Source organism: Anopheles funestus, chromosome 2RL, assembly GCF_943734845.2.
Source record: "Anopheles funestus chromosome 2RL, idAnoFuneDA-416_04, whole genome shotgun sequence".
Taxonomy (NCBI): domain Eukaryota; kingdom Metazoa; phylum Arthropoda; class Insecta; order Diptera; family Culicidae; genus Anopheles; species Anopheles funestus.
In genome coordinates, this window is record NC_064598.1 from 25,691,360 (window position 1) to 25,760,352 (window position 68,993).

The 68,993-nt window shown below is 40.8% G+C and overlaps 5 protein-coding genes and 1 long non-coding RNA gene across 10 annotated transcripts; 3 read left to right on the top strand and 3 right to left on the bottom strand.

Moving 5' to 3' along the window:
- Positions 1-12,449: 12,449 nt before the first annotated feature.
- LOC125765261 (endoplasmic reticulum mannosyl-oligosaccharide 1,2-alpha-mannosidase) lies at positions 12,450-16,385 on the bottom strand. 2 transcript variants are annotated; one of them, XM_049430196.1, is made up of 6 exons: positions 15,751-16,385; positions 15,516-15,683; positions 15,125-15,349; positions 14,456-14,983; positions 14,204-14,391; positions 12,450-14,130 (listed from the first exon to the last, which is right to left on the bottom strand). In XM_049430196.1, exons 1-6 carry the CDS (start codon positions 15,844-15,846, stop codon positions 13,482-13,484), a joined length of 1,854 nt encoding a protein of 617 aa, XP_049286153.1. In that variant the 5' UTR covers positions 15,847-16,385; the 3' UTR covers positions 12,450-13,481. The 2 variants fall into 2 exon arrangements, with proteins under 2 accessions (XP_049286153.1, XP_049286154.1); XM_049430197.1 differs by lacking the exon at positions 15,125-15,349.
- A 91-nt stretch (positions 16,386-16,476) lies between these two features.
- Positions 16,477-17,368, top strand: LOC125765262 (probable peptidyl-tRNA hydrolase 2). Its single transcript, XM_049430198.1, has 2 exons — positions 16,477-16,714; positions 16,801-17,368. Exons 1-2 carry the CDS (start codon positions 16,568-16,570, stop codon positions 17,170-17,172), a joined length of 519 nt encoding a protein of 172 aa, XP_049286155.1. The 5' UTR covers positions 16,477-16,567; the 3' UTR covers positions 17,173-17,368.
- A 47-nt stretch (positions 17,369-17,415) lies between these two features.
- Positions 17,416-28,001, bottom strand: LOC125765260 (transcription initiation factor TFIID subunit 1). Of its 2 annotated transcripts, XM_049430194.1 has the most exons (4): positions 24,597-28,001; positions 22,190-24,527; positions 18,312-18,773; positions 17,416-18,152 (listed from the first exon to the last, which is right to left on the bottom strand). In XM_049430194.1, the coding sequence occupies exons 1-4, from the start codon at positions 27,645-27,647 to the stop codon at positions 17,530-17,532; spliced, it is 6,474 nt and encodes a 2,157-aa protein (XP_049286151.1). In that variant the 5' UTR covers positions 27,648-28,001; the 3' UTR covers positions 17,416-17,529. The 2 variants fall into 2 exon arrangements, with proteins under 2 accessions (XP_049286151.1, XP_049286152.1); XM_049430195.1 differs by lacking the exon at positions 18,312-18,773 and having other exon boundaries at positions 24,597-28,000.
- On the bottom strand, positions 19,440-20,428 carry LOC125765263 (uncharacterized). Its single transcript, XR_007418530.1, has 3 exons — positions 20,172-20,428; positions 20,021-20,098; positions 19,440-19,944 (listed from the first exon to the last, which is right to left on the bottom strand). It is a non-coding gene; the product is annotated as an uncharacterized LOC125765263 (long non-coding RNA).
- Positions 28,002-28,259: 258 nt separating the features above from the next.
- LOC125764828 (uncharacterized) lies at positions 28,260-29,758 on the top strand. 2 transcript variants are annotated; one of them, XM_049429438.1, is made up of 3 exons: positions 28,260-28,517; positions 28,579-28,822; positions 28,894-29,758. In XM_049429438.1, the coding sequence occupies exons 1-3, from the start codon at positions 28,385-28,387 to the stop codon at positions 29,099-29,101; spliced, it is 585 nt and encodes a 194-aa protein (XP_049285395.1). In that variant the 5' UTR covers positions 28,260-28,384; the 3' UTR covers positions 29,102-29,758. The 2 variants fall into 2 exon arrangements, with proteins under 2 accessions (XP_049285395.1, XP_049285396.1); XM_049429439.1 differs by having other exon boundaries at positions 28,261-28,517; positions 28,579-29,758.
- Positions 29,759-30,750: 992 nt separating this feature from the next.
- LOC125766672 (uncharacterized) lies at positions 30,751-36,294 on the top strand. Of its 2 annotated transcripts, none has more exons than XM_049432903.1 (3): positions 30,751-30,910; positions 35,741-35,870; positions 35,994-36,294. In XM_049432903.1, the coding sequence occupies exons 2-3, from the start codon at positions 35,742-35,744 to the stop codon at positions 36,075-36,077; spliced, it is 213 nt and encodes a 70-aa protein (XP_049288860.1). In that variant the 5' UTR covers positions 30,751-30,910; position 35,741; the 3' UTR covers positions 36,078-36,294. The 2 variants fall into 2 exon arrangements, with proteins under 2 accessions (XP_049288860.1, XP_049288858.1); XM_049432901.1 differs by having other exon boundaries at positions 30,753-30,923.
- Positions 36,295-68,993: the final 32,699 nt, after the last annotated feature.

The following is a 68,993-nucleotide window of genomic DNA, read 5'->3' on the forward strand; positions in this document are numbered from 1 at the left end:
TGACCCGGTTGAACATGATCAGTCGCTTTGAAAGAGGACTGGCTAAGGCTAATCACTGATCCATCCTTCACACTCATCATAACCGATCGGTGGGGTTTGGAACTCATTAAAGATCTTACATTTACGACACACAAGTACACATCATACGCAAGCACCATGAGGATCGAAACGATTGCTAGGCTGCATAGATTGACGGATAGCTTGAGCCGGGTAAAAGGGTTTAACGAAGCTCCCTGGCAAAAGGGATAGCCAGAGCAAGAACATAGACTCAGTAAAGATGGAAACAAAAAAAAACTCAATGCATGATTGAACCATTTTTCTTGCCTCTCAAATAATGCCTCGCCGTGGCATCATAATGATCATAAACCATAAGAGGGTTTAAAAAAAAAGCCAAAACGAAAACATTAGTAGCAAGAAAAATGTGATCTTGCTAGCATTTGGTTTCCTTGCTGCCAACGTGTCTCTCCGAGTCTGGGTGCTACTGTTGTAGGTTATCTAGGTGAAGTGTCACCAGTTGTGACACGAACCGTAAAAAATGATTGAGTTTAGATAGTTTTGGTAGGATAAGCAGGAGAGGAAAAAAGTGGTATGCAAGTAAAACAAAACGAAAAAAAAAACAAACTTTCAAAACGAAGTGGAGTCACTGTGCACAGATACGTACATATAGAGATAGGATGGACACGAAGGGATGCCAAAGGGTTCACCACGATCGGGCCCATGGAAAAGTACGGCCTTACGACATGAAACAGAAGTGAAGAGCAAAAAAGCAAACAAAAAAAAAACTTTTAAATGCAGAGAATCAAAAGAAAGAAAATATGAGAATAAGAATGTAAGAATGAGGTTCAAATGTCCCCCAGGTTCGAAATGCTGCGCGTTTCGTCTATAAATAGTAGTAGGTGCGAGGAGGATTGGACGTTTGATTTTTTTCTTCTTCAGCCTCGCGCAATGAACAATGTGACACCAGATTTGAATAATCCAAAGTCGCGTTTTGTGGAAAGTGTGGGGAAATTGTCTGATGGTATCGTACAAGCGATCTGGAAGCGGTGTGCCAATAGTTAATAATAAATATTTGGATTGTGTGTCCAAGTGGTACTGATGCCTAACAGGAAGATATCAAAATAAACAAAGAGAAGTGAAGACAAAAAACTTAAGAATAAATCTCTCTCATTGTTTCCTCGGAGAAAATGCCTTTTGAAAGTTGTACACACTTTAGCGTTTTGAGGATGAGAATCATTAAATATAAATAAAAGAAATAATTTAATTTGATTGAAAAATACTTCAAGTAGTCAAAAGAAGTGATCATGAGGATTTTATGATTATGATCATAAAATCACGAGATCTTTTGGAAAAATTTTGCACACTTTAGTCAACTATTTAAACCCAGCTTTAACAAGCGAAACTCCTTGCACAATTGTAAGGAAAAATCATTCACCATGCAGATAAAAAAAAAACGCTTTTACCAATCTACTGCGTAACAATTTAGGGTCCAAAGGACGCAGGGACCGAATGTGAGAAGCTAAAGGAAAACCCGTCAGCGGTATAAACAATATCATAAATATTGTTTTTGTAGCCAACCAAACAGGGAGTACGTCGAGGACTTTGCGTTCCCGCTTTTTACCCCGTCCCATCCGTGAGTGTGGCAATGGAATGGAAGTGCTGCTGAGGTGGTGCCTCGCACAAGAAGATACAGTTGCGGCGTCCTCTAGGCCGTGGCAGGCGAGAACGATCGTGCCAGATGTGCATGGTATGAAGTAGCAGCAAATGCGGATTAGGGTGTTGGGTATGGAACGCTTCGGTTGTAGGCTTGGTGTGGTTTAGAGTGCACACAATACATGTGCCCATGCCAACGCAACACACTAGATGACGTTGATGGTGGCATGCGATCGAGTAAAATGTCTCTTTGGTTGGTTTTTGGTTTTCTTTTTTCCACAGGATCGTGGATCGAACGCAACGGGGCACGGTTGCACTTGTTACCGTGATGGCCTCGGACAGGATCGGGTGAAGAGCGACGACGAAAAGGTCATCAACATAATGAGCCCGTTTTTCCCCCTGTGATAGCGGGTGCGATCCGTGGAGTGTGTTCCGCTGCGTATTGCAACGGGGCTGAGTCACGGCAGGTTTTGCGGTCTTTTGCGCTCTTTGCGAAGTCGCAGCCCCTTCGATCACGTGTCGCAATGTTCCTTCGGAAAAGTGACAATCCTCCATATTATTTGCTGGTGGATTTTTTTCTCTTTTTTCGCTTTGTTTCCCCTTTTATCCTGAATAAAAAAAACAAACGCTTATGTTCGGGAGCATCTGAAGGCAATTAAAGTGGCCCCCGGAGGATGATGCCAACCGGCAATATGGGTGTGTGTGTGTGCGTTGCTGCACCGATGCACTTTCAAATGCACATTTGCAACTTTTGCTGCCTTGTTGAGTTTCCGCACCATTCTATCCCTTCGATCACCATCGGCCACCAGATGGTAGATGGTTCTTCTCCATTTGCCAAGCGTGGTACGTTCCTCCATGAAGCGTGTTGATGACAATCAAAATCGAGAGTTTATCACCGAAAGTTACGAGGGGGGATGGTAGCATTGGGAAACCAAATAATCTTTTCGGCATTTTCGGTTCGAAACGATCGTACGGTAAAGGTTTAGCATGGGGGGGAGGAAACAATTTGTTTACATTTAACACCAACCGGCTGGTGTGGTGGGTGCGCCATAAATTTGGACACTAAGGAGAATTAGCGGCGCGTCAGTAAGAGGTGTCAGAAATTTCGGTATCACGTGGTGTTCCAAACAAACCATTTGAAGAAAGTGAAAAAAAAACGAAACAACCAACAACATCAGCGAAATATTAATCCAGCATTATAACACCAACGCGAGCGATGGTACTGGAGCAAGATTTAGTAGTGGTTCAAATTTTTATGCATTTTTTATGTGCTTGGGTATGTTTTTAATAGTTTTTTGGGCATACGAAAGGCGTGTTTATAAGGAAATAAACTGTCTGGCGACAAATGCAGTTGTTGGTGCGGTGGAAAGCAACACGTGAAAATTTTTAATGCACTTTCGAGCGATTCAAATTGCATCAATATGTTTCTGTTTTTGGGGAGCAAATTGATTTCTGCAGGATGCAGTCTTGTACGATGATTTATAGCCTTGAATGTGAGGCCTGCAAACGATAACATGAAATGAAATTTACGGCTCTTTTTTAACTGTGCTATGCTGGGCTGGGCTACACAAATTATTCGATCACTTGATCCTTAAAACATCTACAACTGTAACATATCTTCAACAGGATCTTATCCAGGTGATGATCTCCATGTGTTTGAAGCATTTGGAGTCCGCATATTTGAACTGAGTTTCCGTTTAGTAACTTTATAGAACAAACTAGATATCCTTATCACATGTTCTACACCCGATCACATCCGATCTTAAACACAGTCAGGATGTCTGATTTGTCTAACTATTTAGGAGAATATCGCGTCCTCTTAAGCTGCTTGAACTGCTTGAAATGATGACCTCTATAAGTTGTACGGTAAACTCACTATCTTACAGCGAATTAGATCGCCAGGCTGCAGCCCAGGAGACGACCCAGCATCACACTGGACGACCCAGCATCGTGTATAATTCTTTTAGTATTTAAAAAAAAATTACTAGTGTATCTGGTCACCCGAAACTCCACTAGTGGAAAATTTTCCACTTTTCCATTTTGGAAAATGAACCCCGTGAGATAATTGATTGTTTCCGTAAGTCATGAGAAAACTATTTTTTCTCAACGGCAACAAAAATCATTCAATTCACAATTATAAAAAGCCTCAAAAAGCAAAACAAATTAAACCATCTGGTTAGGATCACTACATGATCCAGCGTCTGATGAGAAAAAAAAGACATGAAATTGAATTAGTCGATCAGTTTTCATCAAGCGTCACAAGTTAAACAAACATGCCAAAAACCTGTCAGCAAGCAAACGTTCATGTCTAATGAGATTTTTGTATTTTGGTGAGAAAGATGTTCCGATTTTGGGACGTGCCTTCACGTGTTCGTTTTTTCCTTTTCTTTACACACAGATATTACATCTGTTGATTTTGCGATTGAATCTACGGAAGCGTGAGCTCATAACGAGCGGGAGGGAAAATGCATATCGTATAGGGCAATTTGTCGCCAACTTTTTCACGACGGTGCATCGTGCCAAGCGGTCCGGGAAAGGTTGGAGCGCATCGATCCTATTCAACTGTAGCTGACTGTAGGATGCCTCTGTACTCGATTGTGCATAACGATTTCAAAGTACCCCACCAGGAGCTATGCGCTGACGACGCAACGACAACGAGTCGTTACCGTTCGAGGCAAGTGCGTAAGTGATCGTCTATAAATCACAATGATCTTCATACTTCGGTGTCTCCGTATGGGCCGAAAGGGATGAGCAGTGGAATGGGAGAAGTATGCCCAGGCATGGCAACATATCATAAAAATAAACACACGACTTTACCCCATACGTCGCGAACATGAATGAAAATTGATTTTTCTTGATGCGATGTTGGAGGTTTTTGGAGGTATTTTTTATCTGTCCGCTACATGCTTTGAGACGCGATCTGATGCTTGAGTAAAGAAAATGTTTTGAAATCCTATTAATATCGACTTCTATTACAGTACAATCAATGTATGAAATATGGGGCAACCTGCTCAATAGAATCCGGATTCGATCAACAATGTTTTAAAATTAATTTGAGTGCTGCAATCCTGGTTTTCTTTCATGGTCCTGGAAATTCCTTGGAATATGTTTAATTTTAATCATATAATTTTGAAACATATGCTGAACTTATACAGGACCCAATTAAGAGACAAGTGATCGTATATTGAAACCCGTGCACAACTTATTCATGTTTTAGAACAATAGTCGGTTTCGACATTTACTTCTAAACAAATTTTAATAACTTTAGCATTCACTTTTTTAAGTTTAATTCGATGTGGCATGGAGTCATCACCCTCCCTTCCATAACACGAACAATCATTGGTACATATATGAAGATATCCTAGATAGAGGCGTTATGATCAGAATATACTCTGAGACACATACAAGACATTTACACGGCAGACGAGATCAGCTGTCGAAAATTCTGGCAAAAACACATCACTGACAGCGTTGAAATTGCTGGACGAAATCGTAAGAGTCAAATGGTATTGTAAGATCGTCAGGTTTATCAGCTAAAACATTTAGATCTTTCATATTCTGTGTTTTCGTTAAAGTCCTGATCATTTCATCGAGAGTCTACGATAGATTAATGCAAAGATGTCAAACTCATTTTGGGTTGCGGGTCGGTTTACAGACAAAAAATATCTTCAAATTCAAATTCAAATCAAATTCAAGAACGAATTACTCAAGTGTAAAAGAGTACACACATAACATATACAAATTATTCCTCAATTTTACAAGCTATACCTCACCCAGGCCAGCTAATAATCGATATTCTCGTTCTTCCTTCGCGGGCCGGATTCAAAGACAAAGGATTGATATGTTTGATATGTCTTAATTAATGGATTATAGTACGAACATCAATGAACTGTGGTTGCCAAACCGATAGACATCACAGGATATATGTACATATGGACCAAGAAAGATTGCAAGAATAGCCGATAAAAATTGAGATCGTCTGATGTACAAGTAAACCAAGGACATCAAGTTAGTAATCGAGAATGGAGTGAAGATTGCTATCCAAAGCTGCTGTCATATTTGTGAATATCCTTTTTAGTTAAAATAGATTTGAAGATCAACGATAGTATATTTGTGGTAACTAAGTACTTCCAAATTCCACCAGAATACGCCCAGAACATTAAAGCGGTTTAACTATGCTTTATGGCGTGTTGTTGTGCTTTTTTTAGAATCAGGCAACTATTAATTTTTGATGAACTATTTATCATAAAAAAGTTCTCAATATGCTCAATTATTTACTCATTTTTTATGCTCAAAAAGACCCCAAACGCAAACAATTCTACTATTAAAATTATACTTATTATAAATGACGGAAGAATAAGTAAGATTATGAGACAATTTGTTAGTCCCTTGGTAAACGCATTACATTCAAAAACAAAGATCAGCAAAAGCATCACAAACAACCACTTAACTCCAAACGCACTTGTTTCTCGCATGAATATCGGTTTGAAAATTATGCTACTTGACAAATTGCGACCGATCCGATGCAGTAAACCAAAGAGCAAACCTTCCGTTGCATCCGGTAGGTTGCACGAAAGCCACTCATCATTCCAAAAACGTCCTTCAACTCATCCACGAAATGAGCCGATTAGACGCTCGAACGCGGGTCATAAATTTAGCATCCGTGCATACGGGGCAACCACTGCCGGGCCGGAACCAAGTGCAACGGGTGTCACCCTCCGGATGGTGTTGGTTTTGTTCCTTCCTTCCCATCCGTTCGGGTTCGGAGATTCATCAAATTAGTTTATAAACACATTGTCGTGATGTTTTGTAAATAACAGTCCATCCATCTCGGCAATCGTTGGCGCTGCCGAATGGGGAGAACGAAGCTGAATGCAACGCGTACACACACCCGTACCATCTCGAAGGGGGAAAACCTAATTTGAGAAGTGTGAACTTAAAAACCACTTACCGACACTGTCACATCTTAATCATCGCGATCGTACCATTTGCTGTAGTACGGAAGGGATCGGTGACGATACTTACGAAACGTGACCTAAACGGTGGGAACCGATGGAGAAAAAATAAAGCCCTAACATCCTTGACAGAATTGGCACTGTGCGAGGGTTGCGAAGGGTGAAGCAACTCTTAACGAGCTTGAATTGGTTGTTGATGTTGTGCTTGATGGTTGATGTAGTGGATTTTGTTGTTCCGCTGTCTATTTGACGATCGTTTCAGTGCTCAAATCGGATCAAATCCTTTCCGATCGTTTAAATGACACTTTGTTGGGAACATTTGTTTTTTTTTCCCGACGGGTGTATGAGAATTTTATTTTCACTGTGTATGTCACGAACGACTTAACTTGCTTTAATCCATGGAAAAAATCCGTGTGAAAATGTTTGCTTAGAATGATTTAGTAGATGAGTTTTTTCGGGTGCTAAAAAAAATCTTTATTTTACTGAAAAGAGTATGAGGTTATCGGGGTCTGAATAAAAATCATATCACTGCAATTTTCCTACGCAAGGTAAGATTTCAATGCCTCTGAAGTAAGCACCTTTAAAAGAAGATAATTGAAACTCTAAAGATTTCACTAACATAATTCTCGTTTATCTCATCCTTTCTGGAAGACTTATTCGTACCATCACTGCATTTCGGTTTTGATTCACCAAACCTCCGTTGAGGATGGTTAAACAAATTGTTAAAGACTTGATCGTCTGGTTTCATTCTAATGAAATGAATCCGATATCTTAGTAGTTAGATCTTTGTAAATGTAACCGAGGCCATCATTGTAGTTGCTGTTTATGAAATATGAATTGTATTATCTTCAGATTGTACTATAAAAAAGTTTTAAAGCTTAAGATAAAGTATTGCAGTGGGGAATCTACATGGAATGCATGATAGAGATCAAAGAAATTGAGGGAGTTTAACAGAAAAGTCAAACAATTCATATGTTTCCTATAACTTACCCATCATTCTACGGAACTTATTGGATATCTTGTTTCAAGTGTCACACAATTTGTACGAACGATTTCATAGTTTCCTACTTTTTTTCCTTCCCATCAGGATATGGGTTCCCGTCCCACTTCGTCCTGCTCATTTCACGCTTCATAAATTGAACTTTGGGTTTTGGTTATGGTGCGACATTTTTCACAACCGAACTCACTGTTCCTTACTGTACATGGCTCGGTTAAATCCGTACTGGATTAAGTGTGATTGAGTTGAAAGCAACTTCACCGAATATACCATTTCTCGTGTCCATTCGAATCTACTTCCCGGTGACACTTGTTCGGTTAAGGAAGGTTTGTACCGCGGAAAAGGGCTGCGTGAGTGGTTTTAGCATGGTGGCAAAGGATCATGTTTTGGAATGCGCATTACCGAACGCCCCTGTAAAGCCATGATTCGACACGCATTTGTGGCGTAAAGGGGGAAAATTATGATGTGTAACGAAACGTTTCCCAGATGCGTGTTGATCCTTAGTCTTGGTTCTTGGTTGGAAAAGCAATCGCGCTGCTCAGCAGCGAAGGAAATGTGTCGCGATCAATTGATTCTATTCACCAAAAAGGTTCCAACCACTGGCGGAGAAAGATTCTGTATACGACTAATATTCACCCTTGCATAGAAAGGAAATTAAATTTCGGTGGGAGTGTATGGGAAAATGTCGTAAAATTCTTAGAGGGTTGTGTCATGATCGGCTTACAGCACTGGCGGGATACAAGTAAACGTGAGCGGTAGCGGTTTTTAAAAATTTTACAACATTTTTATGTTAACGGTGCAACATTGTAATAACAATCGTAAAAATTTCTACGATCCTCTATGAGCCACGTGATTATCGCGTTGCGCACAGGATGCGAGTGATTTTATGGCGATTTAATCGAACTTACGTTACGCATCCTCACACTCCGGATATGTCCGCTGCTGCCGTTCAATTCGTTCCCGTTGTAAATGGGTAAAGATATTTGCTTTCACAATTGATGGTAACGCACAGGACAGTTGCACAAATCTTTAAAGTAGCAATTAAACTGATGAATGATGATTGTAATGGATGGAATAATCGTTCAACTGAGCGTTTGTTGTGAATGGCAATGAGTTGTATGGTACTAAAATGATCATCAAAACATTATTACTGATAGAATGGAGTTTTTGGATCAGTTCGTGTTAATTATTTGGAGAAGATTTATGGTTAATCATTAGCATTTCATTAGTGATAGATTAATGGTTTTGGAAAATCTTGGTCTAGCCTTTAAGAAGATTTGTGTTTAATTCCAAAATGTTTGTTTAACAATATTATGAACTATGAAACGTGTATAATTTCAGACTTTTACTTACCGAACTACTCATCGTTTAAGTCTTCTGTATAAGCAATGGAAATCATTGACAATCAAGCACAGGATGTTGAATCTTGGATGAAAGAGCTATTTAAAACGAAAGTGAATAGTAGTAATGATTAAAAACATGTTAATTAGATCCGATTAAACAAATTAAAGAGATGATAAATGGTAAAGTGAATAAAACATACCTAGTTAAATAACAATTTGGTAAAGATTTGCAATAATATAAAATGTTAAAGTTGTAATATTATGCAAACAATAATAAGGTTTTATAAACTAAATGAGGTCGAGAAATTGTAAAAAATTGGTTTATCTTCTTCTAGGATGCATCTTCAAAGAAAATCATTCATCTGAAAAATGGACATAGTTTCACACAGAACCAGTAGCTCCGGAAGCCACCATGGAATTTCGAAAAAAAGGATTCGATCCGCTTCATGTAACTCCTAGAAAATATTTCTAACAGAAAAAAAATACAGCCTAGTTGTGTGAAGATTATAAAAAAGCGATGAAAATCTATCATACGTAGCGTTACGATCCACTGCCAGCGTTGTAGTTCCATTTTCCCATATCGTGTCTGTGCCGTGTTTGAAATTAGGTGCATTTCCATCCAATCGGGTATGTACGTTCCCTTTGGCCACCCTTTTCCCGTCCGCTATTGCATACATTTTCCATCGATGTATCCAGCATTCCTGCGCTTCTCAAGTGGTGTACGGTTTAATGATGGTAGGTGCTTTTTATGGACCATTTTCCAACATTTCAACTGACGGCCACGGTTGTTATTTTTTTGTTGTGTGTTATCCCTCTCTCGTCCCTGATTATCAGGTTCCTTTTTATGAGGTCCAAACAGACGGCTGTGCCAGGGAGTTTCGGGAGTCAATGCGCGAGTGTTGTTTTTCTTTCCGCCATCGCCACCGCCCCCGGGCGGATCGCGAGCCGGCAAGTTGGCCTCTTCGCCTTTACGATCGTTTTCATCTCCAAACAAGCCGTTAGGAGCCGTTTTAAGGGAACATTAAAATAATATTAATTATCGTTCTAACGGCCGCAAGTCGATGACATCTCGTCGCGATCGGTGCTGCTTGGTGCTGATGATGGTTGGTGGTGGTCCTTCGTGGCCTGAACGATGGGAACCTGGGAACTGAAACTTGATGAACTGAAATTGGGAGAGAAGAAAAAAAATAGACAACAAAACAACCAGCTAAAGAACGATGACATCGTTTCTGTGTCAAATGTGGGTAGTAGTTACAACGTGTCGACGAAAAAGGATATCGATGCTAGGCAAGGATATACCGACACCGACCGACTGTTCCGTAGCGAGCAAGATGTGGAAGGAAAGAAAAACAATCGCGCATAAAGCGAAACAGGATCACGATGTTTGTTTTATTGCTCCTGAAGACGCACAGCGAACGAACGGCGTTTGATCGCATGTAGAGGCAGGCGGATGGAAAAATTGCTTACTGTACATACATACATATATACATATATAACGGAATTGAGTTTTTTTCGTGTATTCGATATTTTTTTTGCTTAGAAAACAATAAATTTGATTTAATGTAGGGTTTTAAAACAATATTATGAAAGCACTGATGCACATAATGGAAGGAATGCTCGTTGATGAATGCTTTTTGAGATGAAGATGTTAACGTTTTTTTCTTGTGGTTAATTATATTCTTCAATGCCTAAGGTTGGAAATAAAAGTAAACTCCATTGACATCGTAAAACCAGAACCCTGCAACTAAAAGGGTTTGGAATATATTAAGATGCAAGTTCAAAGAAAACCCATAACGATTAATGGTAGTTTGATGTTCAGGACATATCCTTCATAAAGTGGTTTATGGTCATGTTATGAGCTAAATAAACATTAGTGCTTCTGTATGAATCAAGTGCAACGCATAGTCGTAAAGAAGGAACGGAAGACCATCTTTAACACAGTTTTGGATAAGGATTTACCAATACACGATAAACTGCTGTGTTGGAGCAGAGGTGACCGTGGAGAATATAACTATACTTTTTTCTAACAGAAACAATTTATCATAGGTGTGAAATTAAGATAACAAACTTCAAAATATCTCTTTAGTTGGTGTTCTAACTATAATTTGCGACAGCACGGAGGGTGTTTAATTGATGAAATGCTAACAGATTCTAAAGGATGATGTTCGCTAAGCAGGTGCTCTTACAGATAGATTGACCAAGCTTATTTATATTATAATAAATTAATATCTAGGGGATTTGTTGAAGACTCTTGGTTGATAGATACAGAATATTCAATTTCCCGGCTTTGTTAATGGAAATTTCACAAACGAGAACGTTCGCGTTGCATCTTCATCATTTCTTAATGCGACGAAAGAAAAGATGCTGGTCGCAATAAATTCGCCATCCTAACAGAACCAGCCAGTTTGGCGCACGAAGCGATAAAACATATTCGTAAATTATCGCCAGTGACAATATCATGCCCGGTTGCGCATCAACGCAACTCTGTTTTAAAGAAGAATTTAAACAGCTTTTTCCCGCAAAGAAGTATCAACCAGTAAAACCCGAAAATAAACCTGAAACATATCATTTGTATGCTATGTTATGTCCGTATCGTTTTTTGTTGTACGACGATCGTTTCTATTACAATTTTTTGCTCCGATTTTTAGCACATTGCAGTCACATAACATTGGGGAATCCTTACGGTAACGTTTATGTTTAACTTGTGGCGACTGATCAACGATATGTTTGCGTTAATCATTTTAGGTGACGGAGATAGAACGCGCAAGGGATGGTTGGATTAAGCCACAAATGTACGTTCCTTATGATAAGAGGCACGAAACACGTGCGAGTCGTAGTTTCGTTTTTTTTCACCCTTGATTTAGCGTGCCGATCAAAGAACGGGCACATGTGCGGTGGTGGCGTGTGGCACACGAATTTAAACAAACAACTGTGCGACATCAGCGTTGCGAAAATTCCCTAGCTGTGTGTGCCATGTGTGCACGATCGTACGACACATCCAGCTTTGACAAAGCGCGAGCCAACGAAAAACCTGAAAACGGAAGAAGAAAATTATTTTATGCTTTTTTTGTGTGCAAAAAACAGATATTTGTTTATGCTTGCAATGATCGGAACATAATTTTAAGGAGGACTATACTGTAGTAGCCAAAAGCTGACTTTTGGCCTAAGAATCGTACAATTTTGGACAAATTGAGCAATATAATTTAACCATTTGTATTTTGTTTCGTTAATCTCCCATCAAACGTTTTCCGTCGTCTGTTCAGTACTCTTGAAGGCATCTGTTTTGTAGCAGAATCGTAAAGCCAATGATATCCATGTCATCAACGTATATCAGGATTGGCATATAGACGATTGTTCCCGAACTTTTCACGGTGAATGAAAAAATAGTGGCCGATTTTATCTATTTGATCTAAAGTATGCCAAAACGAATTAATTATTAACACTCAACAAGTAAATGTATAATGGATATTTCTCACTTTCAATTCCCCAATAAAGCAACCTTCATATTGTTTCGACTTTTCGATAATTTATTCCGATTAATCGCCATTTTCTTTTTCTAAAATTTTAATCAAGAGTGTTAATTAAGACATTGGATAATATTTAACCGTTTTATCGATAATCTTAATTGTTAAACAAAATTCTATGATTGTATCATTTAACCATCTATAAGAGTTTCTGTTTGTGGCTAAGTCTTAATCAAATCTCTTTCGCTTCCGGGTTCATCCTTAAGTTCAACTTTATTTCGCTACGTTACCACTGAGGGACTAGAAAACCAGTGTACACGAAAGAGAGTAAGGAATCGAAATCAAACTCCTATATCACTAGCTCTAGTAATTTGTAGCTTTTAAATCTTTCGATTGTTGACGAGCCATTGCGCTGGTGCAAATGTGTTCGCCATTGTATTATCTTTTCAGGAAACGCTAGGAAAGTTGAAAGTAGAAACGAAATACAGTGGAGACAGATAAGGGTGTCGAGAGGAAATGTTTACAGTACAGTTGAGAAACAGAAAACAAAGGAAAACGTGCTCGGGAATGTGTTGTCGTAGGTGCAAGGCGTACAAAACGGCGTTGCTCTAAACGCCGGCTGCATTTTTTTTTGGTAACATTTAGTTAGAGGGTACGCAGCTGTTCGTACCCATGGGCTCCAATCAGCCGTAGGCAACCAGCTATTGATATCTAAAATCCCCGTACACATATTTACAACAGCACGCTGTCAGAAGCGATCGATCTTTCCGTGTCCGATGGCTGCCGCCCATTCATTGGGCGCACATCAACAAACGAACACAACGAAACACACTCACTAACGTACATTTAAGTCCCACCCATTTGCTATTACGTTTCGAAAGTAATCTTAATAAGGATCGTTCACTAACTAATATCGTCTTTTCAGTAGCTGTTTTGCGCCTTCGTGAGGCATGTACCTTCACGTCACAACCAGCAAAATGGTTGAGAAGAAAAAAAATGGTAGCGTAACACATAATTAAAACCTTTTGTCTTATTTGCATGCCATTTCGGAAGGTATCTGTCTAAACGCCCTCTACACTTCCCGTATCGGTAGCGGATGGGCTTCCGAATTGAACACATACTTGTCAAGATCGATCTCGTTTCGATCGTCACTGAACAACAGATAGAAATACTTAAGCGTTTCCCCAAGCCAAAAGCTTTCCATCATATCGCGGGGCCGCGTGTTGAGCGGATTTTTTACATTACCGATTGAGGTGTAACCGTTCTTCACTTTCGTGTAGCGATTAAACGCTTCAAAGATTGTCCAACCCATGTCCTGGTACGTACGGTTACCCGTGATGGCGTAGAAGTAGTAAAGACTTTCAATGAATTCCGGTCGAAGCAGATTGTGCGCATCGTTCGTCTTCACGTAGATGTCCGTTTCGGACTCTCCGTTCACGTTAAAGTACGATATTTCGGGCGCTAATTGTGTCGATTGCTTCATGTACGTTTGGTAGCACGTTTCTAGCAGATCGGTAGCTAACCGCAAATGCGTCTTCGGCATTCCATTCTTATAGCCGAGCAGCAGCGTACCGGGTAGGTAGCAAGTAAGGTGATCCATCTTAGGCTTGAAATCTTTCCCATTAAGCAACTCGCCGATGTAGACGTGTTTTTCATTGGGAGTTGTTCGAACCAGTTGATTCAGGACGCCACGCATAGACTGCTGATAATCCTCGATTAGGCTATAAGGAAAGAAAGGGTTTAGGACATGGAATTTTAAACTAGAGACATAGAACCGCGGAAGGATAGACTCACTAATCATCAGCCTTTTTGCCAGTCTGTAGCCACTGCTTCAGCAAATACTCGTAATAAGAATCAGCTCGAGCCCCTAGTGAAATTGTAGCAAAGTTGCGAAACTGACCCGTATTCGCGTTGATAAAGATCGGTACCAATCCTTCATTTTTGTCCAGTTCATGTATTTTAAGATTCACCCGTGATGCCACCTGTAAAGAAATGCAACAATTAACGTCCAAATATCCGGCGCGTTTTCTTGCGATCGTTACATACCTTTTCGAAAATGGGATTCTCTGAACTGCGCGATAAGTCACGAAATTCGAGCTGAATGGTCGTTACCTCGCTCGTGGAACTGTCCGGTGACCATTTGGGTGCGTGTGCAGCCAACGAACCGATGTTCACATCCGAAAATGGTATGCCGGATGGTGAATCGAAGCATGGCAGTAAACGGTTTCCGAGATCAACCGCTTTGTCCAAGAACATACGATCACCACTCAGATGGTACGCACTCAGCAGCCCACCAACAACGCGAATGGTCACTTCGAAAAGATTTACCTCGCGGTTAACATCAAACTTTAAGTACTTTTCGATCCAGGCGCGCGCTTCGTCGAACTCGTCTTGCAGATCCATAATGTAGAGTGTGTCGAGCGAATCTACCAGCGTTAGGCCGAGTCCGAACCAGTCGGAATAACCCATCGAAATGGGTTTCAGATTATCATGGCCCCAGGCGTACTCTTTGTAGCCCTTCCACGAATGTTGTACCGCTTCCACCACGGCTCTTTGTCTGTCGTTTGTAGGACCCTACAATTAAATGTGATCAGTATAAGTTGGGGAACTTTTTCTATTGAATTCACACACAATTCTCATCTCGTTCGGGACGATACAATTCACAAAAGCATGCAGACAAACTTTATCCAGCCACCAAACACCATACACACATACCTTAAAATCTTTCGCACCAGCAAACGGCACACGACGGTTTTCCTCCAGTACGTTTTCTTCGTTGTCGACGATCTCCTTCGGTTCGTTATGCACAATTTCCAGCTGCATAAGATTGGCTTCCGGTTGCTGACCCACCGATTTCACAAGTGCTTCCTCCGTCGGAGGATTTGCTAAACTGTCTGTGAGCTTGATCTCTTTTACCATAGAAGAGGCAAATCGCTCATGCTACATGTGGTTTGGCAACATGAAACAATTACAGCAAACATCGTACAATAGCAAAACATGGAGGACGCAATGCGCGGAGAGACAAAATAACAACAAAAACAGGACGAGTTTAAGGCTTAATATCTATGTTCTGGACAGACTGGTAGGAAAGCAGAATGTATATTACCCTTTCCTTAAATGGTGCTATCTGGATGTGCTCCATAGGATCAATCGCATCGGAGCTACGGGACGGATCGTTGAATGGTAGCACAAAAAATATGACGTAGAAAATGCACATACCGGCCAGTAAGATGCAGGCTAAATTCTTTTGGAATCGGGACAACTGGTTCCAATGCTAGAAGGAAAAAAACATATGGATTATCCGTTGAACTATGATTCCCTTCGTTTCATTGCATACGTACTCGTTTTAAACTTTTCCTAGAGCTAACATTCCCAACGATTATCGGATCATTGCTGACGGGTAGAATCACCGATACATGCTCTACTTTGGCGTCCATCGTTCCGTTCTACTCGTATCTGGCGAAATGCAAATGTGGGACACAAGAGTGCCCGCGTTGCTGCGTTGGCGACAATTGTACGCACCGTCAATTTTCAGTCAATTCAATCACTTTTTATCTATCTTTGCCCAGAAAGCTCATCGTGGTTTTGTTGGTTCAAGTGCACAAGGATTCACAGAATCAAGAAGGAATGCTGGAGGTACAGAATTAGCCTTCTCTTGTCTAGCCGGAAACTTTAACCGTACAACCGTTACCGGTTGTTGGTCGAGCGTATAAAGTGGACCGCGGCTGCTACATGAATTTAGACAATTTTTTTGCTAACAATTTGTGCGAATGTTATTTATATCTTCTGCGATAGCTGCTGATAAAACGTCAACAAATATGGTAGATGACGTTTGTTGTTTCGTTTATTCCTTGCAGATTACTACTGGAAGAACTTTGTTCCGTGAATAGATCGGGCTGTGTTGTAAAAAAGTTCAAAAGGACAACTTTTGCAACTAATAAGTTCAGAAAATAAAATGTTTTATAGATAAAAATACAGGATTAGGAGGTATAAAGACTATTTAACAAGCGATACATAGCGATATTTTAAATGATGTTGCTACAACTAACGGCTATAAACATACACCACATGATTGGTTGAACTGTCAGTGCCAATCACAAACGGGATTTAATATTCTGAGCGCGTTGTGTTCTTCGAGACCGGTAAAGTTTTGCAAAAATGATTGACACAACTGTAATCCTCGGAATTTCTGCTACTCTCGTTTCCTTTGTTGCGGGATACGCTATCGCAAAAATACCACGTCCTGGAAATACAAGCTCTACTACTTCGAAAAATCATTCTGCCGGAGATAATGGAACGGATAAGGTAAACAAATATGCCGGCGATCGAGTTGAATGCAAAGTGGAGGTATAAATACAATCAATAGGCTCATGTAATGTATTTTTCTTTAGGTGTTTGCCGACATGGGTGGCGAGTATAAGATGGTGCTGGTAGTACGGAATGATTTGAAGATGGGAAAAGGAAAAATAGCGGCACAGTGCGGTCACGCGTCCGTTGGTGCGTTTGAAAGTGGGCTTCGTAATACGCCAGCAGCAATTCGAAAGTGGCAATCGAGTGGACAGGCTAAGATAGCACTGAAAGTTGAAACTGAGGTGGCCCTGATGGAAATCTTTCGTGCCGCGAAGGCAAACAAGCTTAATTGCTGTTTAATACGCGACGCCGGTCGTACGCAGATTGAACCGAACACAAAAACCGTGCTTGCAATTGGACCAGCACCGAATGTGGCAGTGGACAGTGTGACGGGACATTTGAAGCTATTATAAGGTCGTAGGTAATGCACCACACAACGGTATGGTCGGTCCGTTTGAACATAAACTGAGGGGACAGTGCCAGCCTCTTATACCGGAAATAGTCGGCTATTAGGCTGCGCAGTTCTGCATACCGACAAGGGCTAATGAGCCAAACAAGAAGATAAGCTAACGATAAAAACAAATCGCTTTTATAAAGCAAAACGAAAAAGGAGTCATCGTTGTCTTTCTGCCAGAGATTATCCGAATTCAAAAAGGTGAGGTAAAACAAGTTTTTATTTGAATATTAAATTTCCCACTGCAAGGCTAAACCTGGTTAGTCGATACTTAACTAGCTTACTGTAAACTCACCAGAAGGTCATGGTACATCGTTTAGAACCAAAGATCACCACCTTCGTCATTATCATCGTTTTCATCGCGTACTTCATCCATTTGTAAGTTGCTCTTTTCATCATCACTATCGGAAATTGCCAAATCGGAGTGCAGCGTTTGAAGTGCCGGAAGAGTATTCGGTTGTTGCTGTTGGGTTTCACTGTCCGCTGTCTGACTCGTATCGAGCTGATCTTGAAACTGCTGTTGTTGTTGCAACTGCAGCTGCTGATCTTTACCACCCTCTCTGTCCTGTCCACTTTCTTGCGAGTATTCGCTGTGTTGGTTAGATTGATCGATCGAATAGTTTGCTTCCGACAATGGTTGGTTGCTGCCGGCTTCATTGCGACCTGTGTCGATTTGTGTTTGCTGTCGGTTTGACATTCCCAAGAAATCGCTCGGATCGTAGTTGGGATCGATCTCCATCGATTCTTCATGCGCGGCGTTGTAGTATTGTGCACTGCTAAGCTGCACCATCGCTTCGGCTGCTTGCTGGCTATCGTCCTCGCTCTGTGGTGGCATCATGCTTGAGGTGGTGTTCGATTGTTCCAGAGTTACAGATACACCTTCATTGTCACTTGTTCCAACTTCCTCAAATTCTTCATCATCTGTTGAATATTGATGATCTGCTCGTAGGAAAGATGAATGAAAATTGTAGTAAATGTAATTAAAGAAATAAGACATTTTTGTGTTTATGAACCGCACTAATAACATCATTGCTTTTGTAATACTTTCCGCACGAGAGTGTTGATAAAGTTAAAGTAGTCGACCTGTGCGCAACTTACCTCGTTTTTGAGTAGTGACCAAAGGTAAGGGTTGAAACAATTGATTCTGATTGTCATTTGCAAAGCTTTCCGGATTTGGCGAAGGGCGTGTTTCATTCAATCCGATCGGTATTCCACTGCCACTACCATATTCGGCTCCGTACTGATTTGAGGCACTTCCATAACCGGAAGGTCCTGCCATTTCGTCATAGTTCTCGGCGCCCAAATTCATCCAGTTCATTTCGTAAGCCGAAGCGGCCACATTGGGATGCATCATTTGCGAGTTTTCGGGCACCGTACTACTGCTGCTGCGAGATATTGCACTAGAAATTCCCGTACCGGACACAAAGCCACTCAGTCCGCCCATGCTCGAACCGATCATTGGCCCGGACCGATGGAAAGACGGATTAGCATTCGGGCGAACTATTGGGAATGGCATAGCCGATTCGGGATAGGACGATCCGTACGGTCGTCCAGCAAAATCTATTGCAGTTTTTGGGGAGGGAAAAATCTATCTTTAAATTTGGGTTCTCATCGCATACATTTATGTGTTGGCACATTTGTAATGAAAATGTGTTTACATATCGCAATCCGATGGAGACGCATGGTGAAATTGAGATGCATTTAGTAACGGGGATAAACCAACACAGAAGAATGGCATGAAGCATAGTGTAGAGTAAACACAGAAACGGACCGCATGAAGCGACTAATTCACATGTGGTTAATGGTAATACACTTATGCATGATTATGATACATTTTCTCCCCGTAAAATGTTCCGCAGATGTTAAATTGCCAATATTTCAAAGCAGTCTTGAAACGCGACTCTGCCTACCGTACACAATAAAACGTATTTTTGTATCATTTTGTGTAGATCCCTATCGACAAACTGCTCGCCTGAGAGTGAATTTCGAGTAAAATTCACGGCTTCACAAGCGGCTTCACAAAAGCTTCACAGCAGATCTTGTGAAGCCGTTTTTTGAGAGTGTGTGCGTGAGATTCATGATTTCATGAGCGCGTTTTCGTAAGGTTCATTTGTTCGCTATAATGTTCATTTTCAATCGTTCTTTCCGCACCGTTGATTTCCAACGGAGTAATGAAAACATTTTTTGGTTTTAACAAATGTTATATTATTTTTTTATTTTTTCTGGTTTTATGGCAAGCGTAAAAAGATAACAATTAACATGTACTGTTTTATAATCATAACAATATCAATATCTTACGCTTCATACCTTTTTTTCTATTCTTATCATCTACATAGTTTATACCATACCATTCCATCCTGGCAGCGTACAAGTTTCAACGCTCGTACTCTGCGCCAGCTTAGCCAGTGGTTTCTAATCCTGGTCCATATTATTCCGCCCACGATTTGTTACCGTTTTTCATAATCACGCGGCCAGTTTCGATCGGTGCAGCGTAAACAAATCATAAACGTGGACATTTTCCTCCTTCCAAGGTCAAGTTTCGAAGATATTCATATCCTGTATCAATCAAATCGGTCCAGGCTAAAATTTTCAATGGACCTTTCAGCGCGTTTCGAAACAAACTCCATCGTGCCTTTGAGTTTGGTATCGTGTGCGATCTTGATTTCATTTTGACCGCATTAACACGCGATTTTTTGCATCTTTCACTCCATTTTGTATCTGCAAATGGAATCTTAGACCGATATGGAAGAGATAAAAATACGTATGTCAGTTAAGTATTAACAAACGTTATATTTAGGCATACTTACGTATAACAAACGGCGAAAAACAAGGTTGGAACCTTGTATTATTGGAACCAATAATATTCTCGTATCGAGTGGGGATTCCTGTCATACAAGAAAAAACAAGATTATTAATTAATTTTTCTATAATTTGCTAAAAGTATAACATATTACTTACTCGAGTTAGTTTATGATTCGACCGACCTTCACCTTTGGCGGAGTATGTTATCCTGGACGGAGGATCAACGACAAACTTTATCGGTCACGGTTTGTAGAGGTGCTAGGTGCAGATAGAACATTGTCTCCTTCGAATTTGAGGCGTAATTCTTACGGAAATCAGATGTGTACGGAGGACTGAAGGTGTTTTGCCTGAAAAAGTATGCTTCATTAGATATACATACGAAAAACAATACAACAATCGTCCATAAGAATGGACAATACTTACCTGAAAGGACTGTTAATTGACTGATAGATTGCCACAACAAACCAAGGTCACGCACTGTGAGCAGAGCGAAGAAAAATCCAATCCAGCGCCTATGTATAGTGTCAACAAGAGCGGTTTCCACTATCCTGTTTGTTGAGCAATGAAAATAAGGAAGATTAGGACACTGACACTTCTTCGAGAATCGTTAGCTGCGATACAAACCGATTTAGAACCGATCAGCAACAAAAACAACCAATATTAAGGTGGGCTTGTCTTTCACTTCCATTAGCATGTGCATCATCGAACTGGATAATCACGAGCCTGTCTAGTCGTTTGTTCTTTTCAAGTGATGCGAAAAAGATGTGGCCATCAATTCATACGCCCTATTCGAGGGCGACCAACAAGAAGTATGAGTCAGCTGCAAGAGGAAGAGGATGCAGAACGTTCAACCGACCGCGTTAGACGCCATGGCATTGATTGTACAGGGATCCCAACCTTTGAAGCAGTAGGCCAAAGGGACGCTTGGGGCACAGTTGTTAGAAAACACGCGCTTTTCTCCTTTGACGAAGTATTTCACACTATGGCACTTGAATCCTTCCTGCTTCCTTATTTGTGTACAACAAACCTCTAGGTATGAGGATTGGCAACTGTGGCCATATGTCCCCACGCATTGCTTTTCCAATGTCTCGAAACAACTTGTCCTGCTTCTGCATCGTCGTATTCAGCCGAAGTCTGCGCCATCAGGTCATCACGCTGGCGGTACAACTTACCAGTGTCGGCACAGGAATATCCTTTTAGAATTAGAACTGGAACAACTTGGCAAACACTATTTCACAATCGAATACACAGTCCACGAACTAACGCAATCCACAATTCACTAACTATTCCCGTATGAAAATGTACAGCGACCGAGCGAAAACAGAAAGACAGATTTTTAGCCTACTACGACCTTTTTGAACATTCATTCGACACACGCCGAACTCTATCGCGATACAGCCAGCCACGCACACACTCTCATTTTGGGGTGATTCGAGCAAAATTTTCACCCCCTTTTCAAAAAATTCATCCATCGATGAACACTTTGTCGATAGGGCACACTCTCATTTTGGGGGGATTCGAGCAAAATTTTCACCCCCTTTTCAAAAAATTCATCCATCGATGAACACTTTGTCGATAGGGATTATACAAATATCTTTCTTCGACTAGAATTGCTCTGAATTGATTCACAGAATTGCAACGCCTGAAGTTATGCATTTTGCCACATTTTGGTTCTTTTTGAATTGGTTCAATTAAGTCAACGATTTTTAAACCCGAACGAGGGCTTTCAAACCATTTTACAATTAATAATCTATGTCCGTTATTAAAAAAAAACATCTTTTGCATATTTCCACGCGTTCGCTACCAAGCCAGCCAGTCAAGAGAAGATATTCAGCAGTACGGACAATTTGGTTATGAAATTTTGAAAACATGATCAACAGCATGCAGTGTACTGCAAGGGATGAAATTATTTCAATGTACGTTAAACATGATATATTAGTTTACAGAAAATGTGAACGATAAACGCACGCTGTTTTATATACATAACCACATACAACACAAACCTCCGGATGAGCAGAGATCGACAATAGTAAGCACATTATGAGATGCGCTGCTTTTTCGATTATTAATGATGTTATCAGACACAAACAGTTCACAAACACACCCACACATACACAACAAAAGGCAGTCGAGTAACATAAAAAAAACGGAACATATTTCTTCTTGGTACTTACCATCACCCTTGGCGGCCTTTCGTTGACGCGCGCGAGCACGCTTCGCTTCAGACCGAGCAGCCCTGGAAGCATCCGTCGAAGAAGGTGGCCGATCAGGATTACTATCGTTACCGCCATCGTCTAGATCGGGCGATGATTCTCGTGAACCACCCGGACCACCCTTCATTTCCTGCTCGTCGTCCTCCCAGTCCATGTCGTCATCCTCGTTGCGAGCCCGTTCCTGCACTAGGGCAATATTCTTTTCCAGCTGCGCTACGTTATGCTCCATCCCGTCCAGTGTCAACCGTGTAGCTTCCACCATTTGGCGCGCTTGTTTGGTAAAGTTCGCCTCAGCACCATTGTACTGTTCGCTGTTATCCGCGATTAGTTGTAAATCGGCTAGAAAATCGGCCCTCGAGTGATAATTGTGCGAGGCCACCTTTTTCGATACCTTTTCCAGATCCATCGGACGTCGAATGATAGTGTAGTAGTCCTTCACTAGCCGCTTGTTGACCGGTTTCAGGAATGGCCAACTTTCGGGCATCGCCTTCAGTGGACCATTCACGTACTCTCCCAGGATGTACGATAATGCGACTTGATCATCGTCGTCCAGCAGTGGATTGATGCTCTTTTCTAGCCGCGCCAGTCGCTCTTCGCGTTCCTGTACACGCTCCTTACACTTCTGCAGCATGCGCTGGGCCGCAACCGTGAGCGAACTCTTCGCACCGTTGTATAGCGAAGAGTTCTCCACGATTTGATTTATGTCTATCAGAAACTCTTCCCGATTCTGATACTTCTTCTGCCGTATGTTGTCGCGTATAGTTTGCAAATCCATCGGTTTCTGCACAATGCGATGGTAGTCGACGACCTGTTTGGCGTTGACCGGAAACATGAACGGCTGTACATCCGGCATATCACGCAACTCGTTCAGAATTTGTTCCAGCACGGACGAAAACACAACGACCGGATCGGTACGCTGGCGGTTCGTTGTTTTGTTGTGTCGCTGCAGATAATCACAGTGGGAATCACCGCCCACTCGGCGACGCTTCTTACCCACCGCCTCTTTGGGCACTTTCAGCAGCAACGTACGCCGCTTTACGTCCTCGTGGCGTTTCAACAGTTTGCCGCTTAACTTCACCTTTGTACCATCGACGTTCACCAGATCACCTTCATCATCCGCATTGAGCTCCTTCTCGATCTCCTCTTCCTGCTCTTCGGTCATTGCCACGTTCAGCGAGGGTGTTGCCATAATGCCCGAGTACTGCGGACAGGCTTTGTTAGTACGCATATGTCCAACCTGCCCACAAGCGCCACATTTCAGCTTCAAGTCCGGTTTGATCTTGGCCTTTCGACGGGACGATGATGATGGGCTGTGTTCCTTACCTGGCCCAGACAAATTGCCGCTACCTGACGCTGCACCGCCCGTGCCGGACGAGTCGAGATTGCGCCCCGATATATCCAGCAAGCGGTTTGAAAATGGTTTCGGAGTGTTTGTTTCACGATCACCAAGGCTGATCGGTGTACCAACCGAATTATGTGGATTCTGCATTTGCAAACCGATCTTTTGCTGATTGCGCTTGATGCGTCGCAATTGCTCCTGAATGCGCCGCTTTTCCCGTTTCATTTCCTCCTTCTGTGCCTCATCGAGGGTCGCAAACTGTCGAATGAAAGCTTCGTCCTTGGTGGTACGAATTTTCACATACGCATCAATTACCGGGCTACGGCGCACCAGCTCGACACGCGTGTATTCGCGTCCTTCGGCATTCTTGAATGTGCGCGTTATTTTCAATATCTTCGCCATACTCGACTGCTGTTCGTCCTTCAATCCTTCCTCGTCCTTTTTCTTCTTCTGTCCCGATCCACCCTGCTCTTCCATGATCTTTCGCAGCAGCTCTTGACGCTCCTGCTCTTCCCGTTCGAGCGAGAGCTGGGTGGATGTTTTCTTGTTCGCTAGCATGTTTTCCAAATTTTTGCCCAACTCCTCCAGATCGGACTCTTCCGATGCGGTCGATTCACCTTCATCTGTGGAAAGAACTTCGGACGACGCCAGCACACGGTTCTGTAGATCGAATATGCGTTGACATTCTTCCTTGTAGCGCTCCTGATGTTCGGCGATCGAGAATCGATTGCCACGCGAAAACTTGTCCATGCCTTCCTCGCCCGCTTTGGCTTTCTCGGTCGAGAGTGTACGCACGACATCGATCACCTCCCAGCGGGACAGTTTCTTGATTTCCTCTTCGGGTACTTGGAATTTTCGCAACAGTGCTTTTGCATTGTTTAGTGACAATCGGCGCAAATCGGCGTCCGTTCCTGTTACGGTGCGTTTCGGTTGGCTTTCCGTTTCTTCTTTATTTTGTTGCTGCAACAAATAAATAAAAAATTATTTAGTTGTAATAGTTAACTCCAGCGTGCCGTAAACTATACTCACGGTCGGTTTGTTGGGCATTCGAACGTAGGAAAAACCTTCACCACATCCAGTTGGATCAGCCGGTCCATTCAGCTGCAGAATGCACTTGCCACGCATTGCCTGAATGTAGGCACGGGTCGTATTCCACGGTGCAACCTTCACCTCATCATCCATCTTCAGCTGCATCTCCTCATCGTCGTCTTCCTGTTGGGCGAAGATAAACTTTTCCCCGTAGCCTGCATCCTTAAGCCGCTGTTCGGCGGCGATCATGCTAAAGTACGCACAGCACTGTTCCGGCGATACCATCGCTCGTATTTCTTCCTCCGACGGCAAACGAAACTCGGGTTTAATGACCCAAAAGTTCGAATCCATACCCGTACGCTTAAAGTCTGCACACAGCTTCAAACGCTTCCGTATGCTGCTCTCCGAATGCGCCGGGAACGCTTTCTTGATATCGTCCATTCGAATCTTGCGCGGATTGTCCTTGCTCTTCCAGAACAACCGATAGATAAACACTTGCAAAAAGTCGCGCACGAAATTGTTCGCACGCTTCGAGTTTGGTCCGGGTACCTCGTACAGTGGACATTCCTGGCCGGCCGTAAACAATGCGTCCACTTCGCGCACAAAGTAACTGTTACGGGTGCGTATTACAAGAAAATCCGTTTCATGGATCGTATGCGGATAGATCGGCGCTCGGTACATGTTATTCTCAATCGCTTGAATGCAATGGCCATGGTGAAGAATACCAAGGAAAGGCGATGTATGCGCATAATGCGTCTCACCGAAGCGGAATTCGGGCGGACCAGGATCTTTACCCATTTTGCGTTTGTAGAAGTTTTTAATTTTCGAGGCCATCCCGACCTGATTCATCAGTGGCGGATGTTCTTCACAAAACTCGATCAGAATCAGCTCACCGTCCCGACCGGTTAGATCTTCGGGAGTACGCATGAAGAAGACATCACCACCGCCAGACGCAATACGTTCCAGATCGCGCTGTTTAGCCTTTTTCTTGATGTGCTTCTGTAGAGGCAGTACGGGTTGCGGATTGGCCGAAGCGAGTGCACCGTACGAGTACTTCTTCATCGGCAGTCGGTGGAACATGCGTAGCTTCATCGGTCCCATATGCGTTGGGACGAACGGTGCCCGCAGCTCTACCGTCGGTGTCGAGTGCTGCAACAAATTGCCACCACCAACCTTGATTTTAAGCGTCGCTTCAGTCGACTTGGCCATGTAGTACACATCGTTGGAAATGTTGTACGGATCACGGTCGGGACTTTTGGGAGGCGGTGGTGGTGTATCCTCTGCCAACACATTAATCACACCCGCCTTACCCAGCAAAATCTTCGATTTCTTTACGTGCGGATGTGGAATCTTTACCTTCGGCTGTGGACCAGTGTTTCGCACGATTTTCGACGGATCAATATCGTCCGGAATGCAGAGAATGATGTTCTCATCGTTTGCATCAAGCGTCAGCACCTTTGGCTTCGGGATCTTCGTTACCGCTTCCGCGTCCCATATTACATCGTCTTCCCATTTGTCGTAGACGAGCTCATCGTTCTCCACCGGGAAAATGCTGTACCAAGCGTCCTCATTTTCTTCTTGCGCCTTTTGTGCCGCATTGATGATCATTTGCGTTTTGCTCAGCTTACTTGCGGACGATGATTTCGTGCCGGTGTTTGCTGGTGACGCCGGGATAGTTTTTCCCGGTTGACTAAAAGCACCGGCCGTTCGCGAACCGCTCGATGGTAACCAACCGGCAGCGTTTACCTTTGAGTTGAGTTTTTGCAGCACCTTGTGCTTGATATCGTTCCCGTCCCACACGACATCGTCTTCCCAGTGTAGCTGGGACACCATCAGAAACGCATCGTCCGGGAAGGTTTTGTCCGTGACAGACGTTACCATGGGTATTGCTTCCAGCTTGACCGGATCCGCTTGTTTGAAGCCGTAGTTGAAATCCTCTCCCGTGTCCGGTACATCCAGCATGTCATACCACTTCTGAGCCGGACCATAACGCCAATCGGCTACCTTCGGTTTCGAATCACCCTTGCTGTCCGATTCTTTGTCTTTCACTTCCTTTTCTTCGTCCGCTTCACGGCTGGTAAAGCGCACTTCATCGTCCGATGCCCACATGTCCTTCGGGGGCAGTGGTGCATACGTTGGTGTGAAATATTGTCGTCGCCTTGGCTCGTCAGAATCTGACGTAGAGTCCGAACCGTCGCGGGGTTTCCGTGAGGATGATTGTGATTTTTTGTTACGGCGCCGTCTCACACTGCGCCATATCTGTGGCAGACTGGAAAGCTTGCCCGGTCCAAACAAGCGTGAAAAACGCAACACCTTGTCTGGACGAAAATCGGGGAAGAATTCGCGCACGTCCACATTCTGATACTTGGATGGTAACATTGCAGCTAGAGGAGTTTCCAGCTTTTTCGGTTTATCTTTAGAAGCGTCATCTGGGCTTTGTGAAGCGTTTGTGGCTGTTCCATCGCCACTAACCGGTGCCGTTGGTGGTGGCATAAGTTCTTTATCGTCCACCCCGCTCCCACTGGCATTCTCTTCCTTGACTGTGGATGGGTCAGAAGCGGTTCGTGCTTCGACGCGAGTACAAGGAATAGCTGCTTCTATATCATCTACATCGTCTTCAACTTTTATGTCCTTTATCTCCTCATCTTTATCGGCATCCGTTTCTTCCTTCTTGATCGCTGGTGTTTGTGGAACGGCCGATTCTTCTGCAAGCTCTGTTATGTCCGAATAATCTACCGCACAGTCAGCTTTGACTCTGTAGTTCGTACCATCGCTATCGTCGTCGTAGCGACGGTGCCTTCGATCGTCATCACTGGAGGACGAATCATCGCTATCGCTGAACGCACGAGACGGTTTATCCTCATCGTCATCCTGCAGTACGTCGGCCAGAAACGACGATAGGCCCATGCGGGAAAGCGACGAAAGTTGCTGCTTTGCTTCCTCGTCAAGAAAATCGCCATCAAGGTGTCCATGTTCATCGACATTACCGAACAGGAAACCGGCCAAATTAAGGCCTCCCTCGTTTTCGTTGTCACTATTACTGTTGCTCATGTTGGAATTCGATGAAGCTATCAGTGATAGAGAAGTGCTGAATTGTTGATGTTATATTTGCTTATGTACCCAAGCATATTGCCGGCATCGTAATAGCTGACAAGCATTCAAGGCAACACTGAAGGTGTTTACGAAAACACTAAACTGGAATACACTGTACTGCGGTAGACTACACACAATGAACGGCTAATTCTATTGGACCTTTTGCACAACCGTTTCTTCTTTCTAAAAAAACGAATTTTTTCTATTTAATGTTTGTTATTCCTTTGTTATTTTGGCAAAATTGTAGAAAGAAAATATGCAACAAGCGCACTTGTTTTGAGCTGCTTCAACTCACAACTACACACATAATCATTTGTCATGTTTCGGAAACAATAGTCAAACTTCGGCTTTTTTCAAAATGTCAAAAGATCGTTCATAAATCTTGTGAAGCTTCAAGATTTGGAGAGAAATATTCGAAAAAATAAGATTTCTCCCACAATTGATACGGAATAAATTCCTATTATGAAAATTGTATTAGAACTTATTTATTGGTTTCACATAAGTACTTTATACAGGAAAAAGTTTTCACATGCGAAAATTGCTCAGAAAATACAGTGCTGCCAAGCGACCAACAAACACAGAAATGTGTCAAATTTGAACATTTTCTAAGCATGTGTTTACATCGGCAAACGACGTATCGGCAACGAAGAAGGACGCCAAAATAAAAATTACACTTGCCAACAGTTGTTTTCACGATGAATCAAAACGAAAAGTTAACGTTTGCAGAATTCCATCAGAAACTCTTAAAGTATTGCTCGAACGGTGCACGTTATTCGGCGCAAGAGAACGATATTCTTTCCCGCTTTGAAAAACTTATTGTGCAAAGAGGTTTGTTTTGCTCACCTTTAGCATACCGTACCGGAGGAATAATTTGTTGTTTTCTTTTTAGATGCATGCCTAGCTCAGTTGATTATAAGGAGAGAGGCCGAAATGGTGTGCTCGGAGGACATCAGCGATACAGAGCACCAGCTTGCGGAACTCGTGGAACGTTTGGAAAGCATTGAAAAGAAGTGCAAGCTTCTTACCCTAGAGCAGCAGTTGAATGATGCTGAAGAACGACCAGATAAGCAATTGCCTCAGCAGGAAGTCTTAGAACCGACTGTGGATAGCGCCTCTAATGAGTTGAACGAACAGTAAGCTAAATTCTTTGGGTTTTTTTATACATATACATACTCATAATACTTTCATGTTTGTTTAATTTTAGGACCCTCAACAGATTTCTGCGCAAGTTTTGCAATATCTATGCTCAATTTAACAGTTGCGTTGATATAATTCGTGCTTTCTCTTTAGCGGATAATCAATTTTTTGAGTTTAACTTAAAGGATAAGAATGTGTCTGAGTTGAGAGAACAAATTTGGTCTAGTTTCGCCTCCTCCAGTGTACATTTGGACTCTTGGGAAAATATGTTGTAATTTTAAGCTTGGACTTCGCTCTAGGGACACAATACTAACTATCATAACTTGTTTTTATGTGGCACTACATCTTCAAGAGGACTGTCATGTCTATTTTTCCTTGATTTCCTTTGTTTACCCGTGGCAGCATAGTCTGACCTGCGTGCAGAGCTGTGGTCTGGATTGGATTAGGTAAGAGTCCAATCGTGTAGGATCTGTACCGCTAGCACTTACTACTTATCATACTTATAAAATTACAATAAGGAGCAGAAAAAGGAAAAAAGTAAGCACACACAAGAACAGCAATTAAAGGAAGAAGATGCAATGTTACATTATCATTACTAATTGGAGTCAAGAAGTTTTACAGAAACAGATTTACCTTGTTGATGATCGTGAATGCAGCTGAAATTCTAATTTTGTAGCCTTTAATCAAGAGTCCACAAAATCATAGATTCATAGAAACTATTTTTAAATTGAGCCAAGATTTTACCACGAAGAAAGTATATTGAATAACTTTTTTTAATGAAACAGTGAAACAGTTTTATCACAATTCGACTCACTGAGCAAGAGTTCTGATATAGTATGGGGCGCTATTTTAAATTGAGATAAACTAGACTAATTCAATTGTAAATCTATGCTTAGAAATAAATATTTCTTAAAATTACTTTCAAATCAGAACACCACAGTAAAATCTCCCTCAGGTTTTTATTCCTCAGATAAGATTGAGTGGCTATTCTTTGCGTAACTTCTCTGTTCTTTGTATTATCTAGAGCTACACGCTTATCTTAATTCGATGAAAAAAACCGTTCTAGGTTAAACAGCATTAAACATCTGTCTCACATGGTTGCGATATATACTTTGTCAGCGTGCGCGGATACGCCGTTCATGAAGTCGCGTCTCAGCGCGCACAAAATGATTTTTATTATTCATTTATTTGATATTATGCACTGATTACAGAGCTGTACAGCAAACATTTGGGTACAAAGCCGTTAATTCAAAAATGAAATTGTTGCTACGCAGGCAACTTATATATTAAAATCATTCGCCAAAAATTGTACATAGAAAAGCAAATATGAATTAGGAACTAAAAATGGAACAGCTATTTAATCAGAAAAGAAGATTGAGTGATCGCTTTACGTCTGCCATGCTTAAGCCGGGAAACGCTTTTTAAATGGATGTTTCTTTCCCCCCAAAAAATATAGCTCCACTATGTAGCATAAGTATGTCGAGACAGTTGTTCAAATATTTAATATCTATGCTTTACATACATTTTTTTCTTCTACGGCTGCTATTATTGATAAACAGTTCAAGCTAACATCAAGAACGGCTCCCCACTATCCCAACCCCAACCCGCCGTTCGTGAAGAAACACCCCCTGAGGAAAATAAAAACCCACACCAGTGCAGAAGTTCGATACAAGTGCGTTCGTCATGGCCCACGCTTGCGCTGCAGCGCCAGGCTGGGTCGCTGCGGTGGCTTGAAGAAGGGCTGTTTGCTGTTTACACATCTATCGTGGACCGGTTCTCTTCCAATTCGTCCGTCCCGCGGTCGGTTGGCCCTCTTTCCCTTGCACCCTTTACTGTCTGTGTATGTGTGTTGGCGTACAAACTCGAACCTCACCACGATCCTCATAAAAATCTCGTCACCATCTCATCCGTTCGGCGTGTATCGGAACGCGCGCGCATCTCATTCAAGCTCGCGTACAGTGTGCATTTCGACGGCTTAGCGTACGGTTCGGTTGTCGGTTGTGTAGTCGCGCCCAGAAAGAAATACTCGTCGTTGGCGATCGTGTACTGCCCGTGAACAGGAGTGATCCAAAACACAAATCAACGTTAAGGTTCAAGGTAACTTTCACCACTTTGCATAGGGCGTAAGGGATTTGCTTTAGTCGGGCAAATAGGGGTTGTTTTTTGTCTCTAGAGAAAGTTTAGAAGCAGCCCCTTTTGTGTCCGGCCGTGCTGCCCGGTGATTAGCTGTTGGGAAGGGCCGGTAAAGGGAAACAAGCGGTTGAGCGGATGAGAAGTCGCGTCGAGTGATTTGTGTGGTTTTTAGAGAAGCCATTAGCTTGCCTTGTGCCTAATCAGTGTCTGGTGAAAAATTTAAAACCGCATGCACGATAAACCGGGGTTGCGTACCATCATCTCGTAGCAGGTGTAGACAGATATACAAATAAAGTAAAGGAAAAATTAAAACAAAAAAAATGAACCCATACGGTCACATGTACAAATACGCTATCCCTTATCAGTGCCGTAGCGCTGGATGTGTACAATGGACAGCAGATTGAGCATCGGAAATGCCAAAGTATTTCGTAAACTTTGATTTCACACCGTTCTGCCGATAACGATAAAATGTACACGCGCCACTCACGCTAGTCGATGTGCATCAAATCTCCATTTCCGGCCGCGGTTTAGAATAATCCAACCGGTTATGTTGACTGTTTTTTTTTCTCTTCTGTCGTCCTCCTGTTTAAAGATACGCCTATGCTGACGTGCGTTCCGATTTCGATCTGTATATCACCGTGGTGATCTTCAACCCTCCCAAAAACCGAAAAAGAAAAATTTCACCCCAAATCATAAAAATCGCGCCCAACTCTCTCTCTCACACACACAGCCAAGCGCGCACATTCTATTTCCCCGTTGTTTCGTTGTTTCAACCCCCGGGGTCAAACGTTGTGTGTGATGTCATGTTAATATCGTTTTGCTATTTAGTGGCTAGGCATGCTTCGCGGGTGACATCATTTTGAACAAAATAGTCCCCCCCCCCCCAAAGACTTACGGTTTTTGGTGCGCCAATACTATGCTTTAGAGAGGAAGCTGGCGCTACGCGTCTTGTTTTGTTTGGTCTGTTGAATGATCGTGGTTTTAGTTTTTCTTGTTTCTTTTTTTTCCTGCTGCGCGATCGTTTGTGTGTTTCTCTTTCTTTTTATTTTGAATGATCGCAACCCGAACGGGCGCGATGGCAATACTTGATCGTACCGGTGTTGGGGTGTGTTTGTGTGCGCGCTACTGTGGGGGTTGTTTTCATCTTCAAATAACACACGAAAGAGATAGCGTCATTGTTTTGGGATGAATTTTCTTACCAGGGGGTTTTGATCAAAGTTTAAGTTTCCCTGTTTTATGAAGTTTTTGAAGCCCCCCACCACCCCGAACCCTGTTTTGTGCGATAAGGATGGAAGTTAATTAATTTATTTTTATTTAGAAAACCACAAGCTGGTAAGCTACATCAAAGTGAAGCAAAAAGAACGGGAGGATCGAATAAAAATCAACAGTTTGCTGATGATCGTGGTTACGACCGTGTTGATCGATAAGCGGGAATTCTGTGCTAATGATGCAAAATGTAAACGCGTGACGTTCTAGTATAATGCGCTGCACTTTTGGAACAAAGTTTGGGCTGATTCTCTTCGCTAATCGTAGAACATTCCAAACCCATCGGAAGCTTGATAAGACGTGGGCAGAGGAGACGGCAGAGCTACAACACTTTTTTTTTAATTCTAATATAGCAACACATATCTGAGGTTTGATGGCGCTGTTTTGTGCATACGGCTCCAAACTGCTCCAAAGCAGAGGTCACGGTGTTGTGCAAGTTGAGATCATAAACAAACTGGAATCGGGCGATGATGACGGCATCTCATTGCTTTGCACGATCACGCTACTGATGGTCGATGATGACCGAGGGTGGCACGCCTCTAATAAGGTTCGGCCTGATGGAAGAACCGTTCTAAGCATTCATTGAGGTGTATTTGAAGGGATATTAAAATTTCGTTTTGAAATATTAAAAGCGATAAATATTATCACATTAGGTGAGTTTTATCGACCTTATGTTTACGGGGATTCTTTAACAGTACTACAAAAAAACGAATCAATTCCCGCATTATGTTTGGTTAACAGCATGAAATTCATTGTAATGCATTAGTTCAGTGCAACTCTCGATGCTTTTGTTTTAAAAACTCCGATCATAAACGTGTCAAATAGTTTACATACTTTAAGCAAATTGACTCGCTACCAGTAAATGTTTCTTCAACCGAAGCCACCAATACCAAAACCGGGCTGGAATGAAAAACTGGAAGCGCATATGTTTCATGTGGGTCACAATTGGCCTACGCGCATACCACCGGATTTTGTCGATAAACGTGCGCAAGTTACAAACGATCGCCGATGCGTTTCACCCCTTACAAACACGCTTTTGTGTGAGTGTGCGTAACCGCGTGTCTGCAGTTGTTGCACTTTACATTCACCCACGCCATAATACCAGGTGATTGTTGAAGAACAGAACATAACTAAAAAAAAAACGAAGAAAGAGGCCATTCAATATTACTAACGGCGATGGTTTGTTATTTTCTCCTTTAAAACGAAACATTCTTTGAAGGTGTGCGTGCGCGCGTACATGGAATGTGTTCTCGTTTAAAGCGCGATTTGTAGTTAAAAGGCCGTGGAAGCATTGTTTTGTAAAGGGCTTGCGAGAATTCCAACCGAAACGCGAAGAACAATAAGCAACTGGCAGCCCCCTAAAAACGGGTGGAAAACTCATTCTTATTCTTCGCGCGATCGGCGGAAGTTTTCTACATCAAGGGAGGAAGTTGATCGAGCAAGCCAAGGGATCGTGGAGGGTAACGCCCGGTTTTTGGGTGACTCGTATGCGACGGTGGGTGTTAGGTTTTGTTTTGATCGATCGTTTCGCTGCGCGTGGTCGTGAAGTGAAGGCGAGCATGAGTTAAACCCTTAGTGAGAATTCATGCAAACGAGCCAACAAAGCGAATAGAATTTGTAATAAATAATTTATTTTTTATAAAGTTATTAAATTGTTCTCAATCGGGTTCTTCAAACAGTAGTTTAAAGTAGTTTTTTCATACTACTCTGAAATTTTTATATTTTTAAGAAGTTCTTATAAAGGTCTACACAATACATAGTTTTGTATGTGAATTTAAAAAAAATGCTCTTGAATATGTATATTTAAATTTGAAATAGTTCAGAGGTTTCCCTTTATATCTTCCTAATGTACATATCTGCTGAATTAGTTTAAAATATTGTGAATTATTTGTTAAACTGTTGTAACAAAAATATTATGTGTAGATGGATTCATAGAGGTAATAAAGATATTGGTTACACTGCTAAGGGTTTTTTCTACCGCTCTTAGAAAGAGATTGATGGAAGATATTAAGAATGAGCATAACTTCCCGTATAGCTGTGATTGAAAAGAAAAATTCTTTGCATAGACGCCATTAAATGGAAAGTAGAAGCAAAAGGGGCCAGAAGCAATCGTTTGGAAGGAAAAACAAAACAATAAATACCACCGATACAACCCGAACGGCGCAAGCTAAACGTTTTCGTTCGGAATGAAAATGCACTTGCTTGAGTAACCCTTCAACAGGTCCATCAGCACAAATGGAAGGCGCTCGCCTGCACTTTGCATTGTTGTTTTTAAAATAGTTTTTTCTCCGCGGTCCGTTAATTCATCTGCATCGCGTAGAAAACAAAATGGAAACAAGAGGAGGAACAAAAACAAAAAAACCATATGGTTGCAGTTTCTTGGCACGTTGGCTTCCCCCCCATCCGTACTCCACATCAAAAGACCGCAAGGCACAAACACGAACCACATGGTACAGTGGAATAGAGTCTTCTAGCATTATAGGCGGTTTATCCAAAAATAACTTGGTGGGGTTGGTTGGTTTTTTGGTTTGATTTGCTAGAAACAAATATGTTCAAGACAGTTTTGCTTCGCTACGATTCTTTTTTGACCCAAGAGTGGAATCCATTTTCCAGCACTCGATATGGTTTCGATGGGTTTCGGAGTTTGATCGTGGTAGAATTAAATTTTACGACAATAATTTAGTTTTCCACCACCAAAAAGCTCTTAATCCACTAATTACTTTTTCGTTTTCAATATTATTTCACGATCATGGTTGTGTGCGAGAGTGTGTATTTTTAAAACGATCGTTGACATCGGCGTTTTTCCTTTTGATTTTTTGGTGTGAAGGCATTCAGGGAGTAATTTTTTTTTTGGGAAAACTAAACATCATTAAAGCAAATAATTTCATCCTGATTGCATATAATATTTTTTTTTTTTTTGCTCGGTTAGAACGGCCTGGCCATATCAAGACTTATTTTACCACGTAGCAGGATAGTCAGTCCATGCTACGGGGAGACGGTCCGGATGGGATTTGAACCCGGTCCCTGCCGTGTGGACGGGCGCCGTTTTTCACATGCACCACTGGGTCGCCCCGGATGGATATGGATATGGATACAAATTATGATGGAAATTAAACCTCTACTTTAATCAATATTTCTTCTATTATCCAAATATTTTCGTTATTTTTTAAATTCTCTTAATCTTATAGATGAAAACATTGAAATATTCCTTTTAGGACTGTTTAGCTTTGGACCTCTTTGCACTTACTTGTTCCTTTGAAGAAATATCAACTTTAAAATAATTACAAAAATACAACAAGCTAAACATTTAATGGAGTTTAATGTTTTACAATTTTAAAAATAGATTGATATTTATTATCGATATTTATATTCAAAACAATGAGTAAATAAAGTTGTTAGGTTTGCTTTTACAATTATACATTTAAACTATTTTATTATTTTCTTTACACCCTTATTGTTTATTAAAACAAATATTTTTCCTTCTTCTTCTGCTCGATTGCACTATGGTCTTACAGAATGGCAAATCTACTGTGGTCCATCATCTGGCTAATCGTGCTGATTGTGGTCGGCTTCTGGGTGGCCTTCTTCTGCGCCGGCTGGTACGTCCTCATCTATCCGCTGACGGTATGCGTGCCGGATATATCGGTAAGTAGCAGAAACATCATTCAACAAATGTATACCAAACCCACGAAACGTGGCTCAACCGAGAGAAAAAAAAACAAACATTCTAACACCGATTCTGTACATCCCTTTCGCTACTGCTTCCAGGTCGTGTCCGACTTCCTTCTACTAGGGGCACAGTTTGCGCATTACTGTGCCAAGAGCATGATGGAGGGCAAATCTCTGTTCTAAAGGTCGTGACCGTTAGGGGTTTTCAGTTATGTTCATAATTTAAATGCGTCGGTTTAATCCCGGTTTGTTGAGGCGGGGGTAAGGACAGTCTTACCGCTATGCAGCTCTGCAGCACGGTTGGTTTTAAGTTCTACAATAGCAGCATTAATTAACATTACGTTTTGTAAGTGTAAAGTCTATGCGTCGATGAGCAATAAAATTCATTGTGTTCACGGTTCGTTTTGCGTGCGTGTTTGATTTATTTTATCTATTTGCTTGTACAACATTTTTATAGGTCTTGCTTAACGAAATTACAGTGGGCTGATTCATCGATAACATTCAGGTTTGATTACACGTAACTACCGCTGATAGTAGAACCGCTTTTGATGGTGGGCGTAGGTCGTATTAAATTGAAAGGTAATTTCTGCTAATCGAAATGATTAATTTGTATCAATAGAGCGCCACACGCAAATGGTATTGATTGGTCAATAAATCTTTTTTTTTTGCTGTCCATTAAATTAACCTACCCAGGAATAGCCTTTGCCATCATAGTATTACATCTGCTGGTACTTTAATTCTGTGCTATATTGATGTTAAAATTTTGTATAAAAAAAGCTTCAAGCTTATGCCATAGTCTGAGAGTTGGACGTGAAATTTAAATCCACCGTCATCAATTTGGGCTCAAAGTCGTACTCAATTCCCTCAGAGCTTTTATACGCTCGTTCCTAGTGATAAGTAAGTTTTATCGTTTTCCGAAACTCGACTCACTGACCTCAAAAGACCATTTGGACGGAGGTTTGCATCGTTGCATAATAACTAAATCGAAACAATCGTCAATGGGCAAGTTTTGATAGTAAAACTTTTCATTTTACGAAACATTCGGCCACTCCAATCCTCAACCCTGATGTACCCGGTCCGGGCGTACTATCCATTGCGGTGCATAGGCATTATTCTACCAGGGGTTTTTTCTGTTGTTGTTATTAGGGAGGGATAGGTTCTTTTACCCCCAAAAAGGGTTTCACTCAAAAGCGGGGGTGTGTTTGTTGCATCTCGTTAATTGAATTCGTTGTGCATTGGTTTTACACACGAAGTCGAAGTCGGGCAGTCGGAACGAAACGGTGAAACTGGTAGAACTGGTGGTGAAGGAAATGCCATTATTCAAGTGGGAGAAATAATTAAAATTCATCACCGGTAGTGTGACAAACTATATTGGCTTGCTGTTGGTCTGCATAACCATCCTTTTCGGTGATGGAATGTGCTGGTCGCTGTGATCCATGGTGGACAAATGGGGAGCAGACGGAAGGATAGAATAATTCCTGTCTCTGTCTGTTTCTCTCTCTCTCTCTGCAATCCCTAGAAGTATGTAGTGGAAGTAGTTGCAACGATTTTACTTGCTCATGAAGGGATGTGGAAGAAAGTTTTTCGTTGTGAATATATTAAATATTGTTGGAGGTTAATATAGCAGCTTGTAGTTTAGTTTGTCCCTTGGCACAGTGAGCTTTGTGCATTTTGGGTTGTAAATGTTAGCTATGCTGTATTGATTTTTAAAGAGAGAATTCAATAAGAGAGGAAGTTACGAAAACGATGATATAAATAAGATTAAATTTTTATCATGCAGGGATTTTTTTAAATTTAGTTATATAATTATGTTTAGTAAAACAGTAGGGTTTTATGCCATTGCTAGTGGAATAAAAATTAATAGTTAGTTTTGTGTAGTGTTTATTGAATCTTTTGAAAAGAGACATTCATATGAATCTTCAGTGAAGAGTCATTCAAATCATGAGACAACTTCATATATATTTCAATATATTCAAATTTCAAGTTTCATAAATTCAAATGAATCCTGTAAAATCATTCAGAGTCATTCATTCAGTTTAAAGATTCATTCAGATTAATGAATCTGAATCAGATTCACTCAACACTAGTTTTGTGTCTTCAAAAATTTGAAATTTGGTGAGATTGCAAGGCTATTACAATGAAAAACATTGTACAAAATGTGACTAAGAATGTTTAAAAAATTCAAAAATTCTTTTCTTCTCGTTCTTTTTGCTAAAATCAGTTTTCGTTTCATATTAAGAGTAGTTAGTTGTCTTGAGAAGAAATGTTTTGCAGGACAGTTTTGTTAATATATTTATTAAAAGTGGCACTGGACGCCTCATACAATCATACTGCTGGCCGTTTTGTTCCAGTGTACAAAGAACACAAAATAAAAAACCTCTTCAGGACAGGACAGGCTACAAGTAAATATGTTCAAAAACGATCAGAAATATCTAAGACCTCTCGAGGTTTTAGTGCTACAAAAGAAGAAAACATAACCCAAATCAAATTTATGTCTATTTGTTTCCGTAGCAATCGTTATTTTTTGCTAGCCTTATTAAAAGCAGTAAAATCAGTTTGAACAGTTAATAAATAAAAATAAAGGAAAAAAAACGAATCTTAAACACATTAATCGTGTGCCATTTGAAAGTATCTAAAGCATGCTATAACCCACTATAAATAGCCCAGTATGTCAATATTGATATGATGTTTCCTGGTATTACTTAAACAGGCCAAAAGGCGATGGAAGACTTTTGGGAAATACACCAGCAGTATCAATCCGTTACACATACTTTAGGTGGTGCTTTTATTGAGAAAGTTTATCCGGCCATCCAGATCGTACACCACCGGGGCTGGCAAAAGGGGTAATCGAATCGCACTGTCAGCTTTACTTAAAAACTCCCATTTCTACCCTTTTCCCTACCTACCCTCATCCCGAAACACCATCGGTAAAGTGCAATTCGATCGGTAAGTATCGGTACCAGGGATCCATCTGGCACTCACGAATGCCACAGCTGAGCGGTGTTATGGAAATGTTTGACAGACAAATAAAAATCGAAACTGCAAATACCAAGTGAATCGGAAGGTTTATGCTGCCGTCATATTGTGAAGGGGTCACATAAAAATTGCATTACACCTTGGCGGAGCTGAAGCTCGTGTGCCGGTTTGCCGTGCAAAACAATACAGAATTTAATACCCCACAAACTACCCCCTGCTTTTATCAGCGAGCATCGAGTAAACGAGGTAATGCAACAGATTGCAGCCGGGCACACGCGGGAACGTACGTTTAGCGATGTAGCGAAAGGTTGGAATTTCGTTTCATACGCCAAGGGATTTTCCTATTCGCAGGCAATGCTCACCGCACGATATCGCCGAAAAAATCTCCCACAGGGCTTTTACTGGCTTATAAATATTTGTTTCCCCTTACTCCTGCCTTTCCGGGTGGGGCAGATCGGTACTTCCGGTATGGTGAAAGAAAAAAAAGAAAGAAAAGAAAAAATTGGCATAAAAGTTGAGAAAGTTGGGGCTAGGTGAGAGGAGATAAAAAACCAAAGGGAATGAACGAAACTTTTCACAATTTTTCCCACAGTCGATTTGTGATTTTGGACAGGACACTGGAAAAAATAAAACAACAAGCAAATTTAAATAAAACAAACACATGCACACATCCCCATCCTAAATCTGCAAGAGCCGTTGTATTTATAGTAAAATACAGGACAAAAAAAAACAAAACAAAACAAAAAAAAAAAACATGAACGTATAGCACACGAATGTCAGAAGATCGCAATGAATACGATTGAACGGAAGTTGAGATTGTAAAATCAAATACAAAATGTATGGACGACCAGGCAAACGCGGTACCGGTGGAACGGTGGTAACCGGTCGGGAGCGGGCATGGTTCCGGGTGACGTGATGTCAAGGATTTGGAAGGAAATGGGAATCTGATAACATTATACATACATGTATGTATACCCCGAGCGTGTACATATATTTCCATTGAACCCTGGCAAAAGGCGGAAGTGTCTTCGGGCGTTGAAACTAACGAGCGACCGGGTGTGCCGAGGTGCCCTCGCGTTTTGTTTTTGTTTCCGTGAACAGTTTTCGTCCTTCTGGCTGCTGGCAATACGGTTTACGGTGCGGCCATGTCACTTGTTGTTACCGGGTGAGGTTAAATGGAATCTTTTTTTTTTTACTTGTTCGGTTTCGATTTTCTGTTTACTTTCTTTCTTTTTTGCCTATTCAGTTTTCCAAATTTTCCACACGAATAATTTTTCAGCTACTTGCTGGAAAGATTTGAAACGATTGTTTTTTGGAGGTTTGGAGTTACAAGAAACACTACGAAGGGAAATGAGTTGTAGGAACTAAGAATCAAATGTAGAATGGCAGCGATACTACTGGTTATTTGGTTAGTTTCATATCATCTCAGGTACAACACCTTTTCCATCGCTCTCTGTGACAGAATCAGAACGGGAAGTAATGGAACTTTGTACGGCACTTAACATATGGAAAGTTGTAATGGTTATCAGCAATCTTGTTTGAATTTTACCACGTAACTAATAAGTATAATAATTAAAATAATGTATAATAATAATGTATTATAATAATGTATCGCCACTCACTGCCGGATTTTAAGTCGAAAGAGTTTTTAAACATTAGTTTTAATTTCCACATGTCCAAGCTTCCGTAACAGCAATTTTCATCTCACTTTTATCTCAACATTGTCATTGATTGTTGCAAACATTACTTACGCATTTTGTCTTCAATGCGTATATTTTTGCAGACATTATTTATCTTTTCTGATAAAACATGATCTTTATTTTATATTTGTTACTTTACTCTAATGTATTTCTAAAGTAGAATTAACGCTACTAGGTGTTTTAAATCGATAGTGGCCCAAATCACCCTTCGCTGTTTGCATACTTTTAGGCGTTTACTGAATTGTAGGGGTGTATTGTAAAGGGTTGTTAAATTCAATTTCTGGTTTTAGTAGTATTATTTAAAAACACATTTGAACAGAAATTAAACCAATTTTTTTTATTAATGATCACTTGAAATCTCGAACTAATTATTTTGACTGATATGCTTTGTGTTAAACAAGTTATGTGTTTTTAAACTAAATATACCGTTGTTGATACATGACTTTTACATATCTATCCTGCAGTACGAATTTCAAAAAATATTGCAACATAACGTCATTGCTTTGAAAACAACCACCAACAAAAGAAGTTCTAATGGTAAAATAATATATAATGAGTAATAAGAACAGTTTTAAACTTGCAGCTGCTTAAGCTTTAGCTGATGTTTTGAAGTACTATAAGGAGTTTTTTTCTACTTTTAATACTACATGTGGAAGGGCTGCTAAATTGACATAGTTGCTAATCTTATTATACTAAGGATAGTATTTTTCTTGCTTGCTTCTCAGATACTTGGAGTGATTCTTCACTAAACAAATGAATCTTCAGTTAATATCATGCGGCATGACATTGCCAAGAGAGGGAACATTATGTGGAGTTTCTTTTGACTCTCATTTGTATCCCTCAGAGTTTTCGTTAGCCATGATGATGGGCAAAAAGGCACAACGCCACTTCACCAGCCAACAAACGAACGTCAGCTCGTACGATGTCGGGTTCAGGCGAAAAGATGTTGCGTACTACCAACTTTGTCTGTCAATGAGAGTCGTACCACTATCGACAACATTGTCACAGACAGTGCCGTTAAATCAGCCCGAAACATACCATGCGGAGTGGAAGAGGTTTTTTTTTGTGTGCCTTCTTCAACGCCTGTCTTTAACGAAATTTCAACCAACCTGCCAACGGCACTGCGGTGGAAAGTATCAAAGTTCCAAGGAACATCTAAACCTTTGCACGGTACAATGTTGATACCTTGCGAAACCTTCAAACGGTGCGACCAGTTCACGGGCCACATCTTTTGCCGGCGGGCTCCGCTTTGGTTCCGCTCAACCGGCAGCAACCTGTAACGGTTCTCACGTGGTGCAGGTGGAGTGAGCAAACTTCACCAAACTGCACCACAGCGTTTGCTCGACGGAATGGGGTTTTTGGACGCCCGCGCTTCTACCTCCGGAGACTGATAAGAAGATTGGTATCCTGTTGCGCGAATCACGCCCCGTGTCCTGTCAGCGCAGTGCTTTTGACTTTTACATTAAATACATTTCACGATTCACGAATTCTGTAACGTACCATTGTGTGGACCCGAGGGAGTGGGTTTTGTGAGTGGAAAGTATGTGGCTGAAATGAAGGTATTTGGGGTTTTCATGTGGTAAAACACTGACAGGCATGGATGGGAAATTTTCTATTCCTAAATCGCTACAATGAACATTGATTAAATGTGTGTCTCTTTTTTATATTTTACATATGTTGTGTATGCAGTGGGAAGTGATGATTGAGCAGAGGTTTAGAGAGGTTTAAATAAAAGAGAAAATAAAAATCCTTTTATGTTACCGTTGAAACACCATTCAAATGTGTTGAGTAGGAACATTGAGTAGGTTCCAGAAATAGAAGAGCTATTGGAATTAAAAAAGCTAACAATAGAATTAGCAGATAAAAATGAACTGAACAACTTTCTTTTCTCCTGTACACTATAGTTTTTTTTTCGAATAAAATATGCTCTATATTTTTACATTACAGGAAATTCATTCGCTTTCACCTGTAATGTTTCGGTACAAAAGTGATCTCTTCTTTTTTTCTCTTATCCTTTACACAAAGGAACTTTGCTTTGGAAAAATAGAACTCCTGGGAAAAAATACTCCGGAAAGTCATACCCATTATGCGACGTCAGTTGAGAACATGGTACCGTAGAAAATTTTTTCCTCATAAGGAATGAAAGGAATAGTTTCACCATAAATTCATCTCATTCTTTACCAGCATGATATGATGATTTGTTTAATCTGAAGATAAAGCAAATCGTCGGTTAGTGTGTATGTGTGTGGCTGTATGAACGCGCGACCGTGTATGGGTGTTGGTTTTTGTAACCACATTCCCGGGATGCTGCAGGATGCTGAATGATGACAGACACTTTGATAGTGCCCTTTCGTCAGCTTGCGCTGCAGGACCGTTTTGCTGCAGGAACAGAAACACACACACTGTCTATCATATGAAATTAGCGGTAGCGTTGTTCAAGCAACGGTTTGTGAAACAATGAAGCAATCTCGGCAAAACCCTCCGAAATGTTAGCTCGGTTTGGCTGCGGTGGTTTAACACTGTTACGGTCGAATGGTTCTAAAATGCTCCCACCGAATGAACGACTCGCTTTACCGATGTATAGCTCGAAGCGTAACACCGTTTCCCGCCTGTGATATGAACCTGGTGTCAGGTTGGTAGCGCTTTAAATTTGCCGGACTGCGAGTGCGTCATACAGCCATATACGGGACGGTTAGTTGGCTGTTCTGAGATGGACGACAAGGTGACGAGTTGGTACGTACAGTTTCCGACAAGGAAAAGCTGTTTGCACACTTCCTTTGCAATGCGGAAGACCATTTAGCTACAACCAGAGCAGTGGCTTGACCATGGTCAAGATATGATATCCCGGTCAGGAATTGGTCTACGATCTGGTACGGTCCGAAACCGTAATGCATTGATCGGAAAATTTGTGCTACCCAGTCGAATTGATTGATGGAACATATGCTTCCTTGAGTAGACGCCGTAGGTCATTTCGGTTGATGAAATTTGTCTGAAAAGCAGGTTAAACGTTACGAAATGGTTTAAGGTAGAGGTAGAGTTGAATCGAAAATGTGCGAGTGAGTTGAAACAAAAATGAGTTGAAACGAAACGTTTGATACACATGAGTTGAAACGGAATACATGTGTACAATACCCAAACTAGCCAAATAAATATACTTCTCGTTCTGCCTAACTATCAAATCGGCATAAGCTAACAAGCGGGCTAGTCTGATCGGCAAGGACATGAAACGGGATCCCTCTATATATTCTATATTCCTTCTACATATTATATATATTCTTTTTTATATTTAAACCTTTATTTGAGTTAAAAGAAACTTATTTCAACAAATTCGCAATAAAAAACCTTAATTTATACATTTTGCTAAATTTCCCAAAAAAGCCAAGGCTTTTTTCTTTTATTTCAATAAGGACGGCCAGGCCGTATGACTTTTAAACTAGTCTTAATAACTAATTAACTTCTACTTAATTTCTACATATGCTGAGCTTTGTTGAGGGACATTTCCTTCCCTCAACAACGGAATACACCTGGAAAAAAGCTAAGGCTATAGCCTTACGAAATTTTCAAATTTATAGATTGTTTTTTTATTAGTTTTTATTATTTTTTTATTTTAAGCATGATTTGAGGGAAAAGCAACTTATTTCAACAATTTCGCACTAAAATAAATCAATTTATAAAATTTTGCTAAATTTCTAAAAAAAGCTAAGGCTATATAGCCTTAGGAAATTTTCAAGTTTTTAGATTTTTTTTATTTTTTAAAATTATTTTTCCTCCTTTTTTATTTTAAAGCATTATTTGAGTGAAATGGTAATCATGGTAATGGTAATCATGGCCCCACAACTATAGTTGGGGCTGAGGGCCAAAACTGAGTTGTCTCACTAAAAAGAGTTGTTATTCTTATCTCTAGTTTAAGGCTGAAGAACTAAAATGCTTGTGCAACCTTCTTTATTGACTGTCTTTTTGATAAGATTTAACTACTTATGTGTGATGATGAGTAGTGTGTTCTTTGAACAATGTGATTACATAGACATATCATAATTTTTATATTAATTTAGTAAATAATGTGCAGCAGCGGATCCCATCCAGACCGTCCCCCCGTAGCAAGGACTGACTATCCGGCTACATGGTAAAAATAAGTCTAGTAAGCCAGAAATGGCCGTCGTGACCTTGTAAGGTCATTAAAGCAAAGAAGAGAGAATGTGCAGCTATAAGGTGAATAATTTAACCATTAGATTTGAGCTTCAAATCGCTCGTTCGAAAGTTTGTTCTTAAAAGCAATAAAAACATTATCGATTGCATACATGTAGGCGTTAGAGGATTAATGCGTTAATCTAATGGAATTATGAACAAAAGAAGATACAATGTTTATAAACTTCTCATATGCAAATATGCATATCAAATTAACATCCAACATTTGCCATTTAGTGGAAAAAATTTATTGTTCCTTTTCTGCTGCATACAATGATGGTTAAGAGACGCAAAAAAATATGAGGTTGTACTATACATAAGATCATGTAAACATCGAACCCATGAAGCACGGAAAAAGGCAAGTTATACCGAACATAAATATAAACTCCCACTGCCATGTCTGCACATCACAATTAACATTCGGGTTCTTGTTTTGTTTCGCCACGTAATAATATTCAATCATGGCGCTTCGCTGAAACGAATTTCAACCAAGCTTTACCAACCAGTTTCAAAGTAGGGCGAGGTGCTATAAAAACCAAAACCAAAAAAAAAAAAACATAAAAAAGCGTATAACAAAAACATGATGAAACAACGAACATGATTAAGCTTTGCATTGTTATTGCGGACGCACTGGATGAAACTGGTGTTCCTTTTGGGGATTTGAGTGAAAAACATTTTCACTCCAGTGCATCTGATTTCCCCCCCCCCTTCTTGTGTGTGTGTGTGTGCTCGCGACTGAAAGAGTGGCCTTACAGTTCATCACCATCGGTGGGATCAGCATCGAGTGAACCAGTTGTTGCGAACAGTTGCATTATTGATTTCGTTCGATCCATTAATCATTAATGTGTTGGATGTATGTATGTTTGCAAATGCCGGTTGATCGGGGATTTGGGAAGAGTGAGCCTCAATTTGTCGTTCATTCTCGGTGAAACAGGAAAAGGGGGGGCGAGATCGGGTGGTATGGATGGTATCGCACACCACTAAGAAAGGCGACAAGAAGGTATCACCAATCCCTCCGTAAAAGCCAAAATCGTTTCATGAAAATCCCTTCGTGGCTTTGGTACTGCTTGATGAAAAAATCAACCTTGGACATTGGTTCATGGGAGGGGTGATGCGACGTACAGCCCCATTATGGTCGAACAGGATCAAACACGCTGTGATCAACACGTTCTTTCGTTCATTACCAACCTTGCAGTAATCAGTAGGGGCCATGTGCGTGCTGGAAGAGAGCTTTATTTTAGTTACAATCATCCAGCCAATGAAGAGCATCCCACCGGAGAAATCTCAATGCCACAAGCACCGTAAGGCCGCCGCATTGCACAATGAACCACGATTGTGGCGGAGCGCGAAAGAAGGCTTCATATACCACGTCCGATCTTCTCCGTTCCCCGACGCAGGCAGCGCAACAAGCAGCACAAATGGGTCAGCAGATTTTATGAAATGTGATTTCATGAAATTATCAATAATTGATTTATCCAATTATTTTATTTCACTTTTATCACTTGATTATCCGTCGGGCGTGTTTTCGGTGTCGGGGGTGTTTTTTTTCCTCGGGGATGGCTTTTTTGCGGGGGTGGCCAAAGGAGTTTGACGGTTCTGGGAAGGTGTCGCTACCAGTAAGCGAGTCGCTGCGATTTGCGATTCCGGGATTGAGCAATGAATAAAATTTCGTGTTCCGTGTTCCGAAAAAGGTACGCTGGCGAGTACCGTTTCGGGGCACACATAACTGGAAAGGAATGTAAATTTTAACCCCCAACACTCCTCCTCTACTTCCAGCAACACGTATGGGATCATACCGATTCCGGTGTGTTTGGGTATTTTGGGAAGCTTTTTTTTTCGGTGAGCTTTTTCCGAATGGTTCAATGCAAATGGCATGGACGAAGTGAAAAAAAAAATAACAACGAGCCCATAGTGAGTGAAGCGAATTTTCGCACATACACCGGCGGTATAGGAAGGCATATATTAGCATTGAATACGTGAAACGAAGTCATTAAATTTTAATTCCCACCGTTGCTTGCGCTACGCGTTTGCCGTGCCGGAAGTGCGAAAACGAATTCGACATCCGGCACACGGCTGGCAGGCAAATGAACGGAAAGGTATTGCCGTTGGGGTAGACATTCGTCCACAGATCCACTGTATGATGGTATTGATTTTTAACTCAAATTCGAGCCACTCATAAGGTGGCCATTTTGGGGGAACGATTCCATTATTTGCACAAACTATTGAATGGTGGTAATAGGATGGTAGCAAGTAGTGCAGGAATTTGTTACATATTAAAAAATAGATGTTTTCAACATTTTTGCACTACGATTACTTAGTACAATCTCGACTTAAAACCATTAAAAAAACGATCCGAATTGAAATTATAACTGGAAAACAATTGAACATATTTTAGTGAATGTTTGTTTTTCCTTCTAATGGATTCCCTTGCAGAGGTACTGTAAATTATATTTTTTCTACAATATTGGAATGGACTCAGTTATTAAATCCAATCGAGAGCATTAGCGGGAAATGTATAACGCTTTTAATTTCCCTGTACATAGTATAAAACCTCCTTTAATAACCTCCTTTACAATGATGTCTCCGCCATTGTAAGTTCAAGTCAGAACCGGGTATCAAATCCCATCTGGACTGTCTTAGCAAGGACTGGTTTTCCGCCTAAGTGGTAAATACCCGTTCTCTCCAATTTCTCGGCTTCGCGGATGACCTCGACATCACCGAACGGACATCTGCGGCTGTGTGCGACGCGTACACCCGACTGAAACACGAGGCCGTTAGGATTGGATTGAGGATTAATACGACGAAGACAATGTACCTGCTTGCCGGAGGCTCTGACCGTGATAGAGCCCGACTCGGGAGCAGAGTATCAGTTGACGGCGACGATCTCGAGGTGGTAGAGGAGTTCTGCTACATTGGTACGATCGTAACTTCGGACAACAACATGAGCAGCGAAATCCGACTGCGCATTGTTCAGGGAAATCGTGCCTACTACGGGCTTCACAAACTCCTGCGATCCAGAAGGCTCCAGCAACACACGAAATGTACGATATATCGCATACTGATACGTCCGGTAGTTTTCTACGGGTATGAGTCCTGGACTTTGCTAATGGAAAACGCAAAAGACTGGCGTGCCAAAGGCTCTCTTTGGCATTATGTGCGAACAGGACGTGTGGAGAAGTAGAATGAACCACGAACTAGCTGAGCTATTTGGAGCTCAGCAGAAATTCTGAAGGTTGTCAAAGCCGGAAGGATACGATGGCTGGGGCACGTGATAAGAATGCCGGACTCAAGCACCACCAGGAAGATGCTCGTCAGCGACCCGTTCGGCACGAGACGTAGAAGACCACAGCGAGCTCGTTGGCTGGATCAGGTGTAGTCGAACCTGTCGGAGATCAGATGCAGTCGTCGATAGAGGACTGCAGCCTTGGACCAAGTTTCCTGAAAACAGTTTGACGACCTGGCCATGTCTTCACGACGTGCTCGACCAAGAGCAAGCCAAGAAGAAGAAGAATAAGTTGTACGATGAATCCACTAGCATACAGTGAATTATACTCGCCATGCTCCGGTGGGCTGGCTATTTCATCAGAATGCGCACCGAAAGATCCATTCCACAAAGCTTTTACAGGCCGTTCACATTGACAAAAGAAGCATGGCAGGCCCAAGTTCAGCTTTTGTTTCCAAAATAAAAGGTAATATTATTTATTATTAAATCAATATTATTTATGTAATATTGATTTACGTAATATTATTTATTATTATTAAATCAAAATAAATAGCTAAGTAAACAACATAAAAAAATTAATACAATTCTTCAATAATATCATAGATTCAATTAATTTGAAAGAGTTTTAACGTGCTGTGTCCAATCCATAGCGCTTTCGTCAGGATTCTTGGGATAAGTTTTCCTGGGCGTAAATATAATGCCAAATGGCAAAAACAACTTTTTCGGTATCGCTTTTATCAAATCAATTTACCTGATGCTAGTAACTCGTAAATAATATTCACATATTGCACATATGTTAATCATATTCAAACGTTTAGAGCACAGCTTATGTACCATCAGTTAAGACATTTTTTTTAAACAATAAGATCATCACAAAACAACCAAACCCTATGAGTATCCATAACTGCTCCTGCTGGAAAACACTAATTTGCATACTAAGTAGTTCGTCGATTTAATAGCTATTCTTTTCGAACGGTTCCACACGTCATAATGAGCAGGGATTGTTTCGTACGGTACCAATTTGAAATTTAATACCCGCACACGTTAGAAAGCTTTTTGTGCATAATACTTCTTAAGGTGAATAGCATTAATTTGACTCACCCCAAACCTGGACCTGACCTGATCCGGGGTTTTCGAAGGGGTGAGAGGGTACGTCGTTCATTGAAAGGATGGTTTGGTTTACCCAATTGTCTCATTCATTGATTGTTCTCATTATTATCCGTAATCATCCACCAAGTGCCTGTGAATGTGGCCTGAAATCGGATACTATTCTACGCAGCTCGTCCACAATTGATGCTCGTTAAAGGTGAGACAATGTCAGCTTTAGAGCAGCGATATGCAGCCATTGATACGCATCCGTAACAAAACAATAAACTTCGCGCCCGTCACAAATAAAGCTGCGGGGATAAATCGTCTTGAATTGTGTTCCATTTTTCAACGGTTGGTAAATAGTTACGCCATTCCATTGCAAAAGCCACCTTTGTTTCGGGTCGGGGCGTGTATTGTTTGTGGCATTAAATGGCCAGTAGTTTAATGGCCGTTCGCTTTAGAATTTCACCGAAATTCATAGAAATAAGGCGATATATCATGAAGGTGATGGACATTAAGGGAGCTTTGTTGTTTCCTTTCAAGCTTCCTATGGAAACCTATTTCCTAGTTGGTGATTAGAAGTTTGATTCTTAAGCATTAGCATATTCACCATTATGATCGAAGAAAGGGAACGATTTTGGCGAAGTGGTTGGTGAGAATGTTTGGAATTTCTGGAAGCTTGTGAACAAGAGCTAAAGTTCCAGTGGGTTGAGAGAATATCCATGAAATGACAACTCTGTTTAACGTTGTCTTTGGCTTTTATGAAACACCTGTCCCCATAGGTATCACAGTATAACCTTCCTACGCCATAGCTTCCTGCTCCGTCTCCGTCAGGCTTTTTGTGCAGTGCAGCACTGCATGTGGTCCAATTCTTAGACATGTTCACAACTCTATTTATTGGTGTTATCACCGCACGGTCGCACGGTTATCTGCGCTTCACACGTCGGTTGAAAACTTTAATCAAAATCTAATTAAACGATCCACTCGACTTAACAAAGGCAATATTGTTTCGGCCCGTAACTGTGGCCGTACACATGGTGAACACACGTGGTTCAAACGCACACTCAATAAAGGCCTTTTTGTTGGTATCATATACGTATTGAGTGCATGTATGTACGTTACGGGCGTAACCGTGGTTGCCTGCAAAACGACTTTCCTTGCCCTGCTGAGGACGCCTACAATCGATGTATTGTTTACCATAGCAAGGGCGGTTAACCGTAACGCATGGAGAGGCAATGGCAAATGGCTTTCTATGCGTGTGTTCTAGCGATAGTGAATGGTAAAAGACACTCGATCGGTGGTTAATGCCGTTGGGGAAGCTTTTGTGCCTTTCCCGGGGTGAACTGTTGTAGGCTGCACTGGTCAAGGGATTAAAAGTAGCCTAGCTTAATTTTGGGTTTAAATAAGCGTTGCTTCATACAATTAATTACTATCAAATCGCACTCAATTACAGATAGCAGAGTGGGTTTAAACGATGTACAAATTATATTTCACATCATATGTGGAGCGTTGTTGATCATGCGCATTAATTAAAATTTTATTTAGCACCGTTGATAATGTAAAATGATTGTTTTGTAAACCTAAACTTAATAACCTAATTTCTTGTGCCTCGTGTGCGTCGGACGTGCCCAAAATATAACACAGATTTACCACGTTAGCAGATACCTTTTTGGGTAGCATTTTGCTGCTGCAACTGCTGTTTAATTTTTGGCGTAAAGGATTCCATGCATGTGCGGTTCAATCTGTTCTTTATTGGGTGTTAGTGACGATGGTTCGTTCAACACTTTTGCAGGCTCAATGATACCCGCCATTGTTCCCGGCGTACATCACGCACGGTCCATAACTGATAAGAATGGTGAATGCACAAGCAGAATGGCAAATATGCTTTACGATTTGGTGCGTTCGAAAATACTGACCTGCTGAACGGAGTTTTTGATACAGCGAAAATTCGAAAGCTTTTACACGTGCCTTTAAGAGCTACAGAAAAGTTGCAGTTCTTTGCTATTTTACTTTTTATAGAGGGAATTATGAATGTTAAATAAACGATAATAAATAGTTTTAAATAAATGTTTTTCTTAGTGTTGCAAATTACACTATTTATTTAGTGGTACAAGATTGTTATTTTTTGTAGTTGTAAAATAATCCTCTTTACTTTAGCTATTAGATCCGCGATCATTTTTGATAAATAGCGAAAATTTTGATTTTTTTTAAGTGAGTGGACAATGACTGTGGCGCCTACCACAAAAATACGACTAGAAAAAATATTTCTTTGTATTCTATATAACAAAGCTCCTGTATTTTCTCGTACCATTCGGATGACTTCCTAATTCAAAGAGTGTTTTCTCCCTAAAACCGTTAATCAAACTGGAGCGTAAAGTAACACATTTGTTGGTTGATTATTTAATCGTTTATTTTGTGTGTGATTGAATATAGCAGATTTTTGACCAAGTTATCATAAATTGCCCGAAAGTGAGTGGCTTTTGTTGTATCAGCGAACTAACAAACTGCTAAAGCTTTTTTAGCAACTACAATTTTTTTTATCAATCTACGATTTCGACGATACCAAAAGTCTTTGTAAAGAAAGGCATACAAACGGTCGAAATAGACGTTGAGCTGGTAGGGGCAGATCTGTATAAACTACTCTGAGTTATTCAAATTAGACGAAACTATCACTGGAGAACGCTACGGAAATCAACAAATGAGATTGAACGGCAGACAAAATGAATTCTGCAACACGTCAGCGGTCGATTATTTCGATGAAAAGCCAGTTAAACTCTATTTTAAAATGATAAGAGTATATCCTCCACGGTTCATCCTCCATGTATAAGAAGTTCATCTGTTTTTTTTCGATGCACATGGTTTGTCTGACTAGAAGTTTTAAAAGTATGAAGATATAAAAAAAAACAAAAAACAAGACCAAATATTTGTTTATGAATGCGAGATTTATCAAAAAGACGAGCAAAAATGATAAAATTAATACGTAGCATATTGAGTGACTCATTACTTTGAGTAAAATTACTATCAATTATGATTTAACAATGATTTAATTAAATTGAAAAACAATAATTGTGGACCTATAAGAAGAGAACTTTTTTAAGGAAAGATCATTTACTTTTTATTGGCAAATTCTGGCAAATTTGGAATTATTAATTCAAACTTCTGTTCTGTTAGATTGTTGATTAAAGAAACAAGTTTGCCAAGACGTCATGGAAATTTTTGCGTAAGAAAAAAGCATTTTCAGTAAACAATGGAGAGAGAGGAAATAGAGGAAGAAAGCTTGTTGATGTGTTCTTTTCGCTCTCTATTTTTTAATCATGGTCCCACAAAACATCCATCTCGAAGCAACAAACATATAGTTCCACTTCGGCCCATGCACACTTCATCGTTTAATTGCTTATTTTAGCATATTTTTATTACTCCCTTAACAGCTTGCAAACTACTGCTGCTTCAAACACACGCGCCACCACAGGCAGCAGAAACGAAGTCGAAAAATGTGCAGAACAAGCACAATGCGGACAAAATTTTGTAAAAGCACATCTCCATCCGGCACACCGATCGGAAGTGTCATCTGAAATGATATCTCCTGTGCATGTTGATTAGACGTTATTTGAGTTGTTTTGTTTGCCGGAGAAATGAAAGAAAAAGTGTTCAGCAAGCCGGAAAACCAAAACCGGCAGCAATCTGATTTCACCGACGAGCAACGATATCGATGTGAAGCTCGGATCCGTACGAACGCTGGATGTCGCTTTGGTTGACAGGGAATGGAAGATCGGTTGTGACTAACGGGCGAAAGTTACAGGCCCGTTCTGTACCAAGCATAGGTTACGGCGAGCAGGGAGGCAAATGGGAAATGGGTGGGAGAGTAGTCGGAAGTTTTGGTTTTGCAAAACGTTCCATCATCTTCGTCATCATCGTCAGCTCGTTGGTAGAACAATTTCGACTGTGTCGTCGTTATGTCCGTAAAGTTTCGCAGCTGGGTTTGATGGGGAAACCCGAAGTTAGTAAGATTTACCGTACCAGTCACTAGGCGGACGGTAGGTGGCCCGTTGGATGGGTACAGCAAACGGTTTAAATATGATATAAAAGCTTACAAATGATTTCCTTTACTGCCCAACTGCTGTCTTGGCTCAGCCATTTGCCAACACGTGAGTGTGTGTGTGTGTGTTTGCTTGTGTCTGCCGGAGCACGATTTGCATATTTCAACTGCAAAATTCACAATCAGCAAAGCAACATTGGCAGCATGTTGGAGCTTGGAGCATTGCACGTGTCCCCTGGTCGGAACGTATGTGTTTTCAGGATGATTGTCAGGACAAAAGCCGGTTTTTTGTGCGCCCGTTTGCTGTGTGTGTCGGGTAAGGACGAGGCGTATCGGCTGACTTCACTTTCTGCCAAAGCGTACCATATTCGGTGGATAGCATTTTGGCCTGAATAATCATTTTTCCTTTCGTTATTTATCGACAAACGCTTGGTAAAGTTTTGTAAGCTAAATGGAATAATAGCTATAATAACATACGGCTTCATCGGTGCTTCATCAAATGCCGGCAGGTATACTATCGGGCGGAAAGCTCCAAGATGGTGGAGTGCTGTGTGTGTGTCATTAGGGTGGAATCAGTTGTGCATGCTTTGCCGTACTATTTGCCGTACACAAAACCCGTCCGTTCGATAATCAATGCAGAGAGAATCCAGCATACACTGTACGTGCTGTTGCTGCTGCTCGTATGGATGTACGGAACGATTGCGGAACCGGATCTAGCTCGATTGTGGAAAGCCGGCAAATGATTAGCAATTGAATAGGCTAGCTTGTAGTGAGTCTATGCAATACCGTAAATATCGACCGACGGGTGGAACCGTACCGTATGCAAACTGAGTGACTAAAGGTATTGTGAAGCTGTATTCTACATTAAAGTGTAATTATTTTCCAAGAAAGTTTTGATTGGTTTAAGCCTATAGATAGATTTGATTAGCTAACAAACCAAGTGATGTAAGGCTCGTTTGTTTGTCCCAAAGACGTTTATTGAATATTGATAAATATGTATGTGTAATGTATAGAGATAATATCTGAACGGTCATTCATAACTGTTGATGGTTCGTTAAGCTGAAGTGTAAAGAAATGGATTTGGTTGGCTTAATTGGAATATGGTCTTATATGACTTCATTGGGAATATTGGAATGGTGTAATAACTCGATCTACTTTGATTCCAGAATGACTTGTTAAATTAAGAAGAGGAAATACTGAGATTAATGTTTAGTTTAACTACTCTTTTCATTGTACTATTGTAAGCTGATACGAGTCTTTACTGTTTCGCGATCAGTCATGACAGTCGATGTCGATGATCAGTTGCGGTAAGTCGATGACAACGTTCTGTTTATGTCGAATACATTGGAGAAGTCTTTCCATTGAAGTAGTCCGACGAAATCTGTGACAAGGGGTGCAAGTATGCCGAAGGATATTCGAAACAGGATCTTGTAGTCAGCATTCAGGACCGTGATGGCTCGGAAGTTAGCAAAGTTCAGTCTGTCGCCCTTTTTGTACACTGAGTGTATGACGCCCAGTTTCCACTCGTCCAGTAGTTCTTCCTGGTCCTAAATTCTTACGATCAGCCAAATGCATAGTGGCAAGGCTCTCCGGACTCATCTTGAACATCTCTGCCACCAATGCCGTGCCGCATTCAACATCCTGTGGAACTTGCGAAATTCAACCGACTGGGACAGCTGCTGCATCAGTTGCTCATCCGACTCTTCGAAGCTGCGTTGCTTGTCCTGGAAGTCGGGTCTGCTGCTTTCTCAGTCGTAGTCCACGTTTTGCCTGGTCTCGCGCTGAAGCATAAGGGCATAACTAAATATAAATTAGCAATTAATTGTACTTTATTTCATGTTGCATTTTTGGAATTTATGACTTATGAGGACCGACCCAGTTGTACTTGTTGGTAGTATCGCTGGTTTTGTAGATCATTCAAAATATGTTTTTACCGGAAGTAAAAAAAAGTAAATAAATATGACATAATAAATGTATCAAATAGAATTTAAAATTGAAAAAACAAAAAAATATTTACTTTAACATTTTTAATTTCTCGTTTATCTATCTCTTCAGCTTTCTCTTTTATTCTGAGAAAAACTAATATCGCTTCCGAATAATTTTTGATTCATTTTCGTGCAGTTAGACCTGAAACAATTGAATTATGTCTTTTTTGTTTTGTTTTCTGGCTTTACAAGTTCATAATTCCAATAGATAAATATTTTAAACTCATGTTTATAAAGAATGACCATACCAAACACAGATTGTATGGGATGCACTGTGGTGATGCGTATCGTTTAATTACGCCAACTAAATGGTATTTGGGAAATATTTCATTTCATTCATAACAAAAGCTTGCCACTCCCACAATGTGGTTAGCCAGCTTAAACATAATTGATTTATTTGCTATTATTTTTGTGAGCTTTGAAACCCATGCTTAACACCCAGCAGTACCACGCACCATGGGGATGCCTCCAAACCGGGTACAGTCATCGCCATGGGAAGCTTTTGTGCGTTCGTTTGATGCTACGTTGCATTGTTAGCATTGCACTGTGGCAACAGATTTAAACGTTGTTTAACTGCAACAAGGCAAATATGTTCACTAACGCTAAACGACAAAAGCTGTTTGAAGTAGTAAAGTAATGAAGCAGCGTAGTGGGAACAAGCCAGAAATTTGTGAGACCATTTATTTTGGTGCACACAATGTTTTGTTTTGGTGGTGCTTTGAAGATGGGTGTGTGTGTTTTTTTGAAGTAGTAAAGACAAATAAACACTACTGATGAACAGTGCGCACCAGATAAAGTCCTATCACCATCAACATGATCATCATCATCCACATCAAAACCGTGGACAGGAGTGGATTTGTTTTTTTTTTGTCCGTGTCTTTTCGGTATTTTTTCTTTTGGAGTTTCACTACCGTTCGGGACCGGTGTCGGTCGCAACTCTTGTAGCGATTTTTTTTTCTCCCCCCGCAAAAGCGCGAGTGACACGGACACGGAGTGTAAAATGTGCTGGATAAATAAGCTGCTGCATGGCTTAATCACAAAATGCACTGCAATAAAACTTTATCTGGTCACTACCGATGTACAAACCGTTTGGATCCATTCCATCCAAACGGTACCGGCTGTTGTTCATCCATTTTATTCTGGCCAGTGTAAAGCTCGGCAGTAATCTACCGACTTGCTTGCTGGGTTGATTGCTGAAAATGGTTGGTTGTCCCATTTCTACCCATTCACAAACAGTATTTTGGGGTGGTGTTTTATTTGTACAGTTTGCCGAAAAAACATCCACACTTCATCATTATCAAATTACATTGTATTTACAATGTTGTTCGAAATAAACATTTATAAGCTTCGCGAATTGGTTGTGTTACGCGCGGCATGCTGTTTTACGTGTACGGCAGCGCGCAAAAACCAGAAGTGACCGCCAGTGGAAATGTGAACCGTTTGTGTGGTGTCAGGGGATTAAGGATTGGCCGAATGCAACAGGGCTGTTGGTGTTGAAACCCTTTACGTGTTGTACGCGAGTTGCAACTACACGTAAACAAAAGTTGTACTGTTTTTGGTTAATTTCTTGGGCCACCATTGTCAGGCGTTACGGAGAACGCTGTTCGATGGAAAAGTTTCAGTAGTTTTTATTAAATGTTTGTAGGATAGTAATCAATTGCAGTGTGACAAATTCAATTTATTATCAATTGATATGTCAGTTGTAATAGATTGTTTGGTACAAACTAATCAGTAGCAGGAATCGCAGAACAAACATGAAAAAAGCATACAACAAAAAGGGCTCAATTTCTATTAAAATTTTATGCTGAGCGATGAGTTCAACTACATTTTTATATGACGTATTTAAGGGATCACAAATAGGCTAGGCAAAGCTGATTTACGCCCGTGGAACGATTTTTTTTGTTAGGTTGTGTCATTCGAATCATAAAGGCTAGTAAAGTCGTTGATGCGTCCGCTAGAGAGGTTCTTCTTCTTGTCAAATATAATAAGTCCATATAGTCTGTGTTCAGAAAGTTTTGAATAAAATCAAGTATATCTTGCTGAAGTTTGAGAGATGATGAGATTTAGCATCTAGATTCATCTACAAATTACAATTTAAATTTAAAAGATAATTTGAGCTTTTTTATTCTTCAGTGTTCATTGACATGTTTTCCCAAAAAAGTATGAATACTTTAAATAGTTTTTTATGCGGAACGTATTTCCTTACCGTATTACTAAGTTTGTTAAGCTAACCTAAATTAAACAAATATGAAACAACCAATATGGTGTAGCCGTTTTCATGTTAAAAATTTAAGCCAAAGCTAAAAAGCTAAAAAAGCTAAATTAAATTAAAAAAAAATGCTAAAAATTGTGTGGAAAACGTTGAATTAACATTGTTTTTATATTAAACTACTTACAGCTCCAAAAGCAATGCAAAGTACAGTTACGAACTGGATGTGATTGTTTTAAACATTTACACATTTGAGAAAAAGGTAACCACACATCTAACAATCACAGATTGTAATCGATGCAAATCGTTCATAGAACTACGCTTCGGTACCCGGTACCACAAATTATCAATTAAAATTACAATCTTTGAATTCCCATCAATGTCCGTATCATTCCCGAGCAAAGGACGACGTACATTTCCGAAGCCGCCTGATGCTCAAACTTTCTGTACGGCGTTGCCGTAATCCAACGATGCCAGTAATCGATGCAGTCGAACAAAGTCGTTCATTTTGTGTCCTAAAGTACAAAGCCGCCAGTGCTGCTGCTGCTGCTGTGCCACACAAAATCTCATTCGAAACTGTTGTTGGCCTGAAACACTTTCGGGTGACCGAGATTTTGGGGTGTTGAAGTTGGCACCAGTGTGCCGTTCGTTCCGTGTGTTACCTTTCGTCCGAATCGGAGCTGACTGGTGGTATCGTCAGGTTTGGTCAGTTTTGTAACGTAGAGTAAATTGAATTTGACCGCAAAAACAGGAACCGGCAAAGGAAAAGTGCTACCGATCGTTGGTGAAAAAGGGGGCGGTGGGAGGGAAATGAATGAGAAAAGTTACGCCGGAACAAGTTGAGCGAACGATCAATCCAGCCGTTGGATTTGCCATGCCCGGACTGTATATCCGGTATCCGGCAGGCAGTATAATGGAGATAAATAAACCTGTCATTTGGATGAGTGGAAAGTCATTTTGACGTCTTGGAAAAAGGTTTACTTTGTATTCATTATTTGAATGAATAATTGTGTAGTTATGACCAAATGTAATATTGAAACAGATGAGCGATCGGAAGTGGATTTGTTGGAATTTTGTTTGTTTTACTAACGAAAATTTTGCGCTATGTTATAAAGAATATGGAAACATTTGTTTTATGCTGTTTGCGAGTAGCAAGTGGTTTGTGATTATTAACAAAATTTTTGAGGAGAACCACAGTAACAACCATTTCTGGATTTTTCCAAGTTGAAGTAGAACAAGTCTGGACATAAGTCGAATCTTTTAGCCTTTCTCAAGTTTTTACCAGTCGAAGCTGAAGCTCTCAGTCGAGAAAACTTTGCGCAGAAATTTAATTTAATTTCAAACAAATTTCAAAATTTCACATTTAACTCAAAAGTGTAACCTGAAAATTATCTAGAAAAGGTAATCACAAATCTCTTCAACATTACGAAATGTTTGAAAATTTGTTTTAGCTCTTTCATTATTTTCAGGTTTTTTTAGATTGCTTTAAAGTTGAACTAGCCTTTTTTAGGTTGAAATGAAACAATATATAATTTTCTGTTGAAAAAGAATTAAATTGTGTAAAGCTTTCTCAACTGACGCGTCTCTTTTGTTTAAAAGCTATTCAAATGTGCGAATTGAGAAAGCTTTCAAATACTAGAGAAAGGTAAACATATTCCTTATGTATCTCTTCAATTAAACTTGTAGAGAATTTAAAATAAATCCAGCCTTATCACTTTCCATTCAAAAGCCGTGTACATTACCCCTTAGTATTTGAGGGCTTCATACTTCTATATTTTAAATCTATTAAATCAGTACATAACAATCAGCTTGATAACAACTGTTATCGTTGAAAGATTATACAAAACCAGTTGCGCAAATTCCATAGCACAACTTTCTTCACCAACACCATCATGCTCACCATATTGTTCAAAACAAACCGCCTCATAATGTGCAACAACTGTCAAATCATTAGGGTAAGCTTGCGATTCCGTTTAGATCATGCTGAGTACGTTTATTTGCCTTTTCCTTCCCCGTTCCACAAACTTCACACCCAGAAAAGCCCAGTACATTATTCAACCGCGGCAAAGTTCGCCAATGCCCGCAGAAACTTTTCTTTCGGTGGATTTCATTTCACGCTTCCCCTCCCCAACCAAGAACGCACGCCCATCATTCATGGCTCACAGCTTTGCCAGTGGTCCGTGTCGTTGCTTTGCCCGTTGCAAAACGGTTAGGATTGCGGAATAATGTAATCCAACGGATCGTTTTGCAGTCGGGTCGAAAGCTTTTTAGGGCCAAAAATTGTGCAAAGTGGATGACAACGGCGACCGCGAATGCCGTGGGATGGTAAGTTTCGGTCCCGGTAGCTTCTTATCTGATTATTGTTTCGGCTACACAAATGGTAAAAGGGGCGTGTGTTTGCGTTGGTTTCGTTACCGAAGCCCGGAGGATTAAGACGCTAAGCGAACGTAAACACATAAACAAAACACTGGTACCGTGGCTGGTAAGTCTTCACTTTCAGATGGGCACGCAAAACAAAACGATGCAAAGGGAAAATGGGAAAACAAAACAACGTAACAAAACAAACAAAAAAAGAACGCACTCAGCCAGCCAATATGCCATGATAGCGGAAGCTCCGTGAAGCTTCGCAGTGTCGACGGGTGAAAAGAAAATCCACCCACCCTTGAAGCTGTTGGTTGGGCAAGGTGTTGGTTGGTTGATTGTTATTGTTTTGATTGCTCGATTTCTTGATTCTAATCTCGGATTAAGTGCGGGGTGGTTGTTGTGCTTACAGTGGGATTATCCTGGACACCATTATTATTCGTGGCGATCAAAATTTGCCCATCCTTGGCAGGGTGAAGTATATTTAATTCAGTTGAAAGATTTCGGAGAGGTTTCGGTGTAAGCTATCAAAACACCTACACCAAGATTAAATTTTCATCATTTACAATATCAAACGACAAACTGTTTTGTGTATTTATATTTGTTAATTAAAAATAAAAGGTGCTATTTTTAGTAACATTTCTAGTGGTATTAGCATAAAAATACTTCCAAACAAAAACGTTCAAAGGAAGAGTGTGAAACTTTATCGTTTACAGCATCACGATGACAAACATTATTGCAAATCGTTTACGGTAGCAAATAGTCGAAGTGATTCAGACAACGGCAAATTAATAATGTATCACATTTTACGAGTTTTTGGGGATACTTTGGAAACGATATTATTAATGCAGTAATGCTTGTTTGGAAAACTTTTCCCTTTTCGTGAAGGGGACAGAGGTGGGACCAAAACGAGAGATAGAGCAAAGAAAGTTGATCATGGGATATGGATGGTATAATGTGTCGTCAGTAAAACATGTAACATGCCAGTGTACAGCGTTGATAAAACAGTGAAGAATAGCACGCAAAAAAAAAGAAAACAAAGAACTTAAAAACAATTTCTGTGAGAGTACCCTGATATAGAAAGAGAGAACAATAGATATAGAGGTGGAAGCAAACCGTAATCGTAAATTATATTCCCCATTCAAATGGGAAAAGTTCGAAATCCCGACGAACAAGGTTTGAAGTATCGTTACAACAATTTGACAGCTGCCTTATTGCCCGGTCCGGATGTGTGGATGTGTTAACGATCGCATACCTCACCGGGGGAGTTTTGGAAAACGCACTCGAGTTTAGGGCTAAAGTTGGGCCAACATGTTTCCTCCCAACATTCTCATGCTGGAGGACCCCTCTCCCAGGGTCTTATCATTTACCAGCAGCCCGAGCATGAATTGTAATCGCAACACAATACGCACACACACACACACACCCACAGCGATCCTCGTTCGTCGATGGTCGTCTATTCGTCCTTTCAGCCCTCCGACTACTCAGTCGGAGACGAACGGAAAGTGCTACATGTGTAATGAAATTGCCTTCCTAAGTCGGTATTATTATGTTGTAGCGAATAAGCTAATAGAAATGTCGCACGTGACTAGCATTCAACAGCCGTTCCGTCCCGTCTGTTCCATCATCCCTTGCGAATGCTGTACCATCGATTTGCTTCCGGTAGAATAGGCTGGGTTTTGTTGGGCAAAGAGTTCCAAAGTAGCCAGTGAAGTAGCAGAATGAAGACGTAACCCAGCTAGGCCGGTAAGCCCAGGCACAGATAGGCACCGTTAGCACATACGGTTTTGCACAAGAGGCCGGGGCCAAAGCGTCGGAAGCTTTTCGCTTCTGTATTGATGGGAAAACTCGATGGTGGTTTAAGCATACTTTGGAATTGTCGCACGGCAAATCGCTGTTGAAATGGTTCACCGTTCTTCACAGTCGCTGTGCGTTAAGTTTCCACACCGTGCGGGGAGACAGATTGTCCACATACAGACAGGCCGCATCGGGTACGTGTGTTGTTCTGTTTTGTTTCGGCCGCCACCCCGTTACAGTGTTTGAGGGGACGGGGTTGATTTCGAGGCGATATCCTTCATTAAGTTTCCGATACGCGTTTCACTCGGTGACACTCGGCGTTTTCGGGTGGTGGTCGGTTGTCGCATAAGCGTCTTATCCTTATCGACACTTTATCCATTGGTTCGAGTAGGTGTAGCTGTGAACGGAAGAGCGTGAAGTGGCACCAACCAAGAAAAGGCTCGGGTGTGAGTGGTACTGTGGGCTTGAAGTATATGCTGTGTTTGGTTAAATTAAAATGTATTATTTAAAGTTATCTTATCTAAAAGTTAATTAACTACTATGTGCAAAATGCTTACTGCAAATGTAATTTAATTTTTAACATCATTTGTTAATTTCCTTCGGGAACTATCGGGCTGGAATTTAATATTTATCACAATTATTTTAACTGCGTGAGTTTCTTTCACATTCAATGATAATCTTAAAAGTTCTCGATTAAATTAATTTAAAAAAAAAACATTATTGTTTCATGGTTTTCGTATGGAACTCTATTTTCTTTCTTTTTTAAATCCCAAAATGTAATATACTACACGCAACATATCAGACCATAGTGCAACCGAAGTTGTGGATAATGGAATGTATTTAAGTTTGTCGCCGTTATCTTAGATGGGACAAATTTATCGTCCGACCTAGGATAGAGTTTGTGTGGACGTGCTCCCCAAATCTCCCCCTCCCCCTTCCATTCCTGCTGGAAATCTGGAAAAGACACTCATACGCACACACTCTTCCATTTGGCAGAAATATACGCAACGTCAGCATTATTACCAGCACGCCGTTTGGACGGTTATGCTGGAACCGGTTTTACCCAGGGGAGAAGACTATCTATTTATCTGTCTATCGCTTCTTTGATACATAATTGATATTATTATAACAATTCAATTCAAAGCACACGAACGATGGGATGAGTGGCGTGCAAAGCGAATTTGTTGGAATGTGTGCGAAAGCTTATTGCGTTTTCCTTTGTCCAATCGGCATTAAGAGCGCGCGCGAAATGTTTGACTAGATGTCGCCGAGGCGCATTAGATGGAGTGAATGCCTAAACAAAGATACACCCCGTAATGTGGGGTGAATTGGGTCGAGGGTGTGGGTATGTCGGTTGTAGTTAAGCAGTTTATGTCCATGTTAACACATCCTTTTACGGAATGTGTGCGCGACAGGTACGTAAGGATGGAATGAGGAGTCTGAATAAGAAGAGAAGAGTGAAACCAGCGTCCAAGAACGGACTGTATTTTAGCCGGGTTGATTGTTTAGTAGAGGATTTAGTGGTGGATTTAGTGGAATTGATTAAGCTTTATAAAAAAAATCACACGCATATTGACCGAACGTAAAACGAGAAGAAAAATCGTAACAAAAGCAAACAGTAAACCTTGTCAAACGCAAAGGTTTCAATAATCATGAATTAATGGAGCATATTTTACTTTTTTTTTCTTCAAACATATTGATTCTATAACCTTGATCTTTTTTTAAATCGGAGTTAATCCACGAAGCTCCTACACATTGTTTATACAAGATCAAACACTTTTGAATCATTGAACGGTTAGGAAATGGTACAGCCGTTAAAGAAAGGGCAAAAAAACATCTGAACAAATAACAACAAGATGGCAAAAATCTCATCCCCAAAAGCACTGCAAGCGAGCGGAATGTTTTACGGTGAATTGTTAACCCATCGGGAGCTATAAATTTTATAGTTCACATGTGTCTCACACATACACCGAAGCTGGTTGATCGAGGTTTTGCTAGGTATGTACGATTAATCTTTCCGTTAATGTTGAATCGGGCAAAAATGTTTCGGCCGAAAAGTGGCACGTGGGATGTTTGAGGCAAATTGTGCCATAAATGCGCTGAAATTGTTTTTTTTTTCCTCTCGGTTCACGCACAGCTTGCACAACGTTTCGATGGCCGCTATTTTCAATAAGCGTGAAGTGCGAATAAAAGGTCTATGAATCGTGGCAAGGTACACCGGTTGCTCGTTATGAAGCAAATTTATTTTAATGTCTCTATAAAGTATTTGAATTGCAACCGATATATTGGGTTCTGCGTGTCAATTTTTGCTATCGAAGCTGATTTTACATCAGTAAAGATGTTGCGTTTGGTGTTCGAATGTATTCATGGTGGTTGTGGTGGAAGAAAATATGTTTCTTTTACAGTAAAAGTATTTAGGAATATAATAATATTTAGTAATCTAATCTCATGTACTTCTTCAGCTTCAGAGGCTGACAATACAGCCGAAGCCGTAATAATTAATTATAAATAAATAAATAAATAGTAATCTAATCTCGCTAAACTAACTGTGGGAACGCGTAAAAGGAGCATTCTTATGTGGATAATTCAGTAGTTTAAATCTTTTTTATTTTCTTTTTTGTGCAAGCACATAAAAACCTTAAGCAAACTTAAATTTTTTTTTGAAATTAAATAATGGAGGCGCATGGTTGTTTTTAGCGCGAACCGAATAAAAGTAAATTTTACATACAGCTTAGATGCTAATAATTCGCAAAGTGATTTTATTGTCAAGTTATATGTAATTGAACTTACTTAAATGAAAAAATGGACGAGCATTTTGAATAAAATTACAAACAGCGAAACTTAAGCAAAATAACAAAAAGTACTTTATTTCAAGTGGTTGATTATTTAGCAGAGTTCAATTTTTAAAAATTTATTCAGATATAGAGAAAAGCAAACCACACTTTTCATAAGCTAATTACTTGCACATTTCATTTTCCGTTTTTGTTGTAAACTGGACTTATTAAATAATTGAAAGTGAGCAATGGAGACGCATGGTTTTTTGTAGTGCGAATGTATATTAAAGAGATATCTGAGAAGTACATTAAATTTCATGTCTTATAGCAACATTGATTATTGATTTTGCAGTTTAAAAATGTTATTCGAGCTCATTAGCGTAATTACAGATTATTCTTTCCGTTTTCATCATACGAAACGAGAAAACATGATTTCATTGCATCATGGCATTTGGAAGGAAAATACCATTTTTTAGAAATCATACAGGGTAGCAAAAAAACACGCAATCAATTTACTATCCACAACCATGAAAAGTAATGGACACTTATCAATGTTGTGGAATTGAGTACGATTTGTAACAGCTTATTTGCCATACCCATAGTTGGACTCGGTGTGAAATTGAACGCGGAAATTGTTTTTCCCTGTATTGTATTTGAGCTTCTAGCATAAAAAAATCTACACAGAAAAAGGGAAAAACAACTTGTGTGACACCAGGTATTGTTTTGCGCTTAAGGGTTTTAGCGGTAGAAAGGAAGGGTTGCGTAGGCAACACTCTATCGCACGCCTGTATGTTCCAGGAAAGCCTGCTCATAGCAGGGGACATACATCTGTAGCTGGAATCGATTTAGAGGTGAAACAAAATCGATCGCAAAACGTGACAGGTCTACACATGTAAAATGCCGCAAGCATCTTGTTACTTGTGTTTCTCAACGGACAGCTTACATCCCCCGGTTCGGGATCGTAGAGTAATGGGTTCCGGCAGTGAATGCTGTGGAACTGCCGCCAACAGTGTACATCCATAGTGTTGTACAAGCCATACCCAGGCCGTTGACCGTTTGGAGAAGTGTATTTATTTACAAAAGAGAAACAAACTCACTCAACTCGAGTTGCACGCAAACGGTTCGACTCGTCCGTAAGTGTGCCTAATGGCAAATTAGTTAAACCTCGGCACTAATATTGAACGGCATGTAGAGTCCGAGCGGACCCATGCACACCGTGACCATCCCGGCGGTAGGGTGGGCAGATGCAGTCGAGCAAGCGTAATAAGAAACGCAAATTGTGTGTTTCTTGCGCTACCGATGAGGTGCCAATGGGAAGTTCCTGCTGCATTAAACAGTGCAGCATGCATGCATATTTGCGCTTGTGTTTAAACATGCACAAATACACGAGCATGCGTGTGTGTGTGGTTAGAAAGAGAATGATGAGGAGCGGTATTGAATGTGTTGCATGCGAATGCAAACTGCAACGGATTAGTTCGTGCGTAAGCGTTTTTGCATTTCCAGCATATGCTGCTCTTTCCATCGTTGCCTTTCGGTAAGCATATTTTGCTCTTGCACCTCAAGCGCCCCGTTTATCCGGTGACAGACCGATCCAGAGGTTGTCCAGTCGTGTAGGCCATCGTTGGACTGAAACAATTGTGCCGTATCGACAACAATGCAACGTCCCGGAATGGTTTGATTGGTGCGTCACATGGAAGCCAAATGGACGGATACGATGAGGTTATTTATCGAACATTATAATAGGATTATTTTGTTCGCCTGATTCTGAAGAATGGCGCTTTGACGAGGTACAGTGTATTGTGTTTTCGATTGCAGATATGCACTTTAAATGATCATACGAGTTTCGATCACCGGGTGATGGCGCGTGTTTGTACACTCGTTTGACTCGTCCGGGTAGATTGGCGAATGTTCCGTTCGACTGGCAGGACTAGGATTCAAAAATGCTCTCACAATTTGTTTGATTGGCCCAGAAAGATGCCGTAGAGTTGACGAAGCGAAGCGAGAAGGATGGAAAAAAATATTATCATGCCACCACCCGATCCAGTCGATGTTGCTCGGCTCGGTGTCTATAGTTCACACATGTGATGCACATCGAGTCTTTTGCTCGGATGAAACTTTGCAGCGCAAAAGCGTGACCGATCTTCTTACCGGTATGATTGGCAGCACCGAGGTTCGGTCTAGAATGGGCTGGACAGCCGTAAGCTGACTCTACGTACCTACAGCTCATTGTTGCTTGGGTTCGCTCGGATGTCGAATGGCTAACCAATATTCAAAGGCCCGGCCGTGGGATAACCGATGGGAACGATCGCTATCGAATCCCACTGAAATAATATCTAAACAACAACAATAATCGATGATTGAGCACAAACAATATAAAGTGTGCCCTAGACGGGGCATTAGTGGCCAATTGAAACGGAGTTTTCCCCGGTGTGGGTCTATTTTATCCTCGAAAGGTAAGGAACGATAGAGCGATTGATTTTTTCCTTCTCCCGTTTCATACGTTCGTTGTTTTGGAACAAACGGATGATTCTGGTACAGAGGGTTAAACACTGTTCTGTTTCCTAGAGTTTTCACCACTGTGTGCCCGGCCCTGGGGGGTATTTTCGCAAACCGTTCTTGGTCACTTGTGTTGGTACGAAAGCGTTGCTATCTTTTGAATAACATAAATTAAGTTTTTATTTGTATTGGCATTATTTGAGTATAATGGATCGGAAGCTTTATAATGTGTTCCTTTTTTCACAGAGACAAATATTATTTTATTTCTATTCATGAAAAATTAAAAAAAACTCTTAAATAAATATAAAAAATACACATAAACAACTTACAGTTAAGTAAATTTTGCTATAACAGCTGCAGCAAAAGCAAGCAGCACAACCTGATAAATCGCAAACCTGACAAATCTCTTCGCATGACTTCATCCATCGTATCGGCATCGATAGCGGGCGTGTCGTGCGTGACACGGCTAACCACAATGGCTTCGGCCAAAATAAACATTATTGTCGTACACATTGAACCGGTACGCGACGGTTTTTGGGCCAAAGGGTTTCGATATTGTCCGGTAAATGGTGGAATTAAAATATCGTCGATTTGTTCCACCAAGGGTTCGGTACGGTTCGTTTTCCGGGGACGCTGTTTTTCGATCAGGTTCAAAGCATACGCCATCTTTACGAATTTCGTTTGGATTACCGGTCTCATCGTCGGATTTATGGTGATCGGTTGCAACCTAACCAACCCCACCAACCACCCCGTGGGAAGGGAACACATCCTAGGGCCTTTGCACAAGGGGTGTCGCAACACCGTTCATCCTCTCGGAAGCATGTGTTGACGATGAACCTGTGCCGCAGTGAGTTCCGGACCGGGTTGGCATGACGTTTTGTCAGCCATCAAGATGTTAGTTTGATACCCGAGGCAGACGGACTGCGCATTGATACAGTCAATTGAAACACCGGAATTCAATAAAACCAAGCCAAACGAAATCGATGCACCACGGGGAGACAATCTCGAATTGCTCACCGACCAGGTGCCAGATGCCGACGGGTCAGTTGTGATTGTGTTCCGTCATTGTTGATTGCGAGTACGATTGTGGTTTGTCGAGTACGGCGTACACACGTACACCGTGTATGTTATGACGGGTTGGTTTGATTATTTTCATCGGACAAACTCTCGAGCTCGGTCTTTCAAATTTTATGTCGGATTGAAGGGAAATAATGGCATGAGCACCACACATCGTTTAGTTTAAGTGGATGGGATAGAAACGGTTTAATTACTTCCCGTATGTCTCTATTGTTAGCGTAGTGTTCTTCACGTTTCGATAAGTTTGCATTGCATCGTGGAACATTGCTTACATTTGCTGAATGTTTGTTTTTGGTAGGTTGATTCGAGTTTTTGCTTCGTTTGTTTACGGTGTACTGTAGGATAATAGTGGTAGTTTTGTCTAAAATAGTTTTTCGTTTCATATACTTTTATACTATTTTAAACTCACAGGAACCGTCCTACACTTTATTAAAAAGGAGTCTAATGTATTAACGGAATTTTATGCCGTTTTTCCTTTCCTTTCCATTCCTTCACTAATTAAAATTGTTTACTTTTTAAACTTTACTTTGTTTTACAAAATTAAAATGTTACTTGAATAAATTGTAGTACCACAAAAGAAGGAGCAAATAGAATAATTATATAGAATAAAAAAATGTTTATGCTTGAACTACTACCTCTGCTGAAGGACGTCTGATGGAAATCCAATCACATATTTCCAAAATTTCCAAAATATCTAGGTACTGTTGCATCAAACGTTGTTTTGAGAAATATGATATTGAACACACACTTCGTCGGGATGAGCTAACTCTACGAGGTGTATCGTTTATTTATATTTCCGCTCCGCTGATATTTCTAGAACCCTATGCTTTGAGAAAAAGTTGAACATCCTCACTACGACTACGATAAGCAGCTTTTTACTAAAAGAAGGCCAAAAACTGCCTTTCATCGGTATGAAGAATGCCAAACCAAATTATTAGCTTAACAAAGTAGTAAATTTATGCGTCCGTCAAAAGCTTTTTTACCCTTCAGCTTATTGAACAACATCAACGTATTTCGCGCGGTCACTAAAAAGCACGTACGCGAATGAACCAAATTAGTGTCCAAAATATGTTAATACGTTTTCGATACGCAAACAGTAGCGGCGGTTCAACACGCTAAAAGCTTATTTCACGTGTTGCAGTTAAAAATATAGACATCAGAAGAGCAAAAAACGCGGTCAACGGTCAACGA

Coding starts and splice junctions, on each gene's coding strand:
- LOC125765261 (XM_049430196.1), bottom strand. CDS start 15,846: ATGGACGCCAAAGTAGAGCATGTATCGGTGATTCTACCCGTCAGCAAT. Junction 15,350..15,515: donor TAGCACCATTTAAGGAAAGG/GTAATATACATT, acceptor AACCACATGTAG/CATGAGCGATTTGCCTCTTC. Junction 14,392..14,455: donor AGAATCCCATTTTCGAAAAG/GTATGTAACGAT, acceptor ATTTCTTTACAG/GTGGCATCACGGGTGAATCT.
- LOC125765262 (XM_049430198.1), top strand. CDS start 16,568: ATGATTGACACAACTGTAATCCTCGGAATTTCTGCTACTCTCGTTTCC. Junction 16,715..16,800: donor GAGATAATGGAACGGATAAG/GTAAACAAATAT, acceptor ATTTTTCTTTAG/GTGTTTGCCGACATGGGTGG.
- LOC125765260 (XM_049430194.1), bottom strand. CDS start 27,647: ATGAGCAACAGTAATAGTGACAACGAAAACGAGGGAGGCCTTAATTTG. Junction 24,528..24,596: donor GAATGCCCAACAAACCGACC/GTGAGTATAGTT, acceptor TATTTGTTGCAG/CAACAAAATAAAGAAGAAAC. Junction 18,153..18,311: donor GGTCACTACTCAAAAACGAG/GTAAGTTGCGCA, acceptor TCCTACGAGCAG/ATCATCAATATTCAACAGAT.
- LOC125764828 (XM_049429438.1), top strand. CDS start 28,385: ATGAATCAAAACGAAAAGTTAACGTTTGCAGAATTCCATCAGAAACTC. Junction 28,518..28,578: donor AAAACTTATTGTGCAAAGAG/GTTTGTTTTGCT, acceptor TTTTCTTTTTAG/ATGCATGCCTAGCTCAGTTG. Junction 28,823..28,893: donor TCTAATGAGTTGAACGAACA/GTAAGCTAAATT, acceptor GTTTAATTTTAG/GACCCTCAACAGATTTCTGC.
- LOC125766672 (XM_049432903.1), top strand. CDS start 35,742: ATGGCAAATCTACTGTGGTCCATCATCTGGCTAATCGTGCTGATTGTG. Junction 35,871..35,993: donor TATGCGTGCCGGATATATCG/GTAAGTAGCAGA, acceptor TACTGCTTCCAG/GTCGTGTCCGACTTCCTTCT.